We start from the raw sequence: 72089 nt of genomic DNA on the forward strand, positions 1-72089 counted from the left end.
GCTGACAATATACATTTCATCTTCAAGTTTGAAGAGTCAAACACATCCACAGCTGGGGGTCAGTCAGTCAAATGGAGTCCCACAGAGACCCAATGACAACAGATTTTGGGAGGAATGAGGAGCAGGAGGAGGAGGAGGAGGAGAAGGAGAAGGGGGAAAGGGAGGGCAGCATGGGGCGCAGTAAACCTGCTGACGAAAAATCGGAAATTCTAAGCATCGCATCGCCCGACCCCCAAGGTCTGAAACAGTGAAGTAGCGTTGAACGGAAATAGGAGAAACGGCGGTTTTTGAAGGGTGAAACGTAACGGCTACTCACAGCGCTGACAGATAAACAGAGGGCGCCCCCACCGAGCGCACCGTAGTTCAGCGGGGCTACGGCCGTCCATGCTCAAACATGGCTGGTGCAAATCCAGCCAAAACCGCGGAAGAAGAAAGGGGAAAGGCAACCCAGGGTTTGGAATGAAAGGCCCGAATTGCATTGTGCCGAGAGAGTTTTTTTTTCTCTCCGTCTGGCAACCTGTGGTTTCTGAATATTAATCTTTTCTTTACCGGCTTAAACCCCGCCAAGTAGAGAGAAAATACAGAATTCTGAAAGTGAGCGGGTTTTTTTTTATTTTCATGTTATTTCGCCCGTTTTTTTCCCCCCCCCCCACCCCCCACCGTCCACATGACCAAAACCACCTGCCAGAATGTGTGAGTAAATTACATCGAGCAATACAAAACACATAACTGTTTTTAATTTCCCGTTCTCCTTAAACTCAACCCTGAGCGTCCCACCCCCCCGAAAATCACGTTGTGTGTAACGTCGCCCTCTCGAAAATGTCCCATAAGGCTGTGTTTCGTGACACACAAGCAATATTTACAATGTTTGAACAGTCATGATAACAGCTCCAAATTGATGCTAGCGGCGCTGGACATGACAACGACCCCCTACCTGGCTGTCCCGTATCCTCCAATCCTGGCTTTGTGTCTCCCGGGGAGACATCGTGGCCCACGACCGCTGCCCCAAACTGCCAATTTCCCGTTGGTGGTCCAGGACCCCGGCTGTCCTTCTCGGCATTGTGCTACTGGAATAGGTGCGTCCTCTCCTGTTCGTGCTGCAGTTTCAGTTCCGCGATCTGATTGGACAATGGAGGAGCAAGACTTCATCAGCAGAACATCCCTGTCGTCATGACAACTTGCCCATATCCCCGCTAAAAAAAAAAAAAAAAAAAAAAAAAACGTGTTCGGTTTTTGCCTCAAAATCTGAAACAGCGACACTAGCTTTTTACATCATCGTTACCTCATTATTTATATTTTCCCCCGCCCTCATCGCTAATCTCTACATTCGACAATCTTCCGGAGTAGGCCACTGTGGTAGCTGCTTTCGAGCTGCAGCCTTATGCTATTTCTAGCTAGCCTCGTCCAATTCGGCACATAGCTAAACTGGCAAATTGGCTTAAAATGATGCCTGTGATCATCATTATATGCTTTATTCATATAATCGAAGGCAGTAGAAGGAAAAAAGTAGAAAGATCGACAAAAGCGAGATGTGCTCCTGCAGACTATTTTTTACCTGTAATCCAATTGTTCTCGACAGACTGCACACGGGACATAATGTCTAATCTATCTTTAATGCCATTACAGTTCATGCATTTTCCTCATTTTAATCGCACTTCAAAAAGTTGCTTTTGCCCCATCTCTTCCATTCAATTGCCCCGCCCCCCCCCCCCCCCCCCTCCACCCCCCGTCCGATCGCGAAATCCTTTTCATTTTTCTCCATATCGACCCATTATCATTAGTACGCCATTGTTTTCGCAGCTCACAGTTCCGAGCACAATGCGTAAATCCACGAGCGACAGCTAACATACAGTTGTCATTTGTGAGATGGGAGAAGAAGAAAAAGAAAAAAAAAGCGAGAAAAACGAGAAAAGAAAAATCAAAAAAATGTCAAAAAAAAAAAGAGAAAAGAAAATGAAGCAAAGAAAGACGGGGAAAACAAAACAAGAAAAGAGGAAGAAAGCGGCGGCATTATCTCGTTGTCAGCCACGGTACCCCCGGCACAAACAGACGTACGTTTAACAGGGGAGGGCACCTGCTGTGTTGCGAGCCCGGCGCCATGGACGAAGCGGGGAGAGACGCCGATTCCCAGGGTCCTTTTCCCAAGTCCCCTCCACGCTGGAGACGGTGACCTTGGCCCGGTCCGGCCTCCCCTCCCCTCCCCTCCCCTCCCCGCCCCTCCCCGCCCCGCCGGCGATGGTGAAAGGCAGCCCCACGCCGAGGGCCCTGGTCCCTCGCCGCTTTTGATGCTAATCCTCCCACATTGTCCCGGGCCCGGCACCCTACCTGGCCCGCGCGCTAGCGGCTGTGCGGCGCGGCGGCCATTGAAAGCAGGTGATGAATGGAGGGGCTCCAGCAGGAAGCCGGAGTCCCCCCCCCCCCCCCCCCCGGCGAAACCGCAGGCCACAAAGCCGCTTAAAAAAAACAGCCACTCGCATTTATTTCTTCAGATTTGGTGGATTTCGAGAAAAGAAAATGGATGCTTTTTTTCTTTCTTTCTTTCTTTCTTTCTTTCTGATTTGCAAAATATATGGATATGAACTTGAATGGAATATAATTCGCGAAAAAAATGTTACTGAAAAAAACACATGCGCAAAATATATACAGGTGCACGCAAAACACAGGCGCAGACACGCAAAAAATGTATACACACGCATGCAAGCAAACACGCACAAAAAAAAAAAACAAACTAGGGAAGTATAAAGCTGCTAACCGTAGGAGTCTGCATGAATCGATTGAGAGTATTCGAAAGGATATCGCTTGGACTTCTTGCCTTAAAGTGGTAGCATCCCATTTTCGAGACCACCGCCCTTCTGTTTTTCGCTAGAAAAAGAGGAAAAGGGCCTGACAATGAACTGCACAGCAGGTAACTTATTTAAATAATTGTGTTTTATCAAATGCCCCCGATTCCTTGACTGCTTCTGAATGTGTTCGGTTCTGCGTGTGTTCCCCTGCGTAACTCGGGTATTGCAATTTAAGCATTAAAAAAACCTACAAAATGTAAAATATATCACATTCCATATGGTTCAGAGTAAAACTCCTGCAACTGTGTTTTTCCACAACAGGTTTTCTTTATCTGCTAAGCTAATATCTCTAGTGTAAAAAAAAAAACCTCTAGTGTTTCAAAATCTCATTCAAAAGAGACTGTTTTATACACTATATCATCAACGGACCAGAGGTAACGTTTCTGCATCGTAAGAACGTCAAAAAAAAAATTTGTGTGTGCCCCGACGTAAAATCGTCTATCCGTATCGAAAAACGAATTGCGAAAAAAAAAAAAAAAAAAAGACCAGGAAGCGAGGAGAGCACAGACACCTCATTGTAAACGTCACGGCGCGGAAGAAAGGGCTTCTGGGTGCCGCGCTCTTAAGGGGACCGAAGCCGAATTCAATGGCGCCTCGTCGGGGGGCCTGATGTGATTACCGCCCCCTGCTAGGGCGGGAACAGTGGGGCTGTCTGGAGCCGGCAGAGGCGAACTCGAACGGCACCGCGGGCCGCCCCCCGTCGCCCGTCCCAGACTGGAAAGAGAGAGAAAGAGAGAGAGAGAGAGAGAGAGATAGCCAGCCGCCCCGGCCACAGCAGGAGGCATCAATCGCTCACAGAGGGGAGTCAGAGAGAGAGAGAGAGAGAGAGTCTTTGGTGGATGGACTCAACTTTTTTTTGTGTGTTGTTGTTGTTGCTGTGGATGTTCCTCAAGATCTAAAGTGGAGGGGTGGGGCGGGGGGGTGGGGTGGGAAGGGGGGACGAATTCGTCATTAGCTGGCTTTGTACGGAACGTTCCCTTCTCCCACCCCCCCCCACCCCCCACCCCCCGACAACCCCACTATATCAGTTCAATGTCAAGGAATAATGCTGATTCTGTCTGGATGGGGCCTGAATGATGCTGAGCAAGCGAGGGGGGGGGGGGGCAGGGGCGTCGGTTGGGGGGTTACTGGAGTTTACACAGGGCATCTGCTCTTTGACCACCAGCTGAATGGTTGCCTAACATTCAAACATTACATTAAAATGGCCATAAGTTTAGGACATCCTGTCCTGTAAAAACATAGTGGGTGACCCTGGGTCTCAGACAGGATGAGAGTCAATTGAATGTCAAGCATTCCACTCACTCTCCAAAAAGTAAGAGCAGCTTGTTGTAAGCTAATTTTGGGAACCTTCAACTGAAGAAAAAAAAAAAACTTCTCTGAAAATGCAAATATTTTCTGGAAAACATTGATTAGTCTAAGCAAAAAGTTGACATATATCCTTCCCGTGAATATATGTGTATAATATTTTTTTTGTTTGTGCTTCATATTTTCAAAATCATTGTGAAATATGGATACAAATAATATTGGAGAAGCAAACTTCTAGCTTCAAAAGAACTGCACTGAATTATCTCGCTTAACAGGTACAGAGCTAACAAATGAACAACACATACAACACTTTCAACAGCTAAATTAACTGAAATAGACCTGAAATATGATCTACTTATTCGGACAAAACTGAATCTTTGCAACCTTCATTTATAGAACAGTTCAAGCATGGTAACACGGAAGAGAGCAACCTGATTTAAAGTAGGTGGAAGAGAAAAGTTCACACCATTTTTTGACTGTGATACATAACTGTCGAGTATTTTAGCTACAGGCACCATTACTGACATAATTTACCACTGCTACCACTGCTGCGCAACTTCTGGACTTAAATCATCTGTAAGGTATCGTTTCAGTACAGTTTATAAATGTGCATATAAGTGAAATATATGCTCTTCTGGCTGTACACCTAAGGTTTATGTAAGTCCTCACCTGCTATTGGTTAGGGGCAGGTCTGCGATTTCAACATGGGGCAAAAGATGGGATCAGCACGAAGCACTGCTTTGGGGGACCAGATGTGTTTGACAACCCCACCCCTGGGGAATATAACAAAATCTGGTGAGCTGTTGCACACTCCCTATAAATTAACATGTTATCTTTTTTTGGGGGGGGGGGAGGGGGGAATATACAGACAATATGCACACATGTGACAGACAGACAGAGAGAGAAAGACAGAGAGAAAATGTATTCTTTTGTATTTAACGGTTAATTAGATATTTGACTATACAAGGTAATTTAGAAAATATTGAAATGATAGCCATTTTGCAAGATTATGTTAACACAACTTTCAGACAGCAATACAAGGCACACAAAATTGACCACCCATGAATTAAATAAGTGTTGTGAAATAAAATACTGGACTTGTGAAGATTGTTACTTAGAATAAGAAACAGTTATGCAAATTCAATATTACTACACTTTTTGAAATGTGTAAACACATGGAAAGCTTTCACAGACCCTGCTGTGTTTGCCCTGACCCAAAGCAAAACAGCCCCATGTGGAGAAGCTGGCTAGAGTAAACTGTAGAAACTAATCAGCTTCTGCCAATTCCAGATATGTGCATGTTATATTCTACGTTAGCCAAGTACCTTTGTGGGCCCCTATATAAAACATGACATTACAACATTTAATAGTCCTGTACACGGTACTCACACTCCTGAATTCAGATCCAAATGTGCACATGCATTCAGAATAAACAAAACAAATAAACAAAAAACAAAAAAATAGTATAGTACAACCCTCTAAATAACATGTACAGGTGTTCATCATTTTTAAACTTTTAAGTGAAACATTGACTTTGAATCATTTAATGATTGGAATTACTGTGCTACATTCTGATTGCCTTGTATTTAGCATACATTCTCATTTGTAGATTTGTTCATTATAGTTAACATCAATAACCCATAATAAAAACGAAACGTGCTACCTAATGTAAAGTGGCTACTTTGCTAGCTTGCCAAAATGCAGAAAAACATTGAAAAATTGCGCTTATTAATCTTGTTCATTTTAAATGAGACCTCATAAAAAAACACATTTTCAACGTACAAAAATGCCAAGTTACTCACACATACAAGACATATACTGTCTAAAACTCCTTCATTCAAACTGGCAAAATCTAGGCCTGCCATTAAAAGTATTGATATCAAAATGATGCCAAGTTACTGTACTACAAACAATACAGGTTATCTTGCCTCACCGAAATTAAATAAGCTGTATTCCAAAGCAATGCTGCCCAATGTTTCCTCAGTTGCTTCAAGTCACTTGACCCTGTGTGTATAAGCATGCAGCACATGGACAGGCAAACATATGTGTGGATGGGTTTGTGAGAGTCAAGATTTAATCAATGTTAATTAACTTCCAAACAGACAGGCTAGTCAGTTTGATCTCAAAATGCCGTAAACGTTTAATGTAAGAATGTACGTTTGCGTTGAAGTTGTGCTTCAGAACTGATTCTTTATGAACTGTAAACTTTGGTAACATTTAGCTAAAATAAAGACAAGTTTTTAGCCCCAACTTCTTAAATATACACGTGTTGCATAAGGCAGACAAAAATCAATATATAAAATTTCTGTTTGCAAGTCAACAGCCTTTATTTGTTTGTTTTGACGCCCAGGTGCAGGCTTTGCTTCAGTATCAACGCCTCAGTGGTGTGTGCGCGAGACCCCTACAGACCCCTACAGACCCCTGCAGACCCCTACAGACCCCTACAGACCCCTGCAGACCCCTACAGACGGTGACCTCATCCACCCACGGCCCAGGGCTGGCGATAAGAACTTGATTATTTTCCACTGCGGCGATTGGGGGACGTCTGCACAGTGAGCTAATCCTTTTGTCTGGAAGTTGCGTGGTCCCAAAATGTGCCTTTTTTGATCCCTGCTCCGACACCACACTGGTCCGCCAAGCAGTGCCGGCATTATGGCACTTTCCAGGCCTTGATGGGAAACAGCCTTTGGCTGAGTTTCTTGATGAATGCCCACAGACGTCCTGGTGTACTGTGTAGTAGAATAACTACATTGATTGCTAGAATTTACCCTATGAACGAATGCATTCTTATTGTTGTCAGAAGACTTTCTTTTGAAAGCCTTCCTGGCATCCACAGTTCAGGGGACGCCAATGTGCATTACATTACATTACATTTTATCCAAAGCGACGTACAAAAAGGGCATATCATGGTCATTGGACAACCACAGAACACAGGTTCAATTAGGTACGATACTAATTTCGTACAGCTACTTATAGCCAAGAACACAGTTCAGTTCACGCAGTGAACATTATTCTGACCTAACTTATGCCAAGCCAAACTAGGGAGAAGAACAAGTCACAATATTAGGACAAACACAAATGTGCACTTGCTTTTGTTACAAATGAAACAACTAGTGTGTAATGAATTAGTAATTGACCCATCGTCTGTAAAAGGGGCCTTGTTAACTACATTTGATTTGATGCATTAGCTGACGAAACAAAATCACACCGTTTTCCTGGGTGCTGGAAGTGTGGGCGACTGTGAAAAATAAATAAAAGGCAAAGAGCTAAACCAGCATTTTGAGTAAATCAGAAAACAAAAAGCATAGATGCATGCAAATATTTGTTCTTTACTATCCCAGGAATGTTGAAACTAGCACACGCAGAGCCGATTGTTGGGTAATCCCGCTTTACAGTATGTATTTTCAACAGCGATAGAGAACATACCATATACTGTATTTATTCACAGCAAAAAAAAAAAAAAAAAAGATGAAACAGTTCATACAGAAAAAAATAATACTGTCATATCTGTGGTGACACATATTTTCATGGGTTGGGCAGGAAGGAAAGGGGATTGACGTGAAAAAGAAAAATAATAATACACTGCACATGCACTGATTCCAGGCCTTCTGATGGAAACCCTGCAGGGGTCCCCATGCACAGGGAAGAGGACAGAGCACTGGACTTTCTACTGTTCATGGGTTTGAAATTCTGGTGGGATGGTGAGTGTAGTGCTCTATATCTCTCCTGGAAACAAATGAAAAATAAAAACGGGCTTTGAAAAATAGAAGCAGAAAGTGTTTGAATTGTATGTAAAATTGTGCAGTGTGGTATGGTACAGAGGTGGGCAACGAGGGCCGTATCTGTTTCTGGTCTCCATGCCAACTTCTGCCCCTTAATTATTTAATTAGCCCTATCATTTACGCCATCTGACATGTCGTCTACATTTCTTGATAAGTGAATGAATGAGAGCCAAAGACTGTTCTTGAGTCCCTAAATGACATGTATTACTGTGATCTAATCCACAAGTGAAGCAGTGTTGGTGTATGCAGCCCATTAGCTCACTTAGCCAGAGTAATTGGTGGAAACAAAAGCCTGCACACACACACTGGCCCTCCAGGACCGGGACTGCCCACCCCTGGAATGGTATGTATCTGTACTTCAGCGTTAAAACAACTCGTACGGAGTACATTGCATTACATTACAGGCATTTAGCAGACGCTCTTATCCAGAGCGACTTACACTACTTTTACATAGCATTTTACATTGTATCCATTTATACAGCTGGATATATACTGAAGCAATTTTGGTTAAGTACTTTGCTCAAGAGTACAACAGCAGTGTCCTTACCCGGGAATCGAACCTGCAACCTTTCGGTTACAAGCCCAGTTCCTTACCCACTGTGCTACACTCCGTCCTAGTACACATGGTCCCGGCATTCGGACTCATTTGTGCTCTTTTAGAGTTGAATTAACGCTGGACATTTTGCTGTGTGTAATGTGTCTGTAATGCAAGAGCGAAGCAGCACTTTTGTAAAAGAAAATATGCTTTGGAAAATGTGAGCTGAAAATGTTAGTGTTGTAAGTAAGACGGTGCAGACTCCAGTACAGTATATACTGCAGTGTATCTGTAATGCAACTGGATCTTCAACATGGCAGTTACTAGGAAACTAGTTTTGAAACGTGAGCAGCGGCGGAGAAAGCCCCCAACACAAAACCCAGCCCCGACACCTCTTTCTGGAAAACCAACGCTTGAACGTGAGATTTGCTGTTTGGGTTATCAGCCTTTCAGTATGTGCCCCTGCCTTTGCTGCCCCCCCCCCCCCCCCCCCCGGGCTTGTGTGAAATAAGACTTCAAAGAGATCCGAAATAGTCAGGGCGCTAACTGACTTCCTGCTGTTAGCCGGGCTATGCAAACAGGACTGTCTGTACTTCCCAAGGGCAATGGATGATCAGATGACAATTTTGCCATTAGACCACGTGCCAATGAGCATACAGGACTGACTCTGAGTCACATTCTTGTTTGATGGCAAAACAACTTTGGAAGTCTCCTGACAAAATGGCGACATGCAATCCTTTGCCTGATGACAAAGTTACAGTTATTATGTTGTGTAGTTATTTTATAATGATGTCATGTTGTACAGCAATGCCTAAGTGTGGTGATTCCACAGAGAACGCGGTGATTATTTCTAGCTGTTGGTCAGCACGTTTGGACATTCTATCATTTGTACGAACACAGCACACTCGCGGGCAAATAATGCATCTGCTTTTAACTGATTTCAACAGTTGGTAGCCTTAGCGCTCTTTCGAGGCCCCCTCCCTCAAGAAACTGGGTCTGCCGTGTACTGTAATGCAGTGATGTCACAAAGCTGGCAATGCAGCAGACAGCATTCGAAGAGGATTCAAAATGCATCAGATAAAAACTCGAAAAATAAATAAAGACTTGTGTTATGAAACAAATAAATAATGCGGGGCATTTTGCACAAGGGTTTGAAGGAGTTTCAGGTTTCAAAATTCCCTGGACCCCCATCTGCCTGTTAGCATCCATTATACTTAGTTTGTGTGTTTTAGCTTGCTGTTTTATAAATCAATTATTTTCTTTATTTCCTGTATTTATTTCCCTCCCTTTTAACTCCCAAGTGCATAATTTGTGCAGAAATTTGACTCTTGCGAATTCGTTTTTTGTATTGTTTATTTTATTTGTGTGTGTGTTTTTTGTATTCTGTTCTACTATATCATCCAGGCCCATGAAAAGGAGAAACATATTATGTTTTGTTTGGCATGATGCTTTCGGGCTTGCTAAAGCCTCAGAGATGCTCTGCTGAGACAAGGGAAATGTAGTCCTCTAGGGTGATTCTAAAGTTAGCAATCCAGGAAACACTGGTAAAAAAAAAAAAAGAAAAAAGTTGTGGCATTGGTGTGAGAGAGTTTTCTCCCCTCTCTCAGATGAGATGCTGAGATAACAGAGACTCTGGCATGTTCATTAAAATACTATTTGCTATCAAAGATGACTTCCAGCACCACAAAAGAAATGTAATTTTTCCCCCCCCTTGCACAAACAGTTATCAACATCTTACATTTTAATCAATGTATAAAATAGCATTTTTAGACTTTTAATGAAGACAAAGCGATGGTGTCATCAGATCAATCACAGCTCATATTTCTGGGTAAGCTATTTGTGAACATTCTTATGGGCTTCAATCTCTTCAGCAGATCAGCCTTTCCCTTCATAGTGAAGTTAGCCTGAACGAAAAAAAGAAATTTCACATTTCAATAAATGGATTAGATTAGATGACCCTGAAGATTATTAAATAGCTGGATAATTTAAGAAGCTAGCGTAATCATGCAGGAATAAGGAATAAAATAAACTGGTATGTGAATTTTTTAAAAATCAAAGTCATCTCCGTCTGACGTTCTATTAATCTACCTTTGCTCTGTGTCACACATCTGCCATCGATTTGCAAATAGGAGCCATTAGCAGATAGACGGTCAGATTGGCGTATTACTAGGTAGTGCGATATGGAACAATTGAGTGATGGAGATGGATGGAGAGATACAAATTGAACAAATAAATGGATGAATGATCGAGTGACAGACCCAGGTTAATAATGCGGACAAGGCACAGGGCACACGTGTCTCATGAACAAACAAAGTCTAGCTTTGCTGTAAATTGGGAAGAGCTAGAACAGAAGATGACCTCCTCCTGCTTAGGCTAGGGTCGGGTTAAGTTAGTCAGGGTTCCGCAGTTTTTTTGCCGAATTAGCTCCTCCAAACAATGTGACAGATGTACACAGGATACGTAAAGCTGTGTAAACAGAGTTATTTTGTTATGGATACGTATGTTTAGCTGTAGATATGTCCCTCCTCCAGCTCACTCTTGGTCAGTGCTGTGTACCTTGTAGTGTAAAAAAAAACAAAAACAGCCTCTTGCTTGTGGACTAGTGCATTAGAGGAGTTTGTGTGCTTCGGTTGAAGTCTTGCTGGAGGTTCTGGGTGGCGCAGTAACCTGAGAGGCACATTTGACAAGTCTGCGTTTGAGGGCAATTCTATACTGGGGGGAAGGGGGGGGCTTGGGCTTGGGTGTGGGGAGTTGTTTTAAAAACATTTATGGGCACCTTGGGGAGGCATTGGCCTTATTCGATTCAATAGAATTTTATTTGTATGCCGCCTTTGGCAGTGACACTATCACAAAGACGCCGTAGAGGAAAAACAGGAAATATGCTTTGTTCTTTCGCTTGTGTTCATCATATGGCATTGCACAGGAGAAATAAGACCTAATATTTGGAATAGGCCTTCCTCGAGTCTTAGGCTGGTCATCACTGGATTGATTGCAAAACAAAGCTGGGAAGCAATGGCCACAAAATTTCTATTCCCTCTAGCTAAGTCACTTGGTAGAAAATATTATTATTATTATTATTATTATTGTTGTTGTTGTTGTTGTTGTTGTTCTGGTTGTTGTTTTTGTTGTTGTTTATATATATTTTATTTATTTATTTATTTATTTATTTTTTTGTGCAGTACCCATTGTACAAGGATGCATATACACACACATATACTGTATACATCATAATATGTGAGCGACAAAGAGTGTATTTTACATACAGTAACATTTAATGTACTGTACGTTATGCTGTTATTCTATTCTGTTATCATACAAAATTTCATATTTTGAAGCGAATTGAAAGGTTTTTTATTTGATATTTAATGAGTGGCAGTTTTACAGCAAGCTAGCATTTTTGATAAGATGTCTCAGACAAAATTAGATTTTTATTATTATTATTATTATTATTATTATTATTATTGTTGTTGTTATTATTATCATTATTATTATAAATAGATAATTATTTTATTGCAAAACATTCTGGCATATCCTCCTGAGACCCAGCAGGTTTTTTTTTCACATTAGAATTTTAAAATAAAATAAAAGCATCATTAATGACAAAACATGTTGCCGTTAAAACATTTTCAAACTCTTTACAAATGTTATTTTTTATTGAATCTCTCTTGTAGGTTTCAGCATACTGTAATATGAGGCTACAGACTCATGTCCCCTATATTTTGATATATATTTGAAAAGGAATCCCAGAATAAGCTGGACATTCTGAACACATATCAGATCAATAGACCTTACAGGATTTAGGCATACAGTAAGTTTGATGTTTCAAACCGAATACATTCCCTGATGAGTTAGTTCAGTAATCCACCCTATACTCTATTCTAGATGCCTCGAGCTAGATTATTTATAGTGTGCAGTTGGTTTTATTTCAGTTTTCTATGTCCACACACTTCTCTTGGGTCATTTATACTCTTAGCTGTTAGAAAACCAGATTAAAAACCAACCAAAAGATTCTGACTCCAGTAGGGACGAGAGCTTATGACACTTGTGTGGGGAGTAAACAGTTAACAACACAAAGTATAACTCTTCAGATCACACAGATATCCGGTCTGTTTAAGGTCTAAAAATAACTGTAAGTAAGGTGGATCAAAGATCTTACATGAGCTCTGTGCTGATATGATAAATCATGCCAGTATGGCAATTGCAAAGCTATCTCGATTCCCATGGTAACACAGGGAAGCTGATTACACTTGTGATGACTCATTGCACACTGCATTTGAGAGGGCGTATTTATATTTACATTCAATTTTAATTCAATGGCACGCAAGAAATTGATAAATTCAAAAAGGTTCCTAATGGAGAAAACACGAAAAGCACATACATTTTTTTTTTTAAAAACTCGATTTTTACTCAGAGATTCATGTGAATTAAAGAGACAGGCTGGCCTTGCAGGATGCACTTACAGAATCATTTAAAACAACTTGAGGCAAAAAGAAAGTTCAACAGAAGTTATGCACTGTAAATGTGCTGATTCAGTTTCAGAACTTAAAACAGTATTTGCTAACATACGTTTATTCACGAACCAATGATTTTAAAAAACATAATTGATTTTAAAAAATACAAACACACCATTATCTGCACCATCCGCACTGTCCACTTTACTGTTTTAGTCCGCAGTTACTGCCTCCTGCATTCCTTAAATAGTTTTATGGAACCCACAGGATGAACACGAGGGTAGAGCAGCAACCACTACGTGTACAGCATGTTAGATAAAGCTCACAAGACAAAATCAGGGTTAACATTAGCAGTTCATCCCTCAACCTTCAGCACAGGCGGATGAATGGCTGAAACATCTTGTGGCTTAGAAATCAAACACAGCTGTTTGGTTGTTTGTTCTGCGCTTGAGTTCTTTTTGCCAATTTACGTTCTCGTGTTCTCTTTCCTCAAAACTATGTCGATTCGTGGAGAAACCTATTTATGGTCACCAGTGATCATCCAGCGCTGCATTGGTCCGGCTGGTCCAGCCATATACTAGGTTTTGATCTGGTCTTGTTTTTTTTTATATTTTTATTTTTTTTATAAATACAGAGAAACACACGCTATTGGTAGGGACTGTCCAGCTGTCTTAGCGGGAAATCAGGGGAAGTTCCAATGAGGCAATGGCCACGCCCCCTTTAGCGGTGTCGTCGCCAGGAGAAAGGGGTGGGGAGAGGGCGGGGCCGGACCTTCTGCTGGACAGACTGGCGTCCCTGCCTTGCACACACATCTGCAGCGTGGATGTTCCCCCTCAGCGCGGAGACAAACAGGCCCCCGGGCGTCCGCGTTATCTTGGCCTGATCAAAAGCGACTCCCTATTTAAATTCTTGTGGCGAAGCCAGATGAGTCGGGAAAGTAGAGAAAGTAATTTGAGGTGGGGGGGTGGGGATGGGGGAGGGGGGGGGGGGGGGGGGGGGTCAAGTCAGATGATTTCAAGAGGCCCAAAAAAAAAAAAAAAAAAAACTCTTCAAAGCATTTCCACATTGCTTCACATATACTAAAAGTGTCAGCAGGAACAAACAGCGCGGCTAGTGTGTGTGGGGGGGGGAAAGGGGGGAGGAGGAGGAGGGGGGGGCTGTTTATGCCAACTTTCAGTATGCAAACATGTATTTTTGTTTTGTCGTGCTCTTCCATTCCTCTCTCAAATAGATGTTTTCCGTGATCCTTTTCGGTAAACAGGAAGCGCAGGCGCTCAGCATGTGGTGCTGCGAATCACCATCGTAGGAGACTTTCGTACTTGCGTGATATAAAAAAAAAAACGATTTTCCGACCTGCCCATTTCCATATTGCCTCGGGATTTTTGGCTGGCTGTGCTGATGCACGCTTTTTCTGAAGTCCCAAAACTCCCCCCCCTCCTCCCCCCCTCCATCGCTCCCTCCTTTGTAGATGGAGTTTTGGATGACGCGGTATATACTACTTCCATTTTTACAACTTCTGAATGCAATTTTGCATTGAGATTTAACAGACACGGTTATTACAAAAAAATTGTTATTGCATCAGGAACGTAATGACTATAATAGACTTCAATCCCTGCCCAATTTAATCAGTGTCTTCTTATTTCGTTGTCATCGTTGACCTCAAAACAAATTCCCTTTTGGTTGACTTGTGGGTTCAGCTCTCTGAACATGTTTACTTGGAGTCATTTGGAGGCCAGACAAGTCATTTCCAAACAACTCGTGAGTCCTCATTGATAATCACAACCATCTGCCATCATCGTAAGATCTAAAAGGTTTTGTCAATATGAATTTGTGATAAATTCTTTCGCTTGGCAAAAAGATTACTTTGTGACCAAGACTTAACTTTAGCCCAAGCTTGCTCTTCTTCTTGAAATCTCCCACTCGGTTATTTTTAAATATCTTCCCTCACTACTCCACCACGTTTGATTAGGGTTTGTTATAAACGGGGATCTTCTTCCTGCACCAGGAAGGGGGGGGGGGCTGACCTATTCTAGACAGAGCTCCACCTGCTTCTAATTCTGCTCCAGCACACACTCTTTGTGCTTAGCCTGATACTGTAGAGTCTGCTCATCTCCCCAGACACTGCTCTTTCTCCCTGCAGAGCAGCAACAGCACCGTACCAGCCCTTGTACTGATCACACACATGTGCACACACACACAATACAAGCATATGCATGTAAATACGCACACACGCACATGTACATGTTCAAACACACACACACACACACGCCTACACACACACACACACGTGCATGTACACACCCACAGTACACGCATATGCATGTATATACACACACACGCACATGTACATGTACAAACACACACACTCACGTACACACACACACACACAATATTTATATACCTTTTTCTTTCTATGTTGTCTTAATAGTCAGGATGCACATTGAATATGGTCTTATAAGTGAATGGTGAATTTACACAGAAATGTAAATAATGCCGCATCTGTATGTTGTGTAGTATATATGCTGTTAGGGTGGCACGTTGGTGCCTTGGGTGGCACTGCCACTTCACAGCAAGAAGGTCTGTATTCATGCCTCTTGCCAGGGTGTATTGGGCGACAGTGTAATATAATGGGCAAGGAGTCTTGGTCTGGTAACCTGAATGTTGCAGGTTCGATTCCCCGCTAGGACGCTGCCGTAGTACCCTTGAGCAAGGTACTTCACCTGCATTCCTTCAGTATACATCCTGCTGCATAATTGGATACAAAATGTAAAAAAAATTCAGCGTCTGCTAAATGCCTGTAATGTGTATTCCTGACTTTCAGCCAGTGCATGCTGGGAGAGGCTCCAGCACCCCCTGTGACCCTGCCCAGGATAAGCAGTGTTTAGATAGTAGATGGATGGATCGATATATGGTGTTATATTGCACTGCAATTGAAATACTGGTTTAAGCCTGTACTTCTTCTGTTGTTCATCTATGCCAGCCTTGTAGCTTGATGTTGCAAGAAAATCAAGTGCAAATCTGGGTTATGTTGTTTGACTGAAAATCAAGTCAAATTGCGCTTCATAGAATGTATATCAGCGGAGATTTATTTGAAATCCTAGCAAATCAATGGAAAATGAAAGTGTTATTAAAGCTTGAATACTGAATATTGATGTAAAATGTAAAAACTGCACAGTCCTCAGAATAAGAATAGAATATTCAGTGGAGAATGCGGCATTTTATTTGTAAAGTAAACAATTCCGTTGCCACTCACACCCAAAAAAAAAAACAAAAAAAAAAAACAAAAACAGAAAGTGTATTAAACTGTCACCATTCTAATAAAGAATAAACACTTTTTTTTCTTTTTTTGGGGGGGATGCGTTGCGTCGCCTTCACCGCATTTCAAACGGGCCGTCAGACTCTGGCGTGTCGCTTCTGAAGTGCGAAACAAAGTCTCACGGCTCGCCCCGTCCCAGCGACTGCGCGGCTGGGCTGACTGACTGACACCAGTCAAAGGAGCGCCGTCGCATTTCGGAAAAAGCGTCCCCCGCGCGGAGGAGGGACTCCTACAGGGAAGCTGACATGTTGCCCCCCCCCCCCCCCCTTTTCGTCTGCTGGTTTCTCCTTGGGGGGGGGGAGGAGGGAGGGGGGGAACGTCACGCAGTGCGAGAGCGCGCACGCACCTTCTCTCCCCAAAATAGACGCTTTTTCTTCCTGCCCCCCCCCAAAAAAAAAACAAGCCCGCAAAGCAGACAGCGTGCGGCGGCCGCGAACGCAGACGCACGTCCACATGACCGGACGGCGGGAGGCGGGAGTCAGCGGGAGAGAGGGAGCCATTTCATCTTCTTCTTCTCCACTGAAGAGTTTTATTTTTCTGAAATGTGTTTTTTTTTTTTTCTTCGCTGTTGCTTCAGAACTGCAAAATGCATCTTTAGTGTAAATTTGCTAAACGATTATTAAGTATAGCGTCACTCCGACCTGTAACCGAAAGGATCATAGGTTCGATTCCTTGGTACGCCACTGCCGTTGTACCCTTGAGCAAGGTACTTAAACTGCATTGCTTCAGTATTTATCCAGCCGTATAAATGGATACAATGTAAAATGTTGTGTTGTAAGTTGCTCTGAAAAAAAAAAGCCTGTAAAAATGCCTGTAATATAGGCATAGCATATGTTAGCATAGAAGTTTCTCTGCTAACATAAAGCTTCATCAGTTGCGACAGTGCTTTTTGTATTATTTGATTTATTTTTTTTAACCAGGAAGTTCCAGGTTAGCACAGAACCTTTATCCCCAGTGATACTGTGCTACTGGATTGGTGGTATCATGAGCTCATGAACTGCACCCTCAGACATGTCCCTAAAGAGAGGAACACCTCACGATCCAGACAAGGCGGCCCAGAAGAAGTGAGAAGTACCCCCACGAAGCGTGCTCCGCTCTAAATAAACCGACCAATCTCTGTGACCCACAAAACCGGACGGGCCAGTTAAATACTACAGCAGAGAGACAGAGAGAGAGAGAGAGAGAGAGAGAGAGGGAGGGAGAAAGGGAAAGAGAGAGAGATCAAATGGACAAAAACCTACAAACATTATGGCTACAATTAAAAGAAGAGCATGGATTGGTGCCTTTGTTCTGTTGTTCTCCTGATATTTTAGTCACAGATACGGGTATCCTCCCCCCCCACCTTCAGGAAAAGAGGTCCCTTCATTATAAATGCCTTTTACATTTTTTTTAATCTACTGCCAAACAGTAGACAGTAACAAAAACAGGAAATATAGCCAACACACAGAAAAGAAGGAAAGAAAGAAAAACTATAGGACCTTTCCTCTTTATACCATTTTTCTTTGTAATTTTGGTCTCTCTTATGTTTGACATCAAAGATCCAGAAATTGTTTTCCCCGATGTTGTGTACTCTGTAATTATTAATCTTCCTCACAACACGACTCCCTTCAGGGCAAAGCCCAGACACAAAAGGACCTTTTTCTGCATCTCTGATGTAGAGCAATGCAAAAGAAAAAAGAAAAAAAAAGGGAAAAAAGAAAAAAAATCTGCTTCCAAAATAGATGTGTGAACTTTTTTTTAGCTTCAAACTTTGAGATGGGGGGCGGGTATGTGGGGCTTGGGGGGGGGGGGGTGTTGTAAAATCATAAGAAAGGGATCAGTGACAACATGATTCTTTTTCTGCTTTGTGATTGGCCATATCCAGTGCACACTTGTATGTTACCTATTTAGACAGATGGTTATTCACTATGAGAAAATTAAGCTACGTGTGGCGCTCAAGTGTACCATAGAAACTAAATTCGCAATCTTTGGGCTCTCGGCCCTCTGTTTGCAGCTGTCCCACACCATGGCTTACACAATAAGCTCACATGACCATGTTAGTGACCATTCACTCGTCAGTTGACCACACTTGGAATGGGTGGGGACATGATCAATAAATATTCCTGCATGGTCCATACTTGATGAAGATCCACGCGTGATTGAATCGTTGTTATAAAGGTGAATAAAGGTGTACAGTATGTTGAGTTTCTGGGTACAAGCTGTGCTGAACTGTTCATGGTCTTCCCACCATGCCAAGTCATAAGTCACAGTACAAATGTTCATCCTTAATGTGCTCTGCTTAGCTCTTGACTAATCATTCCTCGTTGAGCAGACCAAAAACATCAGGGTGCATTAGTCTGTGTATTGACTCCTGAGAGTGTGGGGCAGTCCTATTTCTCACCTCTCACCTCTCCTGATACCTGCTTCAGCCAACCCCCCAGCCCCACCCCCCCCCCCCCCCCCCCCGCCCCCGACCACTGCCCCCCACCCCATTAGCACTGTCCACATTCAGCGCTGTCATAAGCAAACCATCTCACCTACACATTTATAGAAATGACTTCCATGTGTCTAACTGCCAAAAAGCAGCCCTTTCTCATGTGATAGTTTGGTACTTTTCAGTGAATTCAGGGGTCACTTTACTGAAGTACAGTGTTGAGTTATTTATGCATTTATTTATTTATTTATTTATTTATCAATTATAATTAAACTGCCCTTTCCCTTAAGAAGATTGAATAACTTTGATTGACTTTTGGCGACAGGCTTGTTTTAAAATGCAGCCGTTCGTTTTTCTCAACAACAAAAAAAAAAAATGCAGCACTATTTGGCTGAATGTTTTCTCTTTTTTTCTCCGTTTTTTTTTTTTTGAGGGAGCATCTTAATAAGCACCGCGCTCGAATCCCCAGTGGCACCCTGTTTGTCTCGTCTGCATGTTACTCTCGGGCAGAAAGACAGGAAGCGCCCCGCGAGATTGACAGCGCGTGTCAGGGAGCAAGGAGCAGGCCGTCGATCACTGCCAGCGTGAAGACAGAGCGGAGAGAGAGAGAGAGAGAGAGAGAGAGGGAGAGGGAGAACGAGGAAGAGGAACAGAGGGAGGGAGCGAGAAGGGGAACGCCAGCTCCTCCTGCGGCCGACGGCTCAAAAAAACGGTCTCTGGCGGGGCTGAGCGGCGAGGAGGGGAGGCCCAAATTAAAGGCGCGGCCACGTCGGAATCGACGAAAAAAAAACCCCCCTCGTCCCTCGAGCTGCGGTTGCCGGGCCCAGTGAGACGCACCGCCGGAGCGTCTGAGGGGGAGGACAGCGTCGCCCGTCCCAGACAGGAGACAGGAGGGCCCCGCTCCGCGGCGGATCCGTCCCGGCGTCGAAAAACCCACATGACAGCTCCGGAGTCAGAGCCTTCAAAGTGTCCCTCATATCCCTATAGCTATATAGGGGCGATATAGCTCAGGAGGTAAGACCGATTGTCTGGCAGTCGGAGGGTTGCCGGTTCAAACCCCGCCCTGGGCATGTCGAAGTGTCCTTGAGCAAGACACCTAACCCCTAACCTCTAACTGTTCTGGCGAATGAGAGGCATCAATTGTAAAGCGCTATATAAATGCAGTCCATTTACCATTTACCATCCCCCTTCGGTCACCTTTTTAATGTGCGTGTACGGGACAAGTTTAAAGTGCTGTTCTAGAATTCCACAACAGGCGCAGCACGACAGTGAGATTAGTTTTTAAAGTTACATCGTACTGTTAAGGGCTATTCATATGTGTTTCACAAACGTGCCACCATTTATTAATTAAGCAAAAGCAGTTTTACGTGAGGCCCACAAGGACGATTCAAAAACAAAAGCCCAAACATGAAAGGAAACTGTGAAACAGACTGTACTGTGAGTGGGAGGCAATCAGGGTAATAAAATTTTGCTGTACCAAAAAATAAAAACTTGCAAATGTGAGTGACAGTACCTGGAATTCACACAAAATAAAATTATAATTATTTTAAAATCAATATCTAGCATGAGGGTATTGTTTGATTGCACTATATGTACAGTACAGTATATGTGGGGGAAAATGTTCACACAAAAGAATACAGCAACCTGACGCATACACTATATGCAAAAACGTGCATATACTGCACTTTCTCGTCTACTACAAATTACTTTTTTGCAGCTGGACCCCAAAAAGGTTGAGGAAAAACATGCAAATGTATTCACTTTTAAACTCAGTGATTAAATGGAAGTGCTCCATGTTTAGGGGGCTTTAATGAGGTGTGAAGTTGAACGGTGTGAAGCAAGCGTTCCTCACACAATTACCATCAAGGGCATCATTACCAACAAACATTCAAAACATTTAACATGGCAATTAGTGACAATTTCCAGCCTCTCTTCTTTCCACTCATTAATTCCACGTATCTGCTGAATGTGAATCAGGGATAAGAAAGCACTGGGACTTCTGGGTCCATCATAACTCCCTTTAGAATTCAGAAGCCATTTGAGGGAAGTGAGTTTGCGATGTATGTGTAGCAGACCTCGGTCAAACACGTATTTGTTTTGGATTCAAATACTTTTCTGCACTCGATTGATCTTGCCTGATGTAATTTAGCCGGCCAATATGACCAGAAGGCGGGGTTTGTGCTTTTTGAGTGTTTTTAATTGGTTCCAATACGCCAGACAAGATCGGTAAAGCGTAGAAAAGTATTTGAATACAAAACAAATATGTATATGACCCAGGTCCAATATGTAACGACAGCATGCCCACCTCCACCCTATGCCACGACATTTAACAGTGCTTTCATTGTACACATGGGTCGAGCTGCACTCAAACCCTGACTTTGAATTTCACAACAACAACAACACAATGTCCAGATATTTATTTTTTTATTTTACATTGTTATATTTCTGTTCAGCATGTATTATAGGTTGACAGGTAAATGTATGAGCTTGGTGGAATGTTCCTGAACTCCTGGCTCGGGCTGCAGGAGATCAGTGTGAGCACAGAGCAGCTGGAATATCGATGGAGCTGAGAACCTTCTGCTACACGCCCATAACTTTCTGATTCACCCTGGCATATGTAGGGTATGTGGGTGTAAATATACGTGGGTGTTGAAAAAAAAAAAGTACAGAAACATATGAAAATCTGCGTACACTCTGTTCTGTTTGTGAGGAGGGGGGGGGGGGGGGGGGGGGTGGGGGGAGGGGGGAGGAGTGAATAAAGGCTGTATGAACTCATCCAAATGGAATGATAAAGAAACCAAAGCCAGATCAAAGGACTCCAGGAAAAAAAAGAAGAAGAAGAAGAAGAAAAGAAAGAATTGCAAAACAGAAATATTCATTGCTTGAAAACAGGGCTCTTTTTCCCTCCCGAGAGACGGAGATACAGGCCTGCCAGTGAGCCGCTACAGCTCTGATGCTTCATAACTGACAAGTAAACACATGCATTCAAACATAACAATCATGGCAGCAGGAGGGAAAATAGGAGGAAAAAAAAATCTATCTTTAGGTAAGACATTCCGGTTGAAGTCAGCAAAAGGGAAAACAAATAAATTCATCTGGAAGCAATGCCTAAAAATGTGACCTTAGGGGTAAGATATCATTACAGGCTGAAAACATGTTTTTTTATTATTAAAAATAAATACTTTGTGGACCTGGGAAAACATGTTTTTCCCATGTTGGGAAACAATTTGGAGAATAATTCAGGAGGACAGTTAGCAGGATGCCATCTCGTATGCTTTAATAATAAATAATAAGCACACATAAACAAAGTGTTGGCTGCACTTCAATTTAAAGGACTTTTTTTTTAACTTTGCAAGACTTTATATCCTTCCCAAGGGGTTCTGGGAGAATACACACTACCCATGTAGAGAACACAATGAGTCATATAACCATTAGAAAACGACTGTGAGTAGTCATCATCATAATTCAATGGGTTGTCGGCAAACATGTAAAGCATGTTTAAGGCATCCAAAAAAAAAAAAAAAAAAAAACCTGGGTTCTGATTTTGTTCCCTACTTAGTGGGAGTGATAGACTTTACCCATGAGTCATACCTACTCATCAGTTTCTGATGTTTTTATCATGACAGGAGTTTGGCAATGGCTCGTTCGTGTCTCCGAGCAGCCATGTTGAAAGCGTTGCTATTTAATGTCAAACGGATTTTCAAAAATTGCACATGAATTCAGCATCTAAGGGTCAGTGGGCACAAAGTAATAATTTCACAGCTGTCATGTAAAATAAAAACATTCCTTCCTGGCCAGCTTGAGTTTTGCTCATTTTTATGTCAGTCTTAACAAACACAATTCAGTAAATATCAAGAATACATTCAATCCAGTGATCAAGCGACATTTTAATGTCTTGATCTTGGCTTTGGGCAAGTTCATTGTGGTGGCTATATTGATTGTTTTGCTTTGCTTGATTTTCCTCAGGGAATTTCATTCAGTCAGTTCATGGTCTGCATTGATGCTGACATTTGAGCATTTGGCAGAACCCTTTGACCAGAGTAATTCACACTGCTTATATTTTTATATCCCACCCATTTATACAGCCACACGTTTACTGAAGAAACATTACTCGAAAAGGTCAAGTACCTCGCTCAAGAGAACAACTAGCAGTGCCCCACCCACGAATCAAACTCGCAACCTCCTCATTACAAGCCCAGCTCCCTGACCATTCCCCTGCACGACTATACACTGCGTTGTTAAAGTATGTCATAAAAAACAATTTCTTGAAATTACTATGACACATGCAGTGGTCACTGACACATCAATTAATTTGCAAAACACGGTCCTTTTGATCGTCCTGAATATCCGACAATAACGCAGTACAGTGGGACAGAGTAAAAAGCTGTGTTGTTCTCTGTTAAGTTTGGCACGTGCCGAATGGGTGGTGTGGGGAGACACCTCTGGTGAACTCCCCAGCGTGTGCCGGGTGCCTCATGTTCCCCGAATTCCACACCCCCGGTGGAAGACGATACTACAGCCGCAGACCACCGGGCGCGGGACGCCTTCTCAGCAGGGCGACAGGCAACTCTGGTCAAATTTACGGCTAAAGTTGGCCCGGGCTGGTGGGAGCTGGGGTGTGGGAGGGGGTCTGCAGTTGTCCGAGGGCACCATTTTGTGTCACCTACACTTTCCCAAATTGTTGGCGCGTACAGGTATGTAGCAGAAATTTCAAAATGGGCATCTTGTAGGAGCAGAGGGCAACCCTTTTACTTTGGTTTCATTCCAGATGAATTCGTCACGCGTGGTTTTTACTTCTGCAAATGCTCTTATTCTGTGCAAATGACAAAATTTCATAAATTTAAATGTAAGATTTAGGAAAATATACTAGATAGGGGTCACAACAGACACTAGCACTCAATATATGAAATCTTAAAACATATTGTTAGGTGACATAGTAAGTGAACAGGGAAATGTAGAATGTATTATTAATAGGGAGCGCATTGGTTAGGCAATATAGTTTCAGATTTAGCATAGGTATGGCTTGTAAACTCATGCTAAACGTTCACAGTTCAGCATTAGGTGAGCCAGATAATATAGACTTGAAGTCCCCAGGCTTCAAATTAGTGTATGTCCTTAACTTGGTCTTTAAGTTGTTTTATAGCAATAGTACAGTTACAACTACAACGTGTTCGTGACTGTACAAGATTAATGAAAAAAAAAAACATTTATTTTTATCTCACTGTTAAGAACAAATATCGATTCAATCCATGCCTCCAACTTTACTGTACGTCGAAGGAAAATGGCTGCAGCATAGATCATCATCATATGGTTCATGCTGACAACGTTGCTGCAGCTCAGGGCCTGCCTGCCTACATTAAAAAATTATACGCTTTACCCTCCAGCCTTTTGCCGTGAATTTTTTTTTTTTTTTTTTAGCTCATTTGCCGTATAATAAATTACAACTGCGCCTTTAGCAGAATCCATAGCACGACGGAGGAAGACAGTCCTTCATGAGCCGATTACCGCTGCCGCTCTGCTCCGCTCTGCTCTCTGAACCTTACGCAGCGAAATCCACCCTCCAAAGGGACGCTGCTCCCAGAATTCCCTCGCAACGCATTATTGATCACCTATAAAAAAAAAATTTTTTTTTTTTTTTTTAAATAGCCATTAACGCTATCTATCGGGCGAGTTCCGTAAATAATTGGTTACCGATCTGTTATAAAACTGTCTGTTTTATTCAATAGACACGAACTATCCGCTTCTCAACATCACTCAGCAATGATCAACAAAGGCCAGCTGGAGTACGGAGCACGCCAGCTCCTTTCTTCTTCGTTTCCATTGTCTGGAACTTTCCGCTGCTTCTGTTGTCTTTTCTCCCTCCTTCCGTCCTCATTATCGCCGCCAATAATCAAAGCGACGAAGCAATGTCATTTCTTTCTTTTCTTTTAAAAATTTTTTTTTTTTTTAAACAAAACATTTATTTCGACTAGAGGACAAACTCGCTCTCCATTTGTCCAAGCGCAAGATTACCTGTGATTTGAATCATTGCTCAAGGACAAGTGCTGTAGTATCTGGCATATTTGATTGACGGTTATGATGCTTTGCTTTTTTTTTTGTTTTTTCATTGTGAACAGCCACCACAGGGGTGCATCAGTAAAGCGTGCCCTGCATGTACACACACACACACACACACACACACATACTATACTATACTATACTATACTATACTATACTATACATATGTAATTAGATTTTTTCCCATGGCACACAGAGAAACAAAGGAATAACAGACAGGGCCTTTTCTGAGTTCAGCAGGGTTTTGAACCCCGAGTCCGGGCAGGGCGATGACTCAAAGGCCATTCTAGCGTTGCGTTATTGAAGCTTCCTGATGTGAGGCTACTTATCTGAGCTCTGTGTGCCCGCGTTATACCCTGCCCCCCCCCCCCCCCCCCCTCCCCCCCTCCCCCCTCCCCCCCCGCGGAGAGAGTCAGCGTCAGCACAACATGCGGGAAGGGCCGATTGGAATGCCCATAACACACACTATGGAAACTGTGACTGCTTTTTGATTTAAATGGTTTCAGATGCTTGCTCGTAGGAGAGGCGTAGCGAAAAAACAGCCGGGTTGGTTTTCATTGATATGCACACACACACTCACACACACACACACACACACACACACAAAAGCACACAGGGTGTTTTTTTTTTTTGGTGCACATCATCTCACTGAGGGAAGGGGAAGGGGGAGGGGGGGGAGGGGGGGCCTGGACAGCAGAAGTCCATCCATCTGATTCGAGAATATGCTCATCTCTCCGCATGTGCGGATGCATTCCTCCACTTGCTTCATTCTGTTTTCTTGCCTCATACATGAACACATACAGATGTGAAGCCATGAGTGAAATTTTCCATGGATGTCCTTCATATTTATGGCTGCTGTTTTTTTTTTTTTTTTTTTCAGCTTTATTTGACAGATCAGTGTAGAGAGACAGATAGAACTAGGAGGGGAGAGAGAGGGAGAGGCATGTGACAAGGGTCGGGGGTCGGACTCGAACCGCCAACGTCGTGGCTCGCATTGAGCATGTGGTTAGCGCTCTATGGGCTACGCCACACGAGACACCCCAGGCGCTGCTGTTTTTTTTTTACATGTTTTAAGCTAGACAAGACAAAAAATATTGCTGTGTTGGTCATGCTTGACCCGCTAAATGAACTGCATAAACTCGGCCTTTATATATGAAATTCCGTAGGCCTCACCACAAAGCCTTTGTGCTTCTATATATCTGAGCTCATTTATTTTACAGACCATTGGAAATATTGGACACTTTGGATACACATAACCAGGTATTTTTCTCAGAAATTATAGATAATTTCATTAGATGCCACAAGAGACAATTTCAAGAAATGTTTTGAAATTCTCTGTCTGAGAGAATGTTTATGTCACTTAATGTTTGAAAGTGAATAGTGAATAGAGCTGGGGGTCTTGGGGGTGAATTATTAAAACATGAATGATTCCGGTTAACCTCCGTGTCGACCTTTTGACCAAGATTTGACTGGGGATAAACCGGACTGCGACATACATCTTCAAAGAAATATTTTCTTCTGAAGAAACACTTCAGGAAGACTTTAAATGGCATGGTTTGAAGTTGAGGGTGTTTTCATCTACAGTCACTGGCTTGATAAAACCTTAAAGCTAGCTCTCTCTCTTTTATAAAGAGCTCCCAACACCCATGGTTTCTTCGTTGGCCAAATTCCTACAAAGCTGTTGACTTTTAAAAAGTTTTCAAAACCCTTTTGAAGTGACCAAGGAAGGAACAAACCTGGACATTTTCCCCCTTTTTGCGTTCTTTGTATTAACTGAAGGAGGAGAGGAACAGGCCTGCTTTTTGAGAGCGTTTCAGTCCTCCTATGTGTTCCTTCTACTCACCTCAAGTTCCTCTGCCCGAACGCAGCAGAAGAATGGAATGAGGGAGAAGTGTTAAAGCCCAAAAGAGGTGTAGGAATGTCAGGGAAGAAAAAGATACTTGCATGAACAAATTAAATGTTGTTTCTACACTGTTCTGTACACCCCAAATATACACCCGCATATCTGTTAGCCCTTTTTGTAGCCTTATCATGAAATGCTTGGTTAGACCGACATCCAAGGTAGTTTGAAACATATCTGTCTGCATTTTCACTTGAGGGTTCATTACTTAACTGATTGGGTTTTCAAAACTTAAGAATGGAAAACCTCACCAGAGCTGCAATTTAAAGTATCTCTTCAAACAGTTTGAGGTAATTAGCACTTCAGCTTGCTCTATTCTAAATACAATGATCGAGAACAAAATACCCATTTAAAGCGGAGTTTTGTTGCAAGTAAGTGGTCTGTGGGTGCAGTCAAAAGTAAGTGGTGTAACTGTAGTGTACGTTTTAAGTCCATTGTTCCATTGTTTGTTGTAGTGCAAAGCTAGGTGTATAATGATTCTGTTCATACTGTAGGGACTTCAGGGAGGGACACACCAGGCGGGTCACTTATGTGAGTCACTGTGCTCATTTATTAACGGGAAGAGCAGAACACAGCTTTGAAGCGAGTGCAGGATGAAGAGAACCGGTGGGAACGAGGGCTGTGTGCTCTTTTTAATAACACAGCCTTGCGGCCTATGTTCAGATAACAGCCATCGCACTGTCCAATCCCAGAATGACTGCGCGTACACCAGGAAGTATTACACAAACACAAAAACTATACAGAAAGATGTGGCGGCTAGCTAGCTACTTTATTTATTTTATTTCGTTTTTCAAAGCCAAAAACAGGAAAATTGCTTGACTGACCAAGTCATTCACCCAATCTGAATCCAACTGAACATGCATTTCATACGCAGAAGAGACAACTTAAGACCACAGGAAACAAGCTGGGTCTGAAGACGGCTGCGGTACAGGCCTGGTAGAGCATCGCTAGCGGTGTTCACAACTATTTTCTATGGAAAGTAGCTGAGGCCTCCTCTAAAAGTCGCTAGATGACTTCATACGTTCATTTGCATATGTATGACATCACCACGTAATCATTTGCATATATATAAAAAAACGTACGCTAAGCCACGCATGGCGATAGCAATTGCGATCACCGATAGGCATAGCGTAGGTTTTGTGTCTGCCTGCCCTCCAATGACGTTGGCCGAGCTGCGTAGTATCTGTTAGATCTGTAGAACATCTACTTCCGTGTAATTACAGTGGCTGATTCTACATAGGTCAGTCATTACTTTTATAAACGTGGGCAATGCTAGAGCACTAGAAAAGGCTGATGTGATTTCATTCACAAATCGGTGAAAGGTGATTTTTGCTGTTGCTCGACAACGAGAATAGAGGTTGCCGAAGTCGCCAAATTTGTTGCTAGTCACTAAATAAGATTTTTAGTCACTAGGGAAGGTCAAATATTCGCTAAATCTAGCGTCAAAGTCGCTAAATTGGCAACACTGATCATTAGGGAAGATACTTAGCAAAGGATATGCGATTTCATTATTGTTGATCTTTTTTGCTTTAAATTCCCAATTCTCTACTTGAATGATGGAATTTACAAAGATGGACGTAGGCCTGTTTACTTGTTTTTGTGAGCAACTGTTACTGTGCACTACACTTGATAAGAAATTTTTTGGCTCCGAAACAGTTTTTTTTTTGCGATAGCGTAGGGTGTGAATACTTTTGCAAGGCACTGCAAATACAGTTTCAAAGGGTGTTAATTTGGCACGTTAAGCCTTGTAGTCCTGACATAACGACATAAGACTGTTGCAGTGACTGAAGGAAGTTGAAAAGGTCCTTCACAAGCAGATACTTGTAGGCATTTACCTGGGAGGCACAAACTTATGGATTGAAGTTGGAATCAATTTGAGCTGTCTTTGAGCATTAACCCTCAAGCAATATTGGGTGCCAGAATTTCTCCTGCAGCCCTGAAATAATTCCTTCCTCACAAGGAGCTGAAAGTGACAACAAAGACAGAAGAATTCCGCACGCCTGAATATTCCTGAAATAAGGGACGATGGTGAAGCAGTACAGTAGCTACTCAGCTTCTAAACACAAAAATGACATTGATGAACTAAATAAAGCCATAAAAATATAAAAGGGGGACAGTGGCACTGTCGCCTCACCACAAGAAGGTCCTGGGTTTGAATCCAGGCCTGGGCCTTTCTCTGTGGAGTCTGCAGGTTGTCATCGTGTCCGTGTGGGTTTTCTTTTGGTACTTCGGTTTCCTCCCACCGTCCAAAAACATTCAGGTAGGCTCTGAATTGCCCATTGGAGTGTGCGAGTGATTGGCGTGTGTGCCCTGCGATATGTCGACCTGTCCAGAGTGTATCCCTGCCTCGCGCCCAATGCACACTGGGATAGGCCATCACCCCCAACAACCCTGAACCTAATGTGATAGATATTCCAGATAAATACCATGGCCTGGCTTAGTAGAAAAGGAGGGAGGGGTATCCTGATGAGGGGAGGGGAGGGGAGGAGGGGGGGGGTTTGTTCCATCACTGTGGGGTCAGTACAGACCGGCATCGTGATTGGTTGTGGTGTCGGGAGCATGCAGGGAGGGGAGAACAAGTCGCATAGAGGTTGCGAAATGAAGAGATCTGAGTGGGATGTAGGGTCAAAACTGACCGATGTTAAGGAGCATTCACTGCCCTCTAGTCTGGCACTAAGATTTTTGACTGTACCTAACCGGTTGCCAGTGAAGAGAGAAAAGGAGGGGAGTGTGTGACATGAGCGTGCTGAGCTGACGAAGAGCGAGGACAAGTCATGAGGCTGCATCCCGCCCTGGCGATGGGAGTATAGTGGCACAAGCAAGGGGACCAGTGAGAAGGGGCTCGCCATAGTTCGGCTGTGAGAGCACCAGAGCTTGGACTCCTGGTAGTGTGGAAGAGGTGGTGTCGGTGGGACGGATTCTTTGGATGTTTTATAGAAACTAGAGCAGTGGTAACCAACCCTGTTTCTGGAGATATACCATCCTGTGGGCTTTCATTTCAACCCTAATTTGGCACACCTGACTCTACTAAGTAGCAGCTCAATGAGATCTCTAGCTGTTGAATGAGGTGTGCTTTGGTATGGTTGGAATGGAAACCTACAGGACAGTAGACCTCCAGGAACAGGGTTGGTTACCACTGAACTAGAGGGAGTTGGTAAGCTCCTGTTACCCAAGGCCTCTTGCAGTCGGAGAGCTCTCAGTGAGCTCTCCTGTAGCATCTAGATTGAAGGAGAGGTCTAGTAGTAGTAGAGGTGAGGACTTGCAGGGCATATATAGAGCACCGCAGTTTTAGCCGGGCATAGCTTTTTTTTCTTTTACAAATAAACATCTTTCCCCCGATCCAGCAGGTGACGCTCTTTTAGGTAGAGTGAGATTCAGAGTGAGGCCTGAGTGTCCGATGGGAAGGGAAAGGGAGGACACAGCTACATTAGCGTCATCGGCACGGTATGAGGAACCGTGGGTGGAGGTGAAGGACGGGAGAAACTGCACGTTTTGGGAAAATAGAGATAAATTGCCTGTTCTTGTTGGAGTGTAAAAAAAGAATACATTGCAAGCCGATGACTTAAGAAACACAAACTAATTTTACAAATAAAAAACACAAATCTAGCCTTCTAGGGATGGTCACACTGATTACAGTTCACCATAATGTACCTGAACACAGAAACTTCACTGTGGTGATGTATTCTAGCCTGATATTTTAATAATTAAAATGGGAACAAATTCTTTATAAGGAGAAACACCGTTAATTAGTTTCTACATACAATCAATATCATAACCTTATCTCACTCTCCAGCATCCTCCACATTTACTCTCCTTTCAATTGTGCTTTTTCTCCCCAGAATTGATTTTTTGGACAACCCAATTTTGTCCTCCCACTCTTAATTCAATTGAATGCTGATCAACCTTGAAATAATCCTATTTATCACCCAATCTAATTTCAGCTTTTTTTTGGGTCATTTTTGTTAATATCCAAAGTGTGTACAGGCTTACCCCTCTTCATTTCATATCGTCATCCCTGCATGAATTTTAGAAACTTCTAGAAACAGGCGTTGTTGCTGGCTATCATTTTTACTTTTTTTTTTTTTTGAAAGGGTATTTCAGTACAGTATGTAAAATCTAAACACACACACACACGTTTATTTGCCTGGATTTCATTTAAAATTCTCCCCAGGTTAAACCTCCTTGAAGTTTGCACTGCAAAGAGCTGTACCTTTTGCTGCAGTACCTGGAGTAACACCTGCGCGTTAAAAGTAGCCTGCAGGTCTGACCGCCAAGTGTCTGTCTGCCTGCCAGCTAGTGACAACTGCGGCAGTTCAAAGGCTGGCAAAGGGGTAAAATGAGGCTGATGAATGTGATAAGGCAGCCCCCCCCCCCCCACCCCCCACCCGATCGGCCAATCGGGGGCCCCTGCTGGAATAAAAGGCCCAATCAGAAGGGTCACCGAGGGTCCGCCGCTTCGCCTGTCCCCATTCAGACCAATTTCAGACAGAATTACATTTTTGTAAACGCTGTTTATGAAGACGCCCCCCCATCCCCCCCCGAAGGTGCCGAGCGGGCAATTTCCACCCGCTGCATCAGAGAGGGTCCATTACCTGGCGGACGAGGAGCGTTTCATTATTCGGCTCTCCACCTTGTCTACCTGCAGACAGCGCGGAGGAATGTGGGGAGAGATAAGGCGGCTTCAAATGCGAGCCGGCCTTATTGATTTCCACGCCGACCAATCTCTCCCAATCAAAAAAGTTCACGCTGTGCAAAAAAAATCAAAAGGGGGCTCTTTGTTTCAGGATTGCATGCTGGGTAGCTGTCAGGCGGCCGGCTCCGCGAGAGCGCCTCGGGTTTTGAAATGCACGCCTTTCAACTGTGTCTAACTCGCTTTCATAGTAATGAAAAAAATAATAACTATAAATTACCTTTCCAACACTTTTTAATTGCTGTGCACATCACAGCCTGAAATTCTCCCAGCGTACGGTCTTCCGCTCAGCGTTGGGGTTTTTTTTTTTTTTTTTTTTTTTGTACTTCACATTCCGAGGCCAAGCACACCTTGAGACGGGCGCTCCTGTGACTTTTAACCAGCCCCTCTCCTGCTCCTTCCGCTCTCGGCTAGGGCTCGGCTCCTTTTGAAGCCGTATGAAATATGAATGACAAACACAAGTCTTTGGACCCGCGGACCGGCGAGCTCAGAGCAATCTGCGTCACGTGCGTCGGTAAAAGATCCTCAGCTCGCCGCATTCTGCTGTTCTTTCTTCCATTCTTCATCTTCCTTTTATTTATTTATTTATTTATTTGTATTCCACCTCTGCCTATCGAGCATGACTTAATGAATTGATCTGTTGTTTGATGTTGGCCTTCAGATCTCCTCTGGCCACCGCCTGCCCCCTCCCCCTGTGCACAGCCCCCCTGCCCTAACCCAAACCCCCCCCCCCCCCCCACATGGATGGACACCGCCCCGGCTCTGTCGCTGTGGAGCAGCAGCAGGTGGAGTCGGCTGCGGAACACAGTGCAGTGGCAGGCATGTGGTGGGGCGGGGTGGGGTGGGGTGGGGCGGGGCGGGGCGGGGCGGGGCGGGACGGGGTGGGACGGGATGGGGCGCGCCTCCGAGACGCACCTGGTTTCGATAAAGAAAGGGGCGGTGGAGACGAGCTGGGCTTCTGCACAAGCGGCTCGATTCCTGACGGAGAAGGAAATGGCAGTGCCCTGAAACCTCCTGAGTGGAGGATGTTTTTCCCCCCATCCACCCACCCCCCCCACCACCCCGTGATTTTTTCCCAGTTCTCTCTCCATCTTTATTTTTTTAAATTTTATAAATCCAAGCCTATTCTTGCTCAGGCAGCCACAGAGCAGCCTTCGAAAAAGGAACAATTGCCTTCCACATCCGCACTCCCCCTTTCCCAGTATGCTAATTTCCTGTGATGATCAGAGAGTGGTACGCGGATGAAAGTGTCCTGCAGAGAGAGAGAAACTTTGCTTTCTTTTTCGCGCTTTGTAGTTCTTTACGCCGTCGCCATAGTAACGCGAAACTGAAAATCAAATCGACGCTCATTTGCATGGAGACGTGAAGTAGAGGAAGAGAGAGAGAGAGAGAGAGAGAGAGAGAGAGAGGAGACAAGGACAAACCAGTGACATCTTGTGCCGGAAGAGAGGCACCTTGCCCAGCAATACAGTACATAAATGACGACAACAACGGCAATATGCCTTTCGTTACCGACCGGTGTCGGAACGCGGGCGCGGGGCCGCACTGCGAAACAGCAAAAAAAATTTAACGGCGCATCAATCAGAGGAAGCTTTTCGTTTTTTTTTTTTTCCCGCTCCTACACGCCTCCCTTCCACCATCGGATTCCTGTCCTCGCCCTCGCATCGCTCCGCACGCTCACTTGATATGCACACGATCGCTCCACTTTGAAGTGCCGGCTTGGCTTTTAAAGCCGGGAGCTTGCCGTGGCCCGGGCCGTGCCGGAGTCGCAGCTCGTTACCGGGCACGCCGTCGCCCCGTTCCCCGGCACCGAGCGGCAGACCTCACCTCATTAACCTGCTGAGCGGTTTTTTTTTAACTCTCACCCGGCGCCCGATGCAACACTTGCCATTTTTTGCAGTTTTTTTACGACAAATCCCAGCTTGGGCGCCTCGTTATTGAAGACGGGTAATTTATTCATTCCAATCTGTCTGTGATTTCAGGCTCGCTCTCTTCATATTGCCTGTGAGGACTGAGAAGGATTGAAAAGCTAATCTGTTTCAGAGGTGCATCATACAGTTTGGCAGACATTATTATTATTATTATTATTATTAGTAGTAGTAGTAGTAGTAGAAGTAGCGGTGGTGGTGGTGGTGGTGGTGGTGGTGGTGGTGGTAAAACTGGGGTGGCACGGTGGTTCAGTGGGTAACACTGTCACCCCACAGTAAGAAGGTTGTGGGTTTGAATCCCGACCTGGGCCTTTCTGTGTGGAGTTTGTATGTTCTCCCAGTGTCCACGTGCGCTAGGCTCCAGCACCCCCCGTGACCCTGCTCAGGATAAGTGAGTATAGATGATGGATGAATTATTATTATTAACACTAAGTGCATTTTATTTGGTTCCTAAAATGTATTCAAATTCTTAAAAAAAAAAAAAAAAAAAAAAAAAAAAACATGAAATGCTGTTAAAAATAAAAAAGGAAAAGGAAAAACGCATGGCTAAAGCCAGGGTGCACTGATGTCACGACGAAAGCATCTCTTTTCCTGGCAATTCATGCTTGCTCATTAGCATTGAGCAATCTATTTTACGACTGGGGCTGGCAAAAACATCAGCGCCCCTTTCCACTCGCTAATAACACATTACCAACATGTGGAAGAGGGTCTGATTCAGACTCCCTGCTGAGTTATGAATCCTGTCCAGGAGGGGCCGCGCAATTTGTGATTTGTGGGCAGGTCTAAGGTTCTGATCCAATCTGGTTTGCCCAATTTCGAGAAAGAAACTCAAAGGAACTCGCAGTAACCCTATCAATACCAAAAAAAAACAGTAGATCAACAGTATTATATTGCAGTGGTAGCCACAGCATTTAAGCGAACAAAGCAAAAGTGCAGCAGAAGGGTCTACTTATGAGTAGCAAAACATGCATTTGAATAAGCTGATGTTCTTCTCTTAGCCCTGTGAGAAGACACCATGGAAGATCTCTGCGATTTCGAGAGGGACAGCGGGAAGGGCAGACGGATTTGAACAGGGAGAGAACCCCCCTTCAAGCACGAGGTGAACACGCCAGTTTCACGACTACGCTCACTGATATTAGAGCACCTAAACTGATCTAAGTGGGATTAGGAAACTGGAGCGAAGGCTGAACCTCGCATCCATCTCCCCAGCCTGGAAACAGCCGGCCAAATTGCTTGTGATGTCACCTTTGTTTATCCAGGCCAAATACAGGCACCAAACACGGGCCTGGGTCTCTGGGCACTGCAGCGTGCGGTAATTGCGTCTGGAAAGCAAACGCTAAGTAGAGTGTGATATCTCACGGACGAAGGCCAAATAAACAAACAGTAAACAATGACATCACTGTGTAGGAACGAACCAACAATGACATCACTCCAAAACTGTTTGAGGAGTGGGCTCTTGAGATGCTGAAGGAATTCTGCATTTTTGGTGAGCTTGTCAAAAATGCCAGCCTCAACACTGCATTGTAAACTAAAAAAACATTTGTTCTCCACAAATTAGCACAAAAAAAGACTTAAATTGATGAATTTTGTTCTTTTCACTTATTTACACTCCCAGTAATCTCACACAAGCCTATTCTGGTGTTTTTGGCAGTGTTAGGACAGCCACATTCAACCACTGAATTCCTGTGGTTCTGACCAGATCTCAGAGTCACTGACTGATAACCATTACATTACAGGCATTTAACAGACACTCTTATCCAGAGCGACTTACACAACTTTTTACACAGCGTTTACATTGCATCCATTTATACAGCTGAAGCAATGCAGGTCAAGTACCTTGCTCAAGGGTGCAACGGCAGTGCTCTACCTGGGAATCGAACCTGTGACCTTTAGGTAGCAAGACCAGCTCCTTACCCATTATACTACACTGCCGCCCCATAACCCCCTCATTTACAAAACTGCAAGCCCATGTTCCTCATGATATCTATTCCAACCAAATTCCAATTTATCTCTCAGAACAATAGGGGAACCTGCAGATTGGCATAAAATGAAAACGGAAAAATTCCCATTTATTTCTAATCTTGAAGCACTTATGTTATCGCATCAATAGGACATTTCGATTCTACCTCGTTAATAGGCAAGATATAATGAATTTAAAATAGTAAAAACTGAACAGAGCTGGAACAGATCTTAAATTAATTAGGTTGTAACGGACCATGCAGTAAATGTACAACAGATGACCTCGACGATAGCCTGAAAAATATTGAAAATTCTGATATACATGCGCTACATGAACTCATTATTAACAATGGCGCATATCTCATTTTCCGATCTTCTAAAATAATCTCCAGAAAACTAATTCTTAAATAATTTCACATTGTATGGAATAATCAAGGAATCGCTAACACTTAATCTAATTTGCTATGCCCTACGTATGGAAAAGCGAGAGAAAGTAAATCTATTCTTCATACTACACTGTACACCAAACAGCTGAGCTAATTGCTGGTTTGATAGATAGACTTGCACAACTGATGTGCAATTAATTTAATGGGTGAGCATGATGGCGAAATCGGTGATTGCGTGCTTTTGAAAATACTTAAAGAATGGAACATGCTAAACAGAATGCGGACCAAAAAAACGATATGATTTATATAAGCACACAAATAAGCTTTGTTATATTTAATTGTGCACCTGAAGATAATCAGAAAAAAAAAACATTGTGTCACTGCAGGAAATGTTAGAGTGATTCTGCTGTGCTTGAACAGTTAACAGCCTATCTGTGTTTATTAAAAAAAGCTTTAAATCAAAACAATGTATTTGCATAGCTATAGCACGTTTCAGAGAGCAGGAATATAAAGCTATTTAATTTTCAGACTGACAATTTATTCAAAGGTTATCACAGTAGCAAGCATCCAATTAAAGGAAAGCTAGGTCCTTTAAAACACATACAAATAATTATGCAACATACACCTAGATTGTCATCTGTTTCACAATATCCTCTCAATGACAGGATATAGCCCCTTGGGAGGTTGGGGGGGGGGGGGGGGCAGTGTGGTTACCGTTCAGTGTGTTTGTATTGCACAGGGTGAGAAGAAGATGGGGATGGGGGCAGTTCTGCATATTTACGAGGGTAGGTGGGAGTTCTACAATTGTAATGATGCATGTGTGTATGTATGCACACTCAAAGAATGTGGTCCCCTATTGGGGAATGGAAGGGTGCATAAGAGGAAAGAGAAAAAAAAAACATATACGTCTTAAATAAATTATTCATTCTCAACACAAAGGGAAATTGTACAAAGGAACTAATTAAGAAAGGAAAACATTTTCTGATGGGACCTATATAAACAGAAGGGAACGGAATAACGGATTACAGGATGTAGGAAAATATGTAACTGAAGGAAGCCAGTTAGGTTCCTGAGTGGTTCAGTCATTAAAAACATGAATGCAGGGTGAGCTGTTGCTTAGACATTGATAGTTGTTTTGTATTTGCCAAATAAGACCAAACAAGAGTCTTCAGTGGCTGGACACTGGGTTTGATTCATCCGCCTCAGGTACGATAGGCTTCTGCTAGTCAGGGTTCCCTGGATGAGAAGACTGCGGCAAAAGCGCCCTCTAGCTTCTCACTAAGCATCTACAGATTACCAGCTGTTCTCAGTTAAAGACACTTTTCTCCCGCAGCCCTAGCGATAGTATGCTGATGTCTGCGGCTCGTAGGGTGTAAAACAGTCACTGGCTTGTAGACAGGTGTATCATGTGAACAAATTGTAAAAAAATAATACATAATAAATTTACTGAATTTATCAAATCTGTCTAAAACAAGACAAACAAAAAAGTGTCTTTAGTTGGAATGAAGAGGCTGGGACTAATACTAACACACCTGAGGGCATTAGCCCACCTTGTGGCACTCTGTACTTACCCCTAATCACAAATTCTCACTTCAGGTTTCCACACTCTGTAAAATATGTGACCGAACCCCTTTCTTGGGAAAAAAAAAACATTCTCCCACGCGACTATTAGTTTGTTAGATATTGTATGATGCCGGCACTTCTTTTTGCACTATAGCTGAATATTACTGGCTTTTTTTCTGTGATTAGAGATTGCAGGTGCTCTCGCAGAGCTACTGCAGTGTGTTCACTTTATGTACCACGCTTTGCGACACAGAATTGATTCAGCCAAAAAAACTGGGATTGCTGGCTAAATCAATGTAATGTAATGTAATGTCCACTGGAGTGAAGGAAAACCTGTAGCAAGAGCTAATAAGCCCAGCAACACAAATGAGACATAAGAAGAAGAAGATGAAAAAAAAAGGTAACAGCTAACCTGGTTGCTCAGCAACATCCAGTGGCTTGTCGTTTGCAGGGCTGTGATGGGGCGGAAGGTGCCCGGGCATCTCTAGCGGCTGCCAGGTGTGCTCGAGCAGCAACTGTGCACGTGACACACAGTGAGTCCTTTACAGCTTCACTGAGAAAGTAGGAGCGAGCCACTTTTAAGAAGATGAAATTTTTGCCCCTGCCACCTGATGTGGTGGATTAAGGCCAATTCATTTAGCCTTCTCCATTATTATAATTTTTTTTTTTACTGCACACTGTCTACTTTGATCTGTCCGTGGCACATTTGATCTTTACGGGGACCGTTGTCAACACATCTGCATTAGGCCATGTGCGTCTGACATGTTCCTTTCGTTCCATTTAATAAGACCACGTTAGCACCACCCCCCCCCCCCCTCACCCACACACACACACCCAACGCACAAACACACACACACTTCTGTCACCTTTCCTTTTACCGGAGATATCTCAGCATAGCATTGAGCAGCTCAGTGGGATGTGGGATTCACAGGAAGTTGCCAATAAAATATTTTAAAAGAGGGCAAATTAAAGTTAATTTAATTTTCATGTTACGTACTGCCTTTTTAAAATTCTGTATTCAGTTATAAAAACCCAAAGGCATTCCATGTTGAGAAGGCATTTGATTGTTTAAAAATTGCAAACAGGCCTGATTGGCTGTGGTCATAACCCTTCCACACTTATATGCTGAAGATCTCACTTCTCTTGTTGAAATTTGCCCCCTTAGTCCTGGTTTAAAAAAAGACACAATGGTGCTTTTAAAAAAATGAGAAGACAAATGTCGGCAGTTACATGAAAGGCTTCTCGTTCTTTTTCTGTTGTTCTCTATTCTGCATCCAAAACCAACTCCACGCAAACAGGAGGCAGTCTGACAGGAGTCTTATGTGAAGTTTTGAAAACTGTGGGAGTCTCTGGCTGGCTTTGGGAAATGGCTTTGAATGCATTTTCTGGAACTGAAACAGGCTCAGTGAATGCATCCCGAACTCAAGTGTAAGGAGGATCTGATCTGGTTTAGAAAACCTTTTGAAAAAACAGAGTGGAGGTTCAGATCTCACATGGGGCTGCTTCTTTCTGTTGCGCTAGATGTTCAACAACTGCTATTTCAGTTTGGGTGCAAACTTTTTCAAGTCACCAGTGACTGATATCTGACCAACATCAGCCAGATTGATCTGAAATTTGCTGATTTTGTAACGGACAGGAATAAAATATTACAGTGGCGCCTCTCACAGGAGTCCAATCCATGTCTTGTTCTTTCTCTGCTTCAAAGATGTACTAAAACAGTTCCATTCGTTCTGAGCACAGGTAATTTCACTTGTTTTATTATACACATATAAACACAAGTATGTACATACAAATATATATATATATATATGAAGAGAGAGAAAGAGAGAGAGAGAAAGACAGAGAGAAGAAGAGAACCTAAGGAAAATTTTGGTGAACTAAGTTGAACCTTGGGCCTGGGTGTGAATTTGAAACCTCAGTTGTCATGACATCTGGTTACCTTAGCGGCAGATAGGGCACACTACAATTGCAAATGGCTGACAATGTTGTGGAATTATTTAACTGACATCTCCCCGTCCAACAATACGTTTCTGTGCCTCATTAAGAATTCTAATATGAACCTGCTGTGCAATCAAGAACAATGGAGCTAACAGAAAAAAACAAAATGCAATGCCACTAATGTATGAGCTGCCCATGTGGGTCAACCGATGACCAATAATCATTGGTCAAAAATTGTGGGCGGCAGTGTAGTATAATGGGTAAGGAGTTGGTCTTGTAACCTAACGGTCGCAGGTTCGATTCTCCGGTAGGACATTGCATTGCTCCAGAATATATCCAGCTGTATAATTAGATACAATGTAAGTTGCTCTGGATAAGAGCGTCTGCTAAATGCCTGTAATAATAATAATAATAATCGATAATCCCTCTCCCTCATGGTGAGAGCTGCAGTGCTTATCATCAAGGCTAAGCTAGAATAAACTAGCCTAGCGGGACCATTCATGTGGAAGGGATATCTTCAGGGCCAGGCTTGGGTGTGAATTTGTCCCATGTTACAGGAACAACTTTCATAGTGTATGTATACAAAGACACGCTTTTAATCAGTAACAGTATCTACCCCAAATTTCATGAGGGTCACAATTGCATTTCTCCAGACTCATGACCTGGAAGTATTCATGGAAAAGCAAAGACAAAGAAGGCAGCTACTCTGAATAAAAAGCAAACCTGATGCTGCTTTGGTTAATACATATTTGACAGGTTAAAGAAAACAAAGGAGGTTCAAAGACAAAAAAGCAGTCAAATGAAGCAGCATGGAACCTGGCTGGCCATATTTCTCATGGGTGTGTGCAGAGAATTTCATATGGATCTATATTTCCTAGCTGCAGTGTACTTCAAACAGTGAATCGAGTTGAGGATGAATGGGGGGAAAAGTCTGCATGACCGTGGGACGTAAGAGGGAAAGTTGAGTGAAGTTACAGCAGCTGGAAGGTAAGTTTGCGTGGTATATTGGCTATGCTGTAATTTGCAGTTTATTCAAATCACTGATGTAACAGGACCATAAAATCATCCACCTGGCTTAGCTCACAAATCTTTATATTAGCCATTTGCATGTTAGCACTAGTAAATGGGACTAATGGACACAGAACCAGGCCCTTTTCTGGTTGAAACCAAGACTGTGATTCCTTAATTGTGATATTAATACATTCATTACAATTCGATCTTCACAGGTCTGGTTGCACCTTATCAGTGTACGTTCACTGGCAATGGCAGATGTGATATTAAGTCAGTGTATGCAGACACACATGAAAACCTTCGAATGGACACTCAGAATATGTGGTCCTCTCACCCAGCGACCACGTAGGCCACAATGAGTCACGAGTCACATGATAACCCACCAGCCTCCCCCCCAGCCCACCCCCCCCAAACCCCCCCCCCCACCCGCCCGGTATGAAGACCGGTGAGGAGTGATGAGCAGTGAGCAGCAGCGGAGATATGCCTGCCTGTTATAAACAGTCCTGGTTGGCTTTCCACACTTATATGCTGAAGATCTCGCTTCTCCTCCTGCTGAAATTTTTCCCCTTAGTCCTGGTTTTAAAAAAGACACGATGGCGCTTTTAAAAAAACAAATGTCGTCAGATACACGAAAAGCCTTCTCTTTCTTTTTCTGTTGTTCTCAATCCGGCGTGTGATGAGCAGCGAGCAGCAGCGGGGATGAGCCTGCCTGCGGTGGGGCCGCCCGCTGCTCCAGGACCAACGGTCACTACAAAGGATCTCTCCCGCGCAGGACTCTGACACAGCACGGCTCTGACCCGCTCCGCAGTTCACCTGCAACTCGCCGTCCTCCCCCCCGCCCCCCCCCCCCACCCCCCCCCAAGGTCATCACAACAGCCATCTTTTCGTCTTTAAAGTTTTTTTTCTTTCTTTCTTTCCTGTTTTCACCTCAGGGGAACTGGCTGATGTCTTGAAGTGCGTTAATCCAGTTGAGGATTTCGCTCGAGCCATAAGAGAAAAGCATCTTTCCGAAGGTTAAGGTGGCGGGTTTCCGCGAAGAGAGGATTTGAACCCAAGGCCCGACGGTCACCGGTCCAGGATCATTACCGCACTACTGCGAATGGTGTACAGGCTCAGCTATCTCGCCTCTCTCAGTGTGAACCGGGGCACAAGATCACGACCAAATGTGTTTTTTCAATGATGGAAAGAGACAAGAAATGAGCAAATGAGTAGTTCTATGTTTCTAATATATTTTACACACACACATACACACACAACGTTGCAATAGAAAAAGGATGACGGTTTCGAATGCATTTCCAAAGTCCATAACCCAGAAATGAAAAAAATAAAAACAAATATTCTTAGAGATCGAGGAATTTTAAAGGCACCCTAAACACTCGCACAACAGTAATTATGGTTTCCAAACCACGGCCGCAACTCAAAAATCCCCTCGCAATATAAGTCGACAATAATTGCAAAACCTCCATTATGTAAAACAAAGACTAGTGTCCCCGAGCTCTCCCCGGTTCTGTTTATGTCGACTCAGCTAATACACGCGATTGTATTTTTCTATTCTTTGTTTTGAGCAATTTGTTTTTTTGGTCAAGAGGAACCGTCCAGTGGGACAGACAGCCTTTTTTTTGTCTGCTCAGTGGCCATGCATAAAACTTCACCTCGCTTTTGACAAACTGTTACCTGACGTGGTTCTTTGGAAACGCGTTTCGGTACAAAACGGGCTGCTTTGCGTGCCACTCAGACACAGCGGGCTACGCACTGCGGACTGAAAAAAAATCCAATTCCAGCTTCATGCAGCGTTCAGAGGCTCACTTTGCGGGGCCTTCAGATTTTTATCTGATGTTATTTTCAAAAGTTACCTTTGATGTTGCTCTGATCCCTTTGTTCTGTTCAAAATATAAACGTTACAAAATTCATACTCGGAATAACATGAAGGGACTTCAGAAAACGAACGATGTCAGGCGATGATCCTTGCAGCGCTCGGCTTTTTTGAAAACTCCCAATTTTTTTCCCGCCCTCAATAGAATTTTGTGTCCCTGAGACGCACTGTTAACAATAAGCGCCTACAGACTTAAAACGCTTCATCGCTACCTAGTTTGAGGTTCCATTAACCTCCAAGTTCAAAAGATGGAGGACAGACTCCTACAAATCTGTTCGGAAACCTCGCTGTGAAACATATATGGCTACGAGCTCCGAGGAACCAGCCCGCACTCACACAGGCCACATAGGAGAGCAGAAGCAAAAAGCAGAGCACTTTTCAGAATCTAACCTTGAAGTTCATTTTCAAAGCATCTGAGCCACGAGAGATTCATATATAGATTTACAATTTCTCATTTTCAAGTCAGTTTGTGGGTTTTTTTTTTTTTTTTTTTTTGGCAGTTACAGTCAAACGGATTTTCCTTGTAATACCCTCTAATGAAAAGTAATTACAGCAGCTAATGTCCCACACGTAGCTGCTAGCGTTTTGGAATGCAGACGGTGCGGGTTTATACGTGCGATGACAGACGTTTGATTAGAGATGTGTGCACACAGCCCTTTGCACTGGAGAAAATGAATGGTGTTGATAGAAGTTGCATTTTGAAACAGTCAAAGTTTACACAGATAGTTGGTCTTTGTCCAACGAAAACCATCCGAGGAAACGTTCAGTGACGTCTGAGGCACTCAGTCCTTTCATGTCTAATAACACTGAACGCCTTCTGTACACCATCAGCCTCCTCAACACCTGTCAACGATGAAGGAAAGAAGGAGAGTCCAAACTATACAGTGAGATTCATGCAACAGCCCCGGGCCTAAAGAGCACTATTTGTACGTCACACACACACACACACACAAAAAATGATTTGTTACAGGTAGAAGGCATTTCCTTCTGCCTGTATCAGAGATTGTTCCTAGAATATTCATAGTACAATCATAAAGCAAGTGTGCTAAGCATAGACGAACCTCTGCTGCATCAATTATCTATCAGTTATCCATCCATTATCTATACCCGCTTACCCTAAGCAGGGTTGCGGGGGGTGCTGGAACCTATCCCAGCAAGCATTGGGCGAGGGGCAGGAATACACCTGGACAGGCCGCCAATCTATTGCAGGGCACACACAGCATTCACTCACACACTCATACCTATGGGCAATTCGGAGTCTCCAATCGAGATTCGAACCCACAACCTTCTTGCTATGAGGTGACAGTGCTACTCACTGCACCACTGTGCCACCCCTTACATTACAGTTATCTATTTACTTATTCACTCCGCAAATGATCTTTTAAAGGCGACTTACTGCGCATTTTTCACATTATCCGTATGGGTATTTTCTGAAGTAATTTAGGTTGAGTATCATGCTATGCCTGCAGTGTCTCTTCTCAGACTCAAATCTGCAGCTTTCTGTCGGCAAGCCCAGTTCCCTCAGCACTGCAGTCGACTACCTATTCTGTGTGTTGAATACTGCAATTAAAAGTGGAAAGTCTATAGCGGAGGTCATCTGGGGAGCACGAACACACAGCATGTAGGTGGAATACATCTGGGGGATATGTGCGGATTGTAGGGAAGCCACTATTCGATCTCAGGAACATGATTTGAATTTTTACACTGGATGCAATTGTGTGGATTCCAAAATGTGCTGGAAACATATACACATGACCATTTGTTGAACAAGTCAGCAGATGGCCGTAATCTAAAAATATCACATCAGAAGTGGAAGGTTCAGGGGATCTGAGGTTAGTGGCAAGGTTTGGAGGGTCTTGCTTCAGTGTTTTTATTTGTCTGGGGGGTCTGGCTGTTGTGCCTCTGGGGAGGGGAGATAAAAGGACTTGGAGACAGTTATCTGCCCAGGACAGTATCACAGCATACCCCAGCCAACACGGGATCCCCTCCCATTGGGGGGGGGGGGGGCGTCCTGTCACTGCCACGTCCTGTGCCATGTGTGTCAGTCAAAAAGTACTCAGACTGCAGACTGTTGTGAACACTGAGGTACATTTCAAATTTCAGAAATTTCCAGGAGGGTGTTTGGAGTTTTCTTTTTTTTTTTTTTTTGGGTTCTTGCATTATGTTTACAGTCTCTTTGACCAAGCAACTCCTTTGATGTAGTCTTTGGACCCTGGGAAAAAACAATACGGAGCTGATTTATCAACTAAAGATACTCAAAATCAGCATATCTGAAAAATAATGTTCTGCACATGAGTCAGTCTCATTGATCCTAATCTCTACTCTTTTTTCTACAGATTACAAGAACAATACAGTACTGTAAATCAGTGTAAATAAGGATGTTTACACAACTGAAAACAATTCACAAATAACTAGCTAAATTAATATACTTTATAGTCCAACCATGGGTGACATCCAGTCATATTGTATCAAGCTATAAGTAGCAAAATGCTTGTAAGTAAGATTTTTAAAAATACATAATCAAGAAATTAAATAAAGATAGAACCTTTGATGAGAGACGGTGCTGCACGTCAAAAGGAAACTAAGAAGGCAGCTGTGACATCATCACTCCTGTAGCATATCTTTGATACAGCTTGCTTAAAGTGTGCTAATCAAAAGAAGGACGGATAAACAAAGATTTCAAAGGTTTTGATTTCAAGACATCAATCACTAACGCAGGGGAAAGCACAGCACACCGCCTTATTTTAACTGAGACATTGACAACCTGAAAAGCAAGGGGAGGTGACTTGAGAATAAACTAATAACACACGCACACTCACACACACACACACACTCACGCACTCACACACACACACACTTACACACTCACACACACACACACACTCACGCACACATACACACACATACGAACACACCCATTACAGGCATTTTGGCAGACGTTCTTATCCAGAGCGACGCCCGCACGCACGCACACATACACATGCACACACACACTCACACACACATGCACACACACACACTCACACACACATGCACACACACACACTCACACACACATGCACACACACACACTCACACACACATGCACACGCACACTCACACACACATGCACACGCACACTCACACACACATGCACACTCACACACACACACACTCACGCACACATGCACACACATACGCACACACCCGCACGCACGCACACATACACATGCACACACACACTCACACACACATGCACACGCACACACACACACTTACACACTCACACACACACACACACACTCACACTCACACACACATGCACACGCACACACACACACTTACACACTCACACACACACACACACATGCACACGCACACAAACAAAACTAAGAGTGCCTAATTTTCAGTGACAGAAGCCTCTTTCATCTTAAGCCCTGGCTTGAACTGCACCTTGTTTAATTATTAAATATGGGGGGGGGGGGGGGGGGGGCTTGCTCTGCAGGATCCGGCGGCTTTTGATGGTTTTAAATTCAATCCTGCTGACAGACCACGGCCACCGGCCTCTGTATTTACACTTACCTGGGACAGCAGCTGAATGCTAATTCTCCAAATGTATTAATGACAGCGTGACAGTTTGCACTGGAAGCACGCACACCCCTCCCTTCCCCCCCCCCCCCCCCCCCCCCACAACCCCCCTTTCACTTCTGCTTGTAAAAGCATCGTCATCTCTCTCTGTCCCGTGTTAGCGTGCGAGTGACCCCTCCTCCTCGTCCTCAGTGTGCTGAATGCACTCCAGTCCGGGAGGGATATTGACATCCGCCGAACGTTTTTCAAGGTGAAAAAAAAAAAAAGAAAAAAAAAACATCATGGAGTGTAAAGATTAAAAAGGTTGGGCAGATCTGAATCGCGCAGTGCCAAAATTCCACAGAGAGGAGAGTCTGACCTGCTCCAAAAGGCCTGAGTTATGTGAATGGCAATCATTACCCCGATGGAAATAAGACAGCGTAAGCAGTGCCACAATCCAGTCCTTGATAGAAATAAATTAATGCCCTCCTGCGATGCTTGATAGGATGTAAAGTCCGTAACCCTCTCACTGTGACCTACTGTTCAGGTCACCATCTTGGCTCAAGCTTTCCCCCGCTCAACATCAGCTGCACCATTGTGCTATGAAGCTGGATGGAAGGGGCAATGTATGCAACGGAAATTCCCTGGGAATCCCCTCTCATTGCTCTAGATTTAAACAAGGGACCGCTCCCAATTTCCTGTTGCTCATCCAATCCCCATCCGTGAATCAAGTTTAAGCACTTTCATGCATATGGCACCACCCTGAAGCAAGAGTCACCATCTTTTTAGTCTGAAAAAAAAAAAATCTAACTGCAAAGATCGTCAATAAGCCGATAAACACAGAAATGTTTAATTTTAGCCACCTTAAGTTACTGTATAATGGGATTAATAAAGGCTGTTCACTCTTGTGGCTTAGAATCTCCAAGGCAGCTTTCTAAAAGTTTTCTGAAAGTTATAAAACTTGTTTTCAAAATCTTGAACAGAGTATTCATGGTTGGACCTTTCATTTTTGGATACATTTGGAAACTTGCCGTAAACAAATTTATTGTATTTCACAAACCAGCTATTAGGCCTGGATTCAATCAACATTTGTTCTTTAATTAAGAACCCACGGTCAATTTATATATGGGTTTGCAAATTGATGGTGATGTAAAGGGCTTTCTACATCCAGGACAAGCGCACACACACGCCCTGAGAACCAATGAGAAGGTGAAAGTTGGACACCCATCCCATCTCTTTGCTGAGATAATGATACGTGGGAAAGGTGTGTGGTGTATCTCATGATTGTTTTAAATACATATATATATATGCATATATACACATATGTCCAGCCAGGAAGTACTATTTCAGCAATTAATAATAATGTAATTATGTAATAATTTGAGTTTTTGAGATTATGTTTAATTTCATTTCAGCTGTTTTAATAATATCTGGAGGAAGTAACTTGCTAGCTTTATAGTTTTGTCCCATGTGATGAATTTTAAATTATACATGACAACATGGCATATAGTTAAAGCACTTTGAGAATACCTTACCTAAATCTACCAAATAAGTTCTGGCTTAAAACAAAAATTTTGGGATCTTTTACTTGAAGTGAAAATATCCAGTGGAACAGTACTTTCCTTCATGATGCAATATGAAAACAATGGACCTGGTTAATCATCAACCAAACACCTCCCCACAGAATCCAATCAAACAGTTAAATGCATTATTCAACTTTTTTTTGGTTCAACCTCTCAGTTGAACAAACTGCAAGCTGAAATATATCTGTACAGCATTGCGTGCTAGTGATCTTGCAATGTGAACATAAAAACATTCATGAGGAGTTCTCCAAAAACCCATCCTTTGTCATAATGCGTTCGTAAGGCAAAGACAAAAGCTAGTATTAAGTGAACATGAGATCAGAAACCCAGCTTGGCGCACACAGGGTTAAGCTGCCCATAGCAAACTGTCCAAAGCAAAACAAGCACCTGCAACAGCACCCCCCCAAGCCCCCCCCCCCCCCACTCCTCCACACACAGACGCTCTCATTTGTCAGACAGTCAGCACTTTGATGAGACATGTCTTTTAACTCTGTCATCTGCTTCCCAGCACCCTCCCGGATAACCTGTGACTCTCGTGCGAGACTTCCGACCGATGGAAAAATCACACAAGATCGGGGTCTTCTTCTCCCCGGGACTTTGCCCGCACCCGACAAATTCCACCAAAAAACGCCGCTCTCTCTCTCTCTCTCTCTCTTTCTCCCTCTCTCCCTCCCCCTGCGATGCTCACAGCCCTCCTTTTTTAATTTATGCAAAGCAGGGATAAAAGAAACAACAACAGCAGCATTAATCGTAATGGAATTTTACAAATCTGTATCTCATCAACTTCATAAGCACGGGCCTTCAGGTCACGCGGTCGGTAACTCTGTTTAAATTCCACCCACTACAACATGTCACAACAGTTTAACTGAGAAGCCGCCTCTCAATGTCTGACTCCCACTCAGCCATTATCTTTAGACTGAACTTAGCCCTCGGTCCCTAATCTAACCACACGCGGCACTTTGTTCACAACTTGGAGAAGTTGAATTTAAAGTCCAAGTCTTGTGAAATGTAACTTTTTTTTTTTTTTTTTTTTTTTTGGTAAACACAACTTCAATGAGGACACGGCAAACAGAAATCTAACACAAAAAATTGTCAGTCTTATATGAAAATGTTTTTGAAATGTTAGAAAAACAGAAGAGTCCTACGCTCCTTCAACGGGCTTCTCTTTCTCAGAACATTGCAAAAAAACTTTTGTTTCTGTGATGCCACCCAAGGGATTCCTCTAGGAAGTGCTATATTCTGCTCAATAGGCTTTTCCCTGGTAGATACTGGAGCTCCACTGGAACTTTAGGAGTTCAGACACAGCTTAGAAAACACATTTCTAGATTTTTCTTACTGAGAAAGCATTGCATTTTTCCCTAAAATGTATTTTTAAGGCTGTGCCTAGTAAGCTGTGTAGTGTTCTTGTATGACACGACACTCACACTCTATGTCATGTGGAAACCCGGCAACTTACCAGATTTTCCACTTGTGGCTGCGAAACTAGAAACTATGGATCGGAAACCATAGCCAGGAACCAGACGTGTGTCGAGAAAGTCCCAACGATTTTACATTTCCTTATGAGACGAGAACTGGAGTCCCTGCTGTCACACTGGATCTCTACCTAGAACACGTGGAATCTGGAAGGTTGCTGTAATTACAAAATAATGAGCGAGCAAAGGCTTTAATCATATTAGACATACAGATCAACTGCAAGCGGGGGACTTATTAACATATATTTTAATACCGTAACATCAAGGAAATTAGGTTAAAACTCCTCCAGATGGCTTTCAACCTCTTTTGGATGCAGCCAATCAATAACTTGGCAAATAAATATGAGAAGTGGAATTATGTTTCATTAAAATATAAATAGCAAATAGCTACATAACTGTGTTCATCCGTAAATGTCTTTAGCTTCATCAGTTAGAAAGGACAGATTTGCAATGTGGAGGTGTTCATTAAAGGTAAACAAGCACTGTTCAATGCACAATTAGCATCTCTGGGACATTATTACGAGCTTATGACATATGTATACAAACAGGGCTGGTTGAAAGACAGCATTGATTGGGGGCAATTGTAAAGAATAAGATTAGATTTGGAGCACAAACACTGTTTAACTCTGTAATTTAATCATTCACAGTACACTGAGCATGCACACTGGCCATCATTCTCATCATGGTACAGTACCAGGGTTACACAATGCTGGTCCACTAAAACAGTGTTTCAACAGTCCAGTTTCCTCAAACCAAAAATATGGTCTACCTGAGGATTTTCCCTAAATGTTACTAAATAAACCACTTACTGTCCTCTTGCTTAGGATAATGTTCACAAAGAATTGTGAATTGACATCATCTCATTTAAGTATAGATTATTTAATATTGCAGACATACATTTTTTTAAACTAACTTGATGATGCACCAGGCCATGTGTGGAAAGGGAGCACTAGAAAGGTGTAAGGCCTGGGACTTCCCAACACTTGGCCAACACTTGTCCCATAAATCAAGTTTGGAAAAAGGTCTGCATTATATTATCTCTTGTGCTGCGCCCGGGGACCAACTCCAGTTCTGAGGCAAGTGCCGTGGTCAAGGGCACCTGCAGGAGCGCACCTAACATGCATGTCTTTGAGTGTGGGAGGAAACCGGAGTACCCGGAGTAAACCCACGCGAACGCGGGGAGAACACGCAAACTCCGCACAGAAAGGCCCCCAAGCCGAGATTCGAATCCACAACCTTCTTGCTGTGAGGCGACAGTGCTAACCGCTATGCCCGAAGGTACAGAAAAAGAGTACGGGCATTATATCTCCCCACAAGAGCACGAGTGTACTTTTACTTTTTGCTTTTATTTTCCAAACCGGCTTGCAGAAGGGTCCGACCGAGACAGACCCCTAACTGGAACAGGCCCTTTCCAAGGCCCAAACTGTTCCCGTTCTCACCTTCCCCGAGACCTTTAGAACTGCCGCGCCTCCTCTGTTTGGAGGATTTCACGCGCGGCGGGACCTACTGGACCAGTTCTGCCAGTCTCGCGCACAGTCGGCCTATTGTCCTGCCGCGGCGGAGAGAGAGAGAGAGAGAGAGAGAGAGAGAGAGAGAGAGAGAGAGAGAGAGAGAGGAGAGAGAGAGAGAGGGAGAGAGAGAGAGAGAGAGAGAGAGAGAGAGAGAGAGAGAGAGAGAGAGAGAGAGAGGGCTGTGTTATTGTTCCACAGCTGCACCGCCAGCCCCTTTGATGCGGGGCCGGGGTCCAGAGATTCTCGGTCTCCGTTTGCCTCGCCCGACGGGACGCGGCCCAGCGCCGGGCCGCCTTTGGAGAACACAAAAACAAACAACAGATTTGCCGCGCCGTGCCGCGCTATGCCGCGGCCCGGCTGTTCAGGATTCAGACCGCAGGGCGCGAGTAGCACGAACCGAAAAAGAACAAGAAGAAGAAGAAGAAAAAAGAGAAGAAGAAGAAGAAGGAGACGGCAGTTTGCAGCTGAGCCCGCACGCAGGTATATGTGTGTTTCAGCACGACCGCGATCACCGCAGGGAAGAGGTGGGGTTTGTGGGGAGACGCTCTATCTGATCTCTTCCTTCCGCCTCGCTGGACAATCGGAAAATATTTTGTTTTTCCTTCAAGTTCTTTCAAGGGGGCGGGGGGGGGGGGGGGGGGGGGGGGGGGGGACTTTCCACGCGCTGCTCGGGGGGGGCGGCGGCGTGAGTTCAAAAGGACTGGCGCACGTTGTCCCCCCAGCTGCCTGGGACCGCATCGCCCCGGCCCCAGAGAGAGAGAGGGGGGGGGTCCCACCAGAGAGCCGACTCGGGATCACAGAGTCGCCCGAGAAGAAAAGGGGTTTCAAAGCGCGGGGGGTGGGGGGGGGGGGGGGGCGCCGGGGGCGGGAGAGGGTGCGCTGCTCGCTCCCCCTCTCTCTCGCCGGGACGCCGTCTTCAGACGGATCTCTGCCCCCCCCACCATATATTTATAAACTCGGAGCAGAGGCCGAAAGATGCACCTGAGCAAATATTAACATCCTCCTCAAGCGAGGAGCTTTGAAGTGCGGCGCGGCGGCTCGGACCCGATGACCTCACTGTCCGCCGTCGGCCCCGGAAACCGTGACGGGAGGCGGTCAACACTGGAAACTGGCCCGAAGGACGACCGGTAACGTGAATCAGGGATACGGGCAATAAAGACCAGCCTACCACCAGCCTTTCTTCAGCCGTCCCGATATGTCTCTTTGCCCGAAGCCGTGCGCTGTAACGAATAAACAGCAAAACGTGTCATTGCTCTGTCTCCGTGAGGACTGAATGATTTTTTTTTCCCCCAAATCAAGCGCTGCACAATGGAAGAAGCGAAAGACGCTTATGTCAGTGATGATGGAAGCACGGTCTCTGATCCTTGTCAAAACACTGAGGTTCGCAGCCTAAAAGCCACAGACACCCACGGGAAGGAGGGAGGTAACAACTGTAGAACACAGGCTTGCGCTTGGAAAAAGAGCAAACGCCGCAAACAATGAAGAAATTGGAAAAAATTTGATTTATGTCCTCAAAAAAAAGAATCACGCTACACATCACAGCCTCTCCCCTCTTTTTCATCCATCCATTACAGCTGTAGTTTTTTTGTGTGGGTCTTGTCATTTTCCAGATGATTCGGGACAGAAGATGAAGGGTTCTTGGAGGAATGACAATTTTCATGTCCTTGTTTCCCTGAGAGAATTGTTTATTATTATTGTTATTTTGCCATACTCAGGGACAGGGGGTTTGAGGAAAACAGTGCAGAGGACAAAGTACACAACCAGCTTTGAAGAGAGTCATTTTAGGCTTTTAAGGGATCTCTACAGCAAACAACTACAACTTGATCACCAACCAAGTGGAGTTGGGGGGGGGGGGGGGGGGGGGTTATAAATGAGTAAGACACTGTTCCCTCCCTGTAGCTGAGTAATAAATGATGCACAGTAGAATGTTCAGACTTAGGTTGTATGTGTCTAACAGGGTCGATGTAACTAAATATTTCCCTCCTGTGGGCTGGGCTGAAAGTTGAAAGCATACTCTTAAAGTAAGGTGCCTGAACTGTATGAAAACTGTTTCAAATTGATGCACTTAGGCCTATTACATTTGGTGCCTTTATGAGAGCTAGTCTACAGTATGTGTTACCTGAAGCAAAGTACATTTTCGTATGAACACATCTTATAGAACACATCTTGCCCCTTGATCCCAAGCTTCTGGATTCATGCTCTTCATCTTGGCTTGAAGCTACCGGGAGAGGGAGAGTCAAGTAACAGTCACTGTGACAGACTATGTCTTCGACACTTACATACGAGACTGCCGCAGCAGTACAATTACGTAAAAAAGAACCGAGAACAGTTCATTTTCTTTTAGCTTAGTCAGCATGTGAAGATCGAAACATAACATTTTAACTGTCAGTGATCCACAAAAGGCTGTTAGCCAGCCCCCATCATTAAGGCAGTAAACTGAAACAAGGTCTTCATAATATTCTCAAAAGATGAACCTCTCTGAAAAAATGCTCAGCTTGTGTTGGCAGGATAATAAAACGCCCAATAGAGAATTATGGAAGTTAGCTGGCCATCTGTTATGAGACATTCAGAGAATTCATTCTAAGTGGAGGAATTAGATGCACGGACACTCTGGGGTGATGAATCTGTATCTATTATAATGTTCAAGGTGTGTTTTGCAAAACTGCAGTAATTGATAAACAAAACACTCCAAACAGTTAAATGCAGTTTAGGTTTTAACTTTTCCAAAACTCCCGGAAATCGCAGAATTTCATGCCCGATCGTTTCAAATCGGGCTCCTCCTGATGGTAAATATGCAAGCGCTCCCTGCTCTTCATGTCTTCCTGCTCCTCCACCCACATCCACACAGCTGTGAGAGGCCAAGACCCGGCTAACCTGAGCAGTGGGGAAATGTAATTACCTGAGCAGCACCGACACCCCACCTGCCCTGTGGCTCAAGGGCCTTTCATTGCCCCCCCACCGCTGGTGGTTCACCTCTGGTCTCCATTTCACATCAGTTTGCAGAGAAACTCCACTCAGTGTTTTGCTCTAGGTAATGTGTTTCTTCGTCCACAAAAGGTTCACAAAAGATCGACCAGCAATGTTTTCTTTTCTGGATAACATGAGGCTACAGACTAATTAAGATTAAGATTTAAATATCTGGCAGATTGCCTGCATCAGTGTAATTGTGTTGACGCTAAAGCCAGCTGAATTTTTATAATTCAAGATTGTCTAAGAAATTAATTTGATGGGCCTCAGGGTGGGTCACACTGTCATTTCACTCGTTCCATAAGCAAAAGCGTGACTGGGTGTTCGAGTCGCGCCCCCGCCATTGCCTGCGTTGCTGTGGCAACCACTGGCCCAACCTCACCAGGCAATAACAGGGCGTTTCATTGGTCTCTTCGCTCTCGAGCGGCCAATCCTGGTCAGGCAAGAAGAATCGTTAGTGGGAGATTAACAAATTGAGTTTGGATTTGGGGAAAAAATCTGGGATAAAATATATATATATTTATAATTATTATTTTTTATATTTTATAAAAAACACATCCCTCAAAAATCACATCCCTGAGACTATAAACCAACTACCTTTAGGTTATCATTCCTGCTTCTTAACCACTACACCTGATAGCTGACCATACAAAACTATGGAATTTATCTTTTAAGAAGGTAATTTATATCATAGCCCACATTCTCCAAAGGTCACACTGCACATTGTTTTTACCAATAAGTGCTTCTGGTTGGTTTTCCCCTTATGTGATCCTCAGGGGGGAAAAGTGGCTTCTCCAGGGGCTTCTGAGCTCCAGCGTCTCCCCAGGTCGTGAGCCAGCTGCAGTTTACTAACTGAGCCAGGCTGAGGAAACTGGTTTGTCAAAACTGTTGCAAGGCAGTAATTTATCGTAGAAATGTGGAAATGTGTGTTAACAATACCACCATAGCATCATAGAATGAACTTTGTCACTTAGTATCTCAGCCACACTTCGCTGCTTTTTCACTAAATAGTGTCTATGCCGTCCTGTTTACCAACTTTTGGTAACTGTAGCTGTAACTGTAATTAACAAAAAACAAACCCAGAGTCTTTTTTTTCTTGCTCTTTCTGCACAGAAATTGTCCTCCGCGTGTCCCCGTCAAGTGAAACTTTTCTTGCATCCTGCAGATTTAACGTGCGGCCATTTTAATCACGGCAACAATTAAACTGAGAAAAAGGGGCTTTTTTTGTGTCAGACGATCCAACGACATTAAGCAACGCGCTAACCGCGGCCTCGTTACAAACCGGCCTTTGAAGAGCTTTCTCGATTATTTAACCTTTCTCACGAGGATGAAAGCTTTTAACGTCTGCTGTTCAGGGTCTTTGAGGGCTGTTGCAGCCCGAGCCTGATTCATTCCACGGGGGATGTCGTGCGACACTAAAAAACGTCTCCCTGGACACTGGGGCTATAGAAATTGACTGAAGGAACTGTGTTCTGTGAATCTCATTGCATGTAACTTTGTGAACCCGGAACGACATCACAAAATCACACCCGGAGATGTGCGGTTTACAGGTTTTTCCTGTTCCTGTCTTTTTTTGTAATATTACAGCAGGTGGTGAAATGCTTCTGTTGCGATGACTCAAGCGAGGCAAATACGAACCATATAAAAATGCTCTAATTGCATCTAAACTTTAGACTTTCTGAACTTTTATCTAGTTTCCAAAGAACGACTTCATCAGTGCCAGCACTGTACATTATGAATAAAATAGCCGGAAACTTTGAATGGTCCATTGTGGCTCAACCGATGCCTGTAACCACTGGTGCCGTCCGAAGGGGATTCTCTGGTAATCGCACAGGAAACCGGAATCTTCCCACTCTCTGACTGGATGTGTTTGGCCTAAAGCATTGCTGGAACAAGTTGTTAGAAAATAATCAATGAACCTCATTATGGATCATCAGAGCCGTATGGTTATAATAAATGCATGATTTTTTTTTTCTCATTTTTTCCCAAGATCTCATTGGCCAATTAATAATACTGGGTATTTATTAATTAATAACAACAGTGTATTGTCACCGTGAAGGCTGATAATGATTTATTTATTATGTATTTATGCTTACTAAAGTGCATCTACTGGGTTGTATTATTTTTTAATGCTTTACTCCCATTCTCACCCCAGATTGGTGCTGTACTCCCATTCTCACCCCAGATTGGTGCTTTACCCCCATTCTTACCCCAGTTTCTCACCCCAGTTTGGTGATTTACCCCCATTCTCATCAGCTCTTATTGCCTCTGCTATTGATGTGGGAGAATATGGTGCATGTAATGTCAGCTACTGTCTCCTGCATTCCTTTACATTACATTACATTACAGGCATCTGGCAGACGCTCTTATCCAGAGCGACGTACAACAAAGTGTATAACCATAACCAGGAACAAGTATGACCAGCAGGCCAGACAAGTGTCTGGGGAAGACGCTTCTCACGAAGCTTAACAGACATGCTCGCAGGCATCAGTTCAACCAGCAGGGGTCGCTGGTGTGCGATGCGGGAACTATTGCCCCAGCCGAATGAAACCCTCCCATTCCTGGGCAATCCTAGAGCCGAGTGTGCGTTGCCCCGTGGGGCTGCCAGGCACCTTTGGCGCTGGCACCTCCTGATTCGATGACAGAGCACGGGGCCCATATCCCGACACTGGAACAATGTATTAACGGGATGAGCCACCGAGCAGCCCTGGACTGTAGTTTTTGAGTTCTGTTTTTGACCATATATGGCTTTACCAGTTGGGGGAAAGTATTGCTCTACACAAAGCTGACATTCAATATTCTGATGTTGACAAGAATGAACAGGTACATATACTCACCCTAATCTTGCAGCCGTGTTGCGGAAGGCTTTTATTGCTGAAATACATCCTGGTAATCAAACAGAGAACTTGCACATACCAAGTTGGAAGTGGTTATTATTACATTGCCAAAGCAAATTAAAAAAAAAATATTAATCATGCTGTTTAGAAATGGATCATTTTGAAGGATCCATATTGCGTTAGTTTAGCTACTTTCAGGACAGATAACTCTTTCCTAAGCCTTCAACTGACTTTGTCGCATGTATGTCACACAGTACATAAGCTCCTAATTAATAGAACATTTTTACAAAGTAAAAAAAAATGAAATTTACACCCAGATCCTACAACTGCACTGAATTTTTCAGACACTTGCAAGAAATTATTCAGTGTACAATACCTCAATATTGTTTCATTTTTTTTAAAATAATATGTGGGCTACAATCTTGCTGAAGCACACTCTGACATATTACATGCAGAAAACACTGTCCGAAACATTTATAACGTCTGTATTTCTTGCGTATTTTATTTTCATTTCAATGGCAATAAATACATAAGTAGATAAAAAAAAGAAAATCTAACTGACTCCCCTGGGACCATGACTGAAGCCGCACACTTTACATGCTGTTTGTACTCAAAAAGCAATTAAAAATTTACAGCTGCCATAGATTCATTATTTATACACGCATATTTTTGTTAATTCATCTTCACACAGACACACACATATGCCAGTCAGATAAATACATTTCTAATAAAGTTAAATGCTCAGCACCTAATGACAAATCTCCTTTCATTCTCCGACATAGCAGCAGTTACTCAGGTGTGTTTTGCTGTCTTCAGAGTGTGTGTCCATGTACAGTAGCCTCCTGTATTTTCTTTCACAGGCTGACACCCTAACCCCCATGTTACATATATTATGTGTTCAGTCCTGTCTTCTACACAGGCTGGTTTAGAATCTGTTCACCTTCTTCATTTCAAACTAAGTGACCGTTGACCGTTGGGATCCCGGTCCCAGAGCAAGATTCCAAAAGATTAAAAGATATATGTTTATTGATTTAAAGTGGACGATTTCAAGTTTCCCTGACAAAATCTCAATAAGAGCCCTGACTCAGCAAAGTAAAAAAATAAAGAAAAAAAGTTTATTCTTGATTTTGTGATGCCTGTTTCCTCTATATCTGAAGTTTAGACAAGACTGCAATGTGCCTGTCTGAGGAGCAACTGAAGAGACGTTGAAGAGAGTTGAGTCAATTCCACCTCACACACACACACACACACACAAACACACACACACGTGGGCGTCTTGCTTGTAAAACGTTCAAATGCACTTTCAAAAAAGTTTTTCAAACCACATCAGTTGCGCACAGACTTAAGAAAAAAGATTGCCAAACAAAGCACACCTCCAGGTTTTTTCGAGATCCCCTCAATCAGAAAGGGACTTCTCTCAAAGACGTTTCTCTTAAATAAAAGCATTTTTATTAACGACATCAATCTTTTTTTGACACCTGAGCTAGACCTCTGTTCTAGAAGAGGTGCCTGTGGTGCATTAATGGCAGATCAGTGCTGAGGAAAAGGTTCTTCATTTGCAGGTGGGAAGGTGAGGAGTAAAGTTTAGCAGATGTTCCCTGTTTTAAATGAAGGCCGGGGTGAGGTAATTCCTCCGGGAGCCTGCTCACGAACATCTCCCACCTTCTGAAGCTGCAAAGCAAGGATATACGTTTGTGGTTTTTTCCGCTCCCAAAGTACAATAGGCTGAAGGCTGCTTTCAACTTTAGTGAACAGCCATTTTAGAATATAGGAGCTGCTTGTGTGCCACCATTTTGCAGTTTTTTTAACAGAGGATGCTAAGCACTCCTACAAAATACGACACTTACACATAGCAGCTCCCAAATTTTGATTGGATTAGATTGTTTTTCAACATGATAGATGCCTATTTTTTTTTTGTGTCAACAATGCCTTATCAGTTTTGTTTTTTTTTTAAATCTTTTTTTTTTTTGATAAAAATTTTTTTTATCAAAAATTCTGCTATAGTTTATTCTTAAATGAGTGAACGTGTTATGGTAGAACAGATAAAATTGAAAAATTCAGTTAATGAAAATGGAGCCAGGAAAAAAAAAAAATTATTTTCAAAATCTTAAAAAAGTTAAACAGTACTTGATAAGAGGGACCAATACCATAATCATTATTTGCTGTGAAAGTAGGCTATATATCTGAAGTTTCCTGATGCTCCACAATTTCTGAAGCTCATTCACATGCAAAATTGTTTTTCTAGATATTCTTCTGTTGTTGCCGAAGAGGAGATAGTTCAGTAACAAAGGGACTGAAGCATGTATAAAGCTGAACCATGGCATTATTGAGAGGAAGGGAAAGATCAGGAAAAGGTTACGTCACTTACCCATGAACTCCACAAATCTCTTTAATACCAGTGGGTGGGGTGTGGAATGGCTAAGGGGGGGGGGGGGGGGGGCAGGGGGAGAGTTTTGTTTCTCGTATTGCGAACATCTGCTTCTTGTTGCTCTCTCCAGATCCAGCGCGGAAAACTGTTCCGTCTTATCCCTGCTCTTCTTTCCCACCCTCTCATTCACGAGCAGGCTAAACGGAACACTGGCCGTTTCTCCCACGTTTTCGCTATTGTGGGATGTCCGAGGCTGAGAAACACAGCCCCCCCCCCGCCCCCTCCACCCCGCCCCCCCACCCCCCCAAAGCGAGCTTAACCATGTCACAGGACCCCCAGAGCCCCACACGAGCATGCGGTCACCTCTGACGTGGTGCGCATAGCCGAGGACGATAACATCCGTGCGATCTCTTTCTTCTGCAGCTCTCTCTCCACAGAGCCCCGCTTCTTCCACCGACATATTTCCACCACAGGTTTTTGGGCCCATTGTTCTCCAGCCCCATCATCTGGCATGGATTACCCAACAAAGGACACCAAGCCGTTTGAACCGGTGTTCCCTCTGCTGCGTTTCCATGCCCTTCCATCACTCAGGGCTGTTAAGTTTTTCTAATGCGGCATGTAAAAGCATTATTCTCTGCGCGGAGAACACCTCAGGATTTATACATGCCATATATATATATATATATATATATCGAAAGAACACAGACAAGAGGAGAAGAAAAGATGTGAGGGAAATGTATGACCCCCCCTTATGCTCCTGGAAGGATTTACTGCTGAGAAGGATGGGCAGGCCTGCTCTTCGGGCCCAGATGAAACATCTCCCATTGCTTTTATCGTGAGATGGTTCTCCTTACATACCAGGGCTTCTTTTTTTTATATCACCTGCGGCATTGGGCTTGCTGAAATATGCCACGGTCTATTGTCAGGGATCATCAACTCCGGCCCTCGAATCCAAATCCAGCCCCTGGTTGTCTTTTCTCCCGGGTAATTAGTGCTACCGATTGGCCAGACGGTCTTCACACCCGACTCCCAGGCAAAGGGAGGGTAAAAAACCAGCAGTTCTCGGCCCTCGAGGACCGTGAGTTGCTGATCACTGGTCTATGTACACTTAACATATGCCTCTATTGCCATATGTTCCATCATCGTATTGCCTCCATTACGGAACCATTTACTCTTGGCCTGCCAATCTGGGGCGTTCGTCACGTTTAGTGTACATCAGTACACAGTGTAGCTGGGTAGAATTTTTTCTCTCAAATCCTGAAATATCGCAAGGTAAAGCACTTTCTTGTTTTTGGTGGGAGCGAATAGAAATAGCTGGCGTTAGCAAAAAGTGACGGTTTTTCTCCTCCCTCCTGTTCTGATCGAGGTCGTCTAATGGTGGTGTGGTAACACTTTATTTTGAATGTCCAATGTTGACATTCAACTTGATGTCAAATGAATATAAGTTCAAGTAACAACCCATTTTGACTGTTGATAGTCAACGTACATCTTGTTGACAATCTATTGATAGCTCTTAACTATGCCACCAGACATTTTGATGATGACACATGAGGTTGGAATGCAAATAATTTCCAATATGTTGATAGTCGTGTCATAGTTAGTTGACAGTTATTGATATTCACTTAAATTTGCTGGAAATGTCCACCGAAAGGCCATTTACATGCAGTAGATGGTAAGTTGATATACAGTGAAATATTTGATGCTCATGTCTGCTCACTTGGTAGAGAGAGTTGGGAAACAGCAATCAGTCAGGTAATACTTTGTTGGGTGTCAATGGAGTGTTTGGCATTTGAGATTCGGAATCAATGCAGCCACATCTAAGACGCTTGGATTGGTGCATCGGTTCGAAAAGATAAATCCTCCCAACCCAGCGGTACACAAAGCATACTACAGGTGTGCGTTGATCAAAGGAGAGGCACAGCTTGCACTGAAGCATTCGTTTTTTCAAAAATAGAAACATCAAGTCTGAAAAGGTGGTTTACCTTGTTTTATTTGTTTATGGAAAACTTCTGAAGGCAGAAGAGAGGGGATGACATGCTACTGGGAACCTAAAGAGATAGGACAGGGAGGTCAGGTGTACCATTTTATGAAGATAGGAAGGGACAGTACTGGCTATGTTAGATTTACATATTAAAATAATACAACAAAGATATAACATCAGCAGACTAAAGGAGAAGCTTGTATTGTGTTCATACTACTGTATATATTGTGATTACACTGAGTACAAATGAATTGACTATACACTTTGTCCAGATGTATACACTATGTGTCCGAAATTGTATTCATATCTAATATAGAGATGGAGATGGAATTGTTGTGAGGGGGTTAACTAAAACTATGTCAAGGTTCTGAAATAATTGCTGACTGAAAAATCAGCACTGTTGTCTTTTTTTTTTTTTGTTGTTGGGAAAAACAGAGGAAGCAAAAAGAGGTCTACTCCGGGAGGGGGATTATGAGCCCCGTTTTCCTCCAGCTCTGATGTACGCTCTAGTCAAATGAGGACAAGCAGAAAGAGAGAGCGAGAGAAGCTTGCTTTCTTCAGCTGTTCAGCACGCTTATTCAAAAGTCAGAGTATTAGGCTTACATTTTCTGCCAAAGTAAACCTGACATCCTCGTGGACTTGAATTTCTCAATGGTTCCTGCTGCATAGAAGAGCAGTATCTCTTTAAGGGCAGTGCACACATACACACACACACACACACACACACCTCGTGGGGACCAGAAAAAGGTCCCCATAAAGCATAATGTTCCTCATCTTTCTATCCTTGTGGAGACATTTGGTCCCCACAAAGATAGTATTACAAGTTCACACACACACACACACACAAACACACGCTCACCCACACACACACACACACACACACACAATAGTGTGAGAACAGTGTGGGTGTTTAGATTTGAGGAAAACAAGATGTTTGAACTATTTGAAAACATTCCTTTAAACTGGGTAGGCCAAGAAGGCCAGCTTTTGTTTCTCTTCAGAAGCCATTGTCTCAGCATTGAAAAATAGATAAATAAAAAAGAATTAACTGTTATTATTACTGTTTTTATATTGTTAATGGTGTGTTGACCAAAACAAATTCCTCGTATGTGCAAATGTACTTGGCAATAAATACGATTCTGATTCTGATTCTGATTCAGATTCTGAATAAAATGCATGCCTGCATACGTTTTAGGATCACATGTTGCGTGCAGGAAGTGATCTGGGAACATTTTCTCATTACAATCCACAATAAGAGGAAGTGACATCGTGAGTATCACCCTGGGGTGGATACCCCAAAGGGGGGGGGGGGGTGCAAAATTCAAATTTAACTTAATCGACATCTCTTTTATTATTCTGACAGTGAATAATTTTTAATCCCTCCACATCAAAAGAAAAGTTATTTTTACTTGAATTTCTTTGTGTTGAGAATGTGTTGAATCAGAATGTGAGTGTTTTTAATGTTCATTCACAATTTACAAAGCATTTATACTGTTCATTTTGCATATTTAATACAAATGTCAATGTAAATTTAACCATTCACCCAATTCTTTGTAGGGTTTGTGATTCCATGCGTCCTAGACTGGTGGTGTGAGTCAGGACTCTCTGGAAAGAATATGATATGCTGTACGACCTTTCACTTTAATTTTATATGACACAGAGGTGTTCATTCAAATATTACAAAAAGAAATAATAATAATTCTCCACACCCTCCCCTCCCAGGGTTTTAATGAAGCATAATTATGACTCAGAAAGCTCGGACTGTGAGCAGCCTGTGCGAACAGGCCCTGAATTTACATTTTAGGATTTAATCCAAAACCATGCTGTTATATTAGTCCTTTCTTAAGAGCTCGGTGCTAGACTATTTGTTGTTCTTTCATTTTTTCATAAACAAATCAAATAATAATTCAGTTAAACTAATATTGAATTTGAAAAGTATTTTTTGGCATTTTCCCCCAAAGCGGAGACTCACCTTATTCGTCCCGTGTATTAAACTATTTACAACAGTACCAGAGTGCCAGAGATTCGGGGAAATTTGGGAACGCATCGCCACTATTAAAATCTTTCCAAAACTGACACAGAAATTATAAATAGGTTTTAAACTAAAGTAAAATGTGTAAATGTATATTTTAAACTAAAGTAAAATGTGTAAATGTATATTCTAAAAACCAGAGGACGTGAGCTTGCCAGGGCTTCCGTTAGCTCTGTAGTCCACTGCCTGAGCTGCAGTTAGCACGCTGGACGTGCACTGCACGCACCCAATAAGAGTAGACTTAAAACAATCAGGTGGAAGTAAACCGTGAAGCTGAAACATTACTGTACATTTTACATTACAGGCATTTTAGCAGACGCTCTTATCCAGAGCGACTTACACAACTTTTTACATAGCATTTTACGCTGTATCCATTTATACAGCCCGGTATATACTGAAGCAATGCAGGTTAGGTACCTTGCTCAAGGGTACAACGGCAGTGCCCCATCCGGGAATCGAACCCGTGACCTTTAGGTTACAAGCCCGGCTCCTTACCCGTTATACTACACTGCCGCCCGAAACCCTCCCCGTCTGGGAGGTGGTCTGGCCACCGTCTTCCCCGTTTCCTGTGCGTCACACAGAATCCTGGCATTGTGCAGAAGGGTTGCCTGCGGTCTTGGCCAAAGTCTTAGTCGGTGTGAAGCCATGACTGAAAACTTGCAACTTGACTTTATGAGACACTGTGACATTCAAGTATTGGCCAAGGCCAGCCTGATTGAGCTTCCTCCATTTGCTGACAGAAAGGGACATCACACCACGGAGGGAAATAGAATCCATTACAGGCATTTAGCAGACGCTCTTATCCAGAGCGACTTACACAACTTCTTACATAGCATTTTTTTAGCACTTTTTACATTGTATCCATTTATACAGCTGGATATATACTGAAGCAATGCAGGTTAAGTACCTTGCTCAAGGGTACAACGGCAGTGTCCTTACCCGGGAATCGAACCTGCGACCTTTCGGTTACAAGCGCAGTTCCTTACCCACTGTGCCACACTCCGTCCTAGAATCCTAGAATCCAGGACCCGAGCACCTTTCAAAAAGGGTGGCCAAAGATCGGGAAAAGAGATCATAAGAAAATAAATCAGCATTTATTACTGTACAAAACATCCATCTTTCCTTTACTTCACTTGACTGGCATTTAGCAAACTTACTCAGAGACAAACGTGCAAAGACTCAGGGATCAAAGTACAGTTTCTGGTTTAATGTCTTCTCCCAAAGATGTGTACGTGCATACATATATAATGGCATCAGATATCTATATCTGCTTATTTTGGATTACTGAGGGAGAGAAACACCCTATAGACAAGATTAATAGTCTTTATGTGACTGTGCTGCACACATTCTTTCAATTTCATAGCCTGATCAGGCAGAAACATACTACACAAAGTATGATCTTCAGAACCACAAAGTGTATGCCAGCTTAGATATTAACAAGACTTTTAGGAAACACTAAATCCCAGAAGCAGAGCCAAGTTGTATTGAATCAAACCTGGCAGTGTATCATAAGAGTGATCCTGTTAATATACTCTGTGTACTCAGTTAATCACTTTCCTGGGGGGGGGAGATATTACATCAACATCTACATAAACTTTCTTCATTAAATCAGTACCTGTAGAGACACGTTGACACGTTAAAGAGCAGCCAAAACCACGGGCACGAACGGGGGACCCTGGCGAGCTCTTTGTCTGAATCGGAGTTTTATTTTTCAGATGTATTTCATTGGCTCAGAATCTAATCCAAGGAAAACAAGGGGGACTATTAAAGTGGATTATTTCAGACAGCAATTTTAAAAAGGCTTGAAAAAAAAAATCAATGATTTCCTCTGCGGCTCCAGGGGGATTTGTGATGAGCGATCTGAAGTGGCACCCTGCTGGGCGAACCTGAGAGCGTTGACTCCACTTTAAACCGCTCAATCACAAACCTAATGTTCTACAAAAAAGCCTCTTATGAGATAATTACCAGGGATGAACAAACAGGAGCTAATGAGGCCCAAAAAAAAAAAACCACTCACATCACTGTTTTAAAGAGCCGTTCTGAGCTGGAGTTAAAAAAAAAAAACTCAGGCGTGGAAATCTCTGGCAATGCATTTTATCTCTAAATTTGTATGGTGTGTGTGTGTGTGTGTGTATACGTGTGTGTGTGTGTGTGTGTGTATGCGTGATTGTGTGTGTGTTTATGTGTGTGTGAGTGTGTGTGTGTGTGTGTGTATGCGTGATTGTGTGTGTGTTTGTGTGTGTGTGTGTGTGTGTGTGTGTGTGTATGCGTTGGTGTGTGTGTGTGTGTGTGTGTGTGTGTGGGTGGGGGGGAGGGGTGGGAATGCACCTACATCTGATAGAGGCCGTAACAAAGCAAACAGTGTCATTACAGTCTAAATTGTTTGTTGTACTTAGAACTTCATATTATGATCAATCTTCTGTCCCTGCAGCTCTCTGTCACGTGCACACACACGCGGACGCACGGGCATTGAGCCAAAAGACATTCGGGAAGGCTTCAGAACAAGTAGTTTACAGCACCAGTGGTGATCGCAGCCACAACTGAGTCTATACCAATTTTATCTGATACAGAAGCCATTGAGCAAGTTCACATAGCTACGTGATTGATGGTGTTATCCGCTCAAATGTTTACTGTGTATGACTGATTATATACTTCATGAAGATTTTTGAATCTCATATGTTTACTGTACATCCAGAATGGATATTGGTTTGTTCAGTTTTCAGAAGCAGAGTATCTATTATTTTTAAGATCATTATTATTATGGGCTGTTGCCATTTATTTAGTCTACTCTTGTAGACGAAATGCCATCATCAGATTGGTACAGTAACATTTCCAACAACAACAACAACAAAAATAATAATACAATGAATAAATAAGTCTTGCATTTCTGTCGAGATGCACAAAAGCAATGAGCCTTCAGTGTAAAGCCATCAAACAGAAGAAAAGGCCACACAGCTGCCTAACAAGCATACTGCAGTGAGTAGTCTACAGAGTGCTGATCGGGGATAAGCCACGTCCCCTGGAGAACAGAAAACAGTTGTCATTTCCATCTCTGTCCAGCCCCTGACCTTCCCAAGATCAAACAGGAGAGGCCCCAAGTGGGCCTTGCCCTAAAGTTATCCCAAATGAAAAACAAAACAACTAAAAAAAGCAAAAAAAAAAAAAAACATTTTTCCCATTTTCCTTGGGACAGGAAACCCTAAACCAGCATTTGGGCAGTACCTACCTTTAGCTCGCCCCGAAACGAGCGAGGGACAACGATGGACACATGGCAGCGCAACGGCAGCATCGCGGAAAGCGACGCAGCGCTGCGGCATCCGGGGCAGCACCTGCTTCTTCCGAGCAGCGGGCGCGCCCTTATTCTGGGAAAAGGGCGGTGCTGCTGTTCCATCGGAATCGCCTCTAAAATAAACAGGCCCCCGTGAGGGCGTTCTGCAGCCGAGGCGCTGCGCAGCTCGATCGCTCGATGTTTGACTTTGTGATCGACGGCAGCCCATGGTTTTTATGCTGTGTGTCAGGACCGGAACACTAACATACTGTGCCTGCGTGTGTGCTGCCATACCCTACAGGAGCAGGGCATGGCCAGGCATCACCAACAATATTTAAAATGGAGACACTATGGTGTCATGTAAAAGCATCCATTTTGAAAATCCATCCGGTCAATGTTATAAGTAACTTCCACTGCAGTATTCAGTGACACTGATATGCAATGGAAAAAAAAAAAAAATGATGGTTTAGCATTTTTTCCCCCAAATCTCACCAGCACAGGGAACACAGAGATGCCACATGAATGAATTCAATCAACCTCTGTCATGTGACTTAGTAGCACAGCAGTATTACTACACTACTGTGCATATATACGTATATATACAAGTGTTGTTTTTTTTCCTTTAAAATCAGTTTGTTCATTATGTTGATGACTGACCGAACGAAACAATTGTGGGTGAAAAAGTGATGAAAGGTGGACGTTTCTTGAAGAAGAGAAGAGAAGAAGTGTCTGCTCTGTCTTTTGCCTGCAGTTGGCATTTGTGCAGGTGACGTGGAGCAGGTGAGGGCCAGCACCCTCTGTGAGGTGGTGACACAGTGTAGTGACTGGCTTAACTTATCAGGCAATCACACAAGACTCCACCAGGTCTCCGATGTAGGCCACACCCACGTTACCGTCTGGCTTCTTCTACGGCAGATCGAAGGTCTTCCGGACAATAACCCCCAGAGAACCAACCCGCTTTGAAAAGAGTTTTAAAAAGCCCAGAACATTAAAGGGTTACCACCTTGGTCCCCACTGGGGTTGTTGTTTTTTGTTATTTTTTTCTTCTGACCTGAAAGAGACCACAGGAATCCCACTTTCCGTCAGTCGGGCCACCTGTTTTCTTCTGAGCGCCCACAAGACCTTTCCAAACGAGTACACTCAAACCGGGGGCGACATAGCTCAGGCGGTAAGACCGATTGTCTGGCAGTCGGAGGGTTGCCGGTTCAAACCCCGCCCTGGGTATGTCGAAGTGTCCTTGAGCAAGACACCTAACCCCTAACTGCTCTGGCGAATGAGAGGCGTCAATTGTAAAGCGCTATATAAAAGCAGTCCATTTACCATTTACCAAACTGGTGCTCTGAGTGTACTGGTTTCAGATCGGGGCGAATTCAGACCAATTTGGGGCACTGCGTTATGACTCTGCTGTTGCTGTAACTGTGGTGCCAAGCCCTATTTTCAACCACGAAAGTGGGTTTCTTCTTCGCTGTTTTTTTTCTTCTTCGCTTCCTGCCCTATAAACGCGAAGCGGATGAGGAAGTTAGACTTGAGTTGCTAGATGAAACTGAAAGGATTTATGGGTTTTTTTCAGTACATATTGAGGGATACAACAAAGATGTGAATTCTCATTTTCCACTGCATCAACAAAAAAAAAAATCGGTTTGGTTTTGTGGTATTAAAATAGCGAGGAGTGTGTCGTTCTGCACAATGAAAATCAAAGCGTTTCTTTTCTCTGTGCTTGCAATGTGGTCTCTCTGAAGTTTGCCTTAAAATCAGAGAGCATTCAGACTGTGAGAAACACCCATTTCAACCAGACTGAAATACTGTGCACTAGAGCCTAATTAGTGAACATCCAAGCTTCAGAAAAAAACCCATTATTGAACTTCTTTACAATTAAGCAAAAAAAAAAAAAAAGAAGAACCCCAGTTTTCAGTAATCTTTCTCTGGAGCTGATTAAAATAATTAGTCGCTATAGAAAAGGTTAAAAGCCCTGGGAGGAAGTGGCTGTGATATAAATGCAATAACGCATCTGCTTTTGCGCCCTTTCAGTAAGGGCTCCCTGACTATCGTATGGGAAAGTCAATGAGAATCAAAAGAATGCAGAACACGACTTTATCGTAAAAAGACGGTCACACTGTAACATGCGACTCAAAAACAAAAAAACAGGCACAGCTTTTACAGATGGTGAGGTCGGGTACGAATGTTTTCTTCGTAATCTGCCCTGTGGGAGGGGTTGAATTTATGCTTGCTGGTTATTTTAACGACTAATGAACAGATTAGGAGAAAGGCAAGCAGTAGAGCTGTCATACCAACAGCAGCAATGCTGCAAGTGGCCAATATTTACTACAGGTGAGGACCCAACAAAGCATTGAAGTCAATGAGCTTTGAAAATATTTCAGCCTGAAAACATAATACATTTTATTGTAGGAGGATGTTATTAATTAGGGGGAGATGCTCTGGAGCTACAGCACCGGTTTTCTGCGTAGTAGAGTTTATGATTTCTGCATAACAGCAAACACATGCCTGCCCTTTAATGCATGCACATTTTGCCCGCTTTTTAACCACAATAAAAATTATTCATTTTAAAAGGTTTTTTTTGCTCCTCAAGGCTAGTGCTTGTTTTCTTTGCCAAATACTCATATGTGACACTTAAGGTCTATTTAAGTAGAATCGTGTAATAAAACGCAATCCGTCTGACTCTTTATCTGGTGTAACTACATCACGGTAATGATGAGCAACGCCGATTATTCAAAAGCTCCGTTGGGTCAAAGCTGCCCTTCGATTATTCAGAAGCTCCGTTGGGTCAAAGCTGCCCCTCGATTATTCAGAAGCTCCGTTGGGTCAAAGCTGCCCTTCGATTATTCAGAAGCTCCGTTGGGTCAAAGCTGCCCTTCGATTATTCAGAAGCTCCGTTGGGTCAAAGCTGCCCTTTGATTAAAGTTAATCTGACTGGGTGCAGCCCATTGCCAGCAGGAAATAAAGGGAGCTGCCATTAAGCCAAGTCGTGCTCGGTGTTATATTTAACTGTACGTGTCAAGAGGGAAAAATACATCAAAGAGACTTTCTGCTGCGGGATCTTCGGCAGAAATAAAAGCAAAACCGTCACCGTATTTATACGAGGTTGGGGATTTTTTTTTTTAAATGATTGATTTTCCACTACGGTGAAGCTCAAGTGGGTCACAATCAATACATTAAACAAAATATACTTTAAAAATCTGTCATAAACATATAGCGAGACTGTTTCATTCTTTCAGGTCCTTCTGATTTGACTAAACTAGTGTCGAATTGTTTTTGCAAGTGCTTATTTGCTGTTACTAGCCTGGCATTTATGTGTTTTCACAGAGACAAAAATAATTTTGTGGTACCACTGGTTTGTTTTTCTCAAATTGGGGCAGAAATTTTCTTTTTTGTGGGTCCCGGTTTCCCTTGCCCCCCCCCCCCACCCCCATGCTTGAATTGCGGTAAATGTCTTACAAAAACGAAAGATCAGGTGAGACGATCAAAGACTAGGCCTAAAGAAGAATCGCTTGCGAGTGGGAAATCTTTGCCGTATGTCATCAAAGATAGGCAGAGGTCCTTCTTGCCCCGTGCCTTAAGGGAACTGAACACTTACAGCAGCGATGGCAGGGGGGACAGGGATCTAAAGGAACTCCTTGGGGTTTTGATCTGGGGGCAAAATGTGTGGGGGGGGGGGGGGAGGGGGGGGGACGACGACACACAATGCAGCAAACCTGTACCATACTCTCTCTCAGCTCCTTTCCTGGCATGGCCTCACCACTGATATCACAGCCACCCCCCCCCCCCCCCCCACGCCACCACCGACACCTCCTTTTATCTGTTATTAACAATGCCGAATAACTTCAAAGGGTGTCTGTTCGACACACTCTCTTCCGTTCACCCAAACTGTTTATTGTATCTGCAAGAATACGTCTGACCACTTCAAGGCATTGCGGTCCGCTAACCCATTTCTGTTAGGTGGTGTGTTTTTGCGGTGTCTTCTTCTGGTTCTGTGTCAGTCTTTTCTGAGCTAACCCCATAATCTGAAAGTGATCTGCCTTCCTGTTCCCAGCAGAGCACTGCAAGTTTACTCAGACCTCATTATTTAAGTTGGCGGCCATGTTTTAGCCCGCTGCTGGCATGTCATACGCACAGGTGAAGAGGCATTATACTTCTTTCCTATTCTGATTCTTCATTTTCTTCCATACATTTAAAAAATAAAAACAAAACTGTCAGACGCAGACCCCTGGTTACTCCGTGGCTTATATACACGCATGCAATCAAAGCATTCAAATTCAATAAATCTGAAAAAAACTCAACATAAATAAAACGAATACAGAAAAGAGAGAGAGAGAGAAAAAAATTAATTTGCGGTTGCGCTCTGACCTCCTCCACAGAGTCCAGATGTAACTGTCAAACATGATCCGTATGACGCCTGAGTGGACCGAGGGCTTTCATCTCTGCGCGCCTTAGGGTTGGTACCCGTGTCTTTGGGCCACTTAGATGTGGACCAGATGGAACTTCAGGGTGCCATGGAAGTGCAGAGAAATAGTGACTGATCGTTTCTGTGTGTGTGCGTGTGTGTGTGTGTGCACATATCTGTGTGTATGTGTGTGTGTGTGTGTGTGTGTGTGTGTGCTTGCATGTCTTTGGGTGTGCACGTGCGTGTGTGTCTGTGGAGTGCATGGTTTTGCATGTGTATGTGTGTGTGTGTGGGTGAGGAGGGTTCATGAATTTTCTTCATGCATGTGCTAATCAAAAAGTGTACTGTATGCTTTGAGGGTGTTTAAGTTCTGCTTTAATTTGATAAAATAAATAAATAAATAGTTGTCATTTTTGTCTTGCCTTACGAGATAATGCTGTTTACCCTTTGGGTTCCAAACCACGCCGTACCTACCCTACTCCGATTCTAATATTTGTGTTGACTACCAACTACTCGCTCAAAAGGAATCAAACTTGTTTGCTCTATAAATAAATTAACAACTAACCTCAAGCTCTTGCCCGATAAATATCTGTCAAAAGTCTCCCAAATATATCCCTACAGCCATTAAAAGGCTATACATAATTTATGCATCATTTCACCTTCAAAAGTTGTTTGACAGGACGGAAAACGGTTCTGATTAAAAGCGGAGTTTCTATCAGCTCTCTGTGGAACTGTTAATATTTCTGGACCTTGTTCCTGGAGGTATGGTATCCCTGGTCAGATGGTCATTCCTGACTCCTTAGATTGCTTTTAAACCAGCCATGTTCTGTTTATACTTAGGCATGTTTCCGTAAATATTTTATGCAGCTTTGGAAACATTATCCATGTATCTTGTGACTGCATAACAGCAACCAGATGGCCTTTGAAGTCCAGTGATTCCACTTTGTAGCTGACAACAAATAACATGCACTTTTATTACACGGTAAACATGTGATGCTTTCACATTTCCTTAATCCTTTCTTCGGCGAAAACTTTGTGCTCTCAACTCTAATCCCTGACGAGAAGGGTTTGGTAACCGCTTGAAAGCCGAATTCTGAAATAGCCATAACCACATCTGAGAGACGTACAGTAAATTAACAAGACACCGACTTGGGGCAAAAAAAGAAGAAGAAGAAAAAAAACAAGCTCATTGTTCAATGCTGAGAGACAGAAGTATAATCCTGTAGCATTAGTCATCCGGAGGCAATGACTGTATCTCCAAAGCAACTTTTTGAAGGGTGGAAAAAAAAACAGTACACTGCCCAAATGTGACTGTCGTCACTGGGCATCGTACCCACCCTCCACGGACGTTTGCTTAATGCTCAGCCGCTTTTTAGCCGTGGGCTGACTTACATTACTTTATTTTATTTTATTTATTTGTTTTTTTTTTTTTCAATAAGGAAAGATGTGGAAGAGCCATTCAAATTATTTTCAATGTGTGATGACAGCGGGAGCTAAATTTCTAAAAAGGTGCCACCGCGGACCAAACGCTCTTCCCTACGTTTGAAGCAAAGCCATCAGCCGCGGTGCAGCCGGAGCTGAACGCCAGCCAGGAACCCCCAGAACAATGCCCCCATCGCTCAAGGCCTCACACACGCACACAGCTGCTTCCTCTCCACAAAGACTGCGCAGGAGCACATTTATGCGTCCCTTTAAAGAAGGACGGCGTGAATAATTCCAGCCCCTTTCCAAAAATCAACCCTCATTTACAGCAGAATTGCTTTAAAAAAAATTTTTTATTTATTTTTTAAAAAATATGAATATCAGTCATCCACAGCTGTTGTGACTATTCAACATGTCATGTCTGAATTAGCTCTCTCTGGCACAACATGAAGAGGACAGGAAAATGTTTCGCAGACAGAAAAATATAAAGAGGCGAAGGTTCTGCGAGACAGAGCAGCTAATGATACTCGGTGAGCGTTACAGCATCTTTCCTCATTCTGGAAGTTTGAGGAGTCAATAGAGGTTACATGAAATGTATGAAATATGAATTGTGGGAAATTGCTTTGTAGCAGACTGCAATCCTGTCCAAAGTGGTTTACTTCTCGTACCTTCCAAACCGGTTAAAAAAGCAGTCGAACTCCATCAGAGTCAAGGGCTTCTTCCGTTCCGCCTTTGCTGTTGCCATGTCAACTT

The sequence above is a fragment of the Anguilla anguilla genome, chromosome 2, assembly GCF_013347855.1.
Source record: "Anguilla anguilla isolate fAngAng1 chromosome 2, fAngAng1.pri, whole genome shotgun sequence".
NCBI classification, from domain to species: Eukaryota; Metazoa; Chordata; class Actinopteri; order Anguilliformes; family Anguillidae; genus Anguilla; species Anguilla anguilla.